The following is a 53,086-nucleotide window of genomic DNA, read 5'->3' on the forward strand; positions in this document are numbered from 1 at the left end:
ATTTGGCACTTAAGGTTATGTCATGTTGCAGAAGATAGGATTGCAAAACTGGAGAAAATTGGGATTTTATCCTCATTGGGCTCTGAGCCTACTCCAACTTGTGAATCTTGCCTTCAGGGCAAAATGACTAGATCACCCTTTGTTGGACAAGGGCTAAGAGCTGAAAATATTTTGGAGCTAATACATAGTGATGTATGTGGTCCATTTAAAGAAATGGCTAGAGGGGGCTTTCATTATTTTATTACCTTTACTAATGACAAATCAAGATTTGGGTATTTGTATTTGATGAAATACAAACATGAATCCTTTGAAAAGTTTAAGGAATTTAAATCTGAAGTAGAAAATCAAACAGGAAAGAGTATTAAAGCTCTTCGATCAGATCGTGGAGGTGAATATTTGAGTACTGAATTTGATGAATACTTGAGAGAGCATGGCATTGTTTCTCAGCTGACTCCTCCAGGAATGCCACAGCTGAATGGTGTATCTGAAAGGAGAAATCGTACCCTATTGGATATGGTACGTAGTATGATGAGCTATACTGATATGCCAATCTTCTTTTGGGGATTTGCATTAGAATCAGCTTTGTATATTCTGAATAGGATTCCATCAAAATTAGTTTCTTCCACACCTTATGAGATATGGCATGGAAGAAAACCAAGTCTTAAGCATGTTAAGATTTGGGGTTGTCCAACTTATATCAAAAAGCTGAACACTGATAAATTGGAGACCAGATCAGAAAAAGGTCGATTTGTTGGATATCCAAAAGATAGTTTTGGATATTATTTTTATTTGCCTACTTCACAAAAGGTTGTGATAAGTAGAGATGCCACATTTCTTGAACTACAGTTTGTTCAAGAAGGAGGCAAAGGAAGGCAAATAGAGTTAGAATTGGAGAATTCTGACCAACCAGCATCGATGGATATAGATCCATCTAGTCAACCTATACCCGTTGATGAAACATCTACAGCTGTTCCTCGTAGAACAACCAGGGTATCTCACCCACCAGTGAGATATGGTTTTCTTCATGAAGAAGAACAAGAGTTGTCTACTCATGAAGAAGTAGATCATGGAGATGATCCACTTACCTATGAATAAGCTATATCAGATATAGACTCTTCAAAATGAATTGATGCCATGAAATCCGAGATTGATTCCATGTATAAGAATCAAGTTTGGGATCTTGTTGACCCACCTGAAGGTATTGTACCTATAGGGAACAAATGGGTTTTCAAGAAGAAAATTGGTTATGATGGAAAGGTAGAGACCTATAAGGCAAGGCTAGTAGAGAAAGGGTTTCGCCAAAGGCAAGGAATCGACTATGAGGAGACTTTCTCGCCTGTTGCCATGCTTAAATCAATTAGGATTTTATTAGCAATAGCTGCATACTATGATTATGAGATTTGGCAGATGGATGTCAAAACAGCTTTTTTCAATGGATACATTGAAGAAAACATTTTCATGGAACAACCTAGGGGATTTGAATCCCAAGATGGTTCCAAGGTATGCAAGCTAAAGCAATCCATTTATGGGTTGAAACAAGCTTCGAGGAGTTGGAACATCCATTTTGATGAAGCCATTAAATCCTTTGGTTTTATCAAAAATGAGGATGAGCCATATGTATATAAGAAGGTTAGTGACAGTGCTATCACTTTCCTTGTCTTATATGTGGATGACATATTGTTGATGGGTAATGACACAGGTATGTTGACAACTATAAAGGTATGGTTGTCAAATACATTCTCCATGAAAGACTTAGGGGAGGCAACCTATATTTTTGGGATTCGTATCTATAGAGATAGAGCGAAAAGAATAATTGGTTTATCCCAAAGTCTATACTTGGAAAAGGTGTTAAAGAGGTTTAACATGCTTGATTCCAAGAGAGGATTGTTACCAGTGAGACATAGTATCCATCTTTCTAAAGAGATGTCTCCAAAGACACGTGAAGAAAGAGATAAGATGGCCAGGATTCCATATGCTTCGGCTATTGGAAGTTTAATGTATGCAATATTGTGTACTAGGCCGGATATCGCATATGCTGTTAGTTTGACTAGCAGGTATCAATCCAATCTAGGTTTGGAACACTGGATAGCTGTCAAGAATATCCTTAAGTACTTGAGAAGAACTAAGGATTTATTTTTGATTTATGGAGGTGGAGACTTGCAATTGGATGGTTATACTGATTCTGATTTCCAATCAAATATCGATGATAGAAAGTCTACCTCTGGATATGTGTTCATTTGTAATGGAGGTACAGTCAGTTGGAAGAGTTCCAAACAGAGCACGACTGCAGATTCCACTACAGAGGCTGAGTATATTGCTGCATCAGATATTGCAAAGGAAGCTGTTTGGATAAAGAAGTTTGTGACAGAACTTACAGTAGTTCCTTCCATTGAGTCAGCAGTTCCATTACACTGTGACAACAATGGAGCAGTCATACAGGCTCAAGAACCAAGGTCTCACTAGAAATCCAAACACATAGAAAGGCGCTACCACATTATCAGAGAAATAGTTGGGCGAGGCGATGTAGCCATGCAGAAAATAGCATCAGCTGAAAATCCAGCTGATCCATTCACTAAGCCTATGTCACAGACTCAGTTAGATCGACATCTTGAGAAGATAGGTCTAAGATATTGTAATGAATGGCTCTAGTGCTAATGGGAGATTGTTAGTAGTATGCCCTAGAGCATATCATTTAGTATGTATCTTGTACATATTTTTATTAATAAAAGGCATTTTCACTTTTCCGTTTACATAATATATTTATGTGTAATAGAAAAGGTCAATTGATATTTTGTTAGAAATATTATTCTTAAGTTGTTAAGAATATGAGTGATAATATTTCTAGCACAAAGTATCATAAATAGGTTCACAATCGAGGATACTTCATAATAAGGACATGACTTATCCAGAAAGATTGTATTCATGTTCGTTACCAAGTTATTTATATGAGATATAAATAAGATGGAATGGTGAGTCTCATGCCATATGACAAACATGATAGGCACTTATAAATGATAAGTAGGCCGAACCAGTGACACTTATGACAAGCACATGGAGTTTACTCTTGTCAATGTTTTGTCATAAATCATATCAGTGCATATAATCTTTAGACCTGAGATAGCATAGTTATCTTGTATATAGGTAGTTTGAGTTTGATACTGCTTTCATACTTGTACTATGTATGGGTATATCACTACAAGAAAAAAGGGAATTTGAAACCAAAAAATCGGTTTTAAATCAATGAAAATCGGTTTCTAATTGCAATTAGAAACCGATTTGAAACCGAAATATTCGGTTTACAATCTGCTGGTTTCTAAATAAATTAAAAACGGATTATGAAATCCGTTTCAAATTCTGAAACCATTTTAAAACAGATATTTCCGTTTTAAAATTAGAAATCGAATTAATTTGGTTTCTAAATCTGTTTCAAGTTAGAAACTGACACTTTTTGGTTTCTATTGACCTGAAATGGATTTTCGTTTCTAATCGGTTTCTAACTTGTAATATTAATAAAACAAAAATCAAACATTTTTAAAACCGAAATACATTCGGTTTCTAAATAGAATCGGAAGTTTCGTTTCAAATCCGTTTCTAAACATAAAAAGAAAAATCCTTTCTATTTTAAAACCAAATGCAATCCATTTTAAATTACTGTAAATTTTTTTTTATATTTTTTTAATATATTATTTCCTATATTGAAGCATATAATAATGCTCAATATCACAATATTTACAATATAGGGGTATCAGACATTAGATATCAATCAATATTATATATAGATAACATAGTAAAGAATTATGACGGTAATGTACTATATAGAAAAATAAAATATTATAAGAATAAAATAACATAAACAATTCAAGCTAGGAATTATTAATAACATAAACAATTTTCATTAGAACATAGCGTCCAACAAAATTTAGGACATAATAATAAAAAATAAAATAATTGCCTGACATTTGGAACTAAAAATAGCTCAAACACTAAATCCCTCGCTATTCCTCGTCCCTCTAACTCTCTCAAACTTCCTTCCCTTTTATTGCACATGTGGTTTGGTATGGCTGTGTAGCACACCAAAAGCTGAGCCAATGTTTTTCATAGTTTCACGAGCATTCTTTAGACTTCTTAGGAGAACCTTTATAAACAATAGAAACAACACTTGAAACAATATTCAAATATCAGACAACTCATATAATTAATGAGAGAATTTATGAAACCTAGAAAGTAGCAAATAACATAACAATCTAACAATGACCAATGCCTTTGATCTTACAAATACAAAGCAATCCATATATAACAAAGACTATAATAGACAAACACATGGACAAAAAACCCCATCTCATAGTAACTCTTGGTACTGCTATGAAGTTCCTAAAATGAAAAGAAATACAAATATACAATAGACCCAAAATAAGAACTCACCACTACTTTCTATAAGCTTTGATGTATTCATCCTGCGAGAGGGCATAGAACTCAAGAACCGCTGGTAATCCTGAAGCAATGACTAAAGGAAACACACATGTAATAGAAATGAGTCCTGAGATGAATTCAAAGCAACCAACAAAAAAGCAGTAAACCCCACACAAAAACCAGAAAGAATTTAATAATATCATTGTTTCAAATACAGATAAAACCTTTGGAATGGAACTAGTGTTGCGCAACTCCTCTGTTTTACCCAACTTGATACCAGAAAAGATTTCATGTATAAAACAACCTATGAATTACATCCAAAAAAGAAAAGGCAAATTAGATTCTACATTGTGCCCTCTATGGAAGAAGTTAAGAAAAAGAATACAATACTCCATAAATTTAATGCCTTATCAGCCAATAAATTTTAAGAATACTCAATTGAACTTATATAATCTTTCCTCAACCAAATATGAGAGAGGCAGCAATTTTAGTTTCATGGAAAGATATGCTACCCATTTACACCAAAACAAAAAGACAAGCTGCAGGTCTTACCCAAACCCCAGGAATCAATGGCCCATGGTGGAGATTTTCTGATTGCAACCCAGTCAGACTTAGCCAACTCATTGGTTTGTATTGTGGTCCAACAAGCCATTCATATTGCTGATGGAAAAAGAAACAATATCCGATTCTTACTAAATAGCTAGTGTTGAATAAATCCACATGAATCATCCAGAATGAATGATAGCAAGAAATCATAGTTTAACATTCATCATCATAAAAAATTTATGTAGTTGAGTATAAGAAGAACGCGGAATAAAAATTTTATATAAAAATTAAGCAAAGAAATAAAAAATAAATTGAATTAATGTAATTGGGAAGGAAAAGAGTTTATGATGTTCTTCTGAACATAGTCATCAGGGATTACCCTACTCACAATTGTTGCTTAAGTAGTAAATTCAAGATAACTGCATATGCCATGCAGAAGTTAAAAAAGAAATTGCAATAAATTGTTGACTCCCAATTAACTCTGTGCATGTGTATGTGTGAAATACCCAGTCAATGACTAGTTATGACAGGAGCTTGAAATATTAACTTGTGGATGAACAGAATGTATAAATCATCATGCAAAGAATGATGAGTAATGCATTAACTAGATTTATGTAACATACGAAAATCATTGAAATTTGAAACCTAGAAAGGAGCACAAATCCAACAGATTACTACAATTATACCTTTGTGTGCCTTCTAAACCTAGCTTCTTGATCTTCTCAGATAGTGGCATAATAGGTTCAGTTACCATATACAATGTAATCCTTGAGGTAGAACCATCAAAAGTTTCAACCTCAGTACTGTATAGAAATGATATAATATTTGGATGCTTGACTTGAAAGGAGCAAGAGCAGCTTTTTATGTTTATTGGCATAATTCCAATAAGTAGAAAGACTGCATATGCCAAAAGCTATAGCACTCAAATACGACAATCCTCATCAAGAAGCATTCAAAACAAATTAAGTGTAAAAAGGGAATTTAAATGGTGCATCCAAATGACACCACTATTATGTAACCCATTTCTGGGTTTGCCTTTTGCTTCCTCTGCAACACAACAGATTGAATTTTAAAATCAGAAATTCAGAATCAACCATGTCGTTTCCTAAATGACATATTTCTTTCTAAAGCAGTGAAATTGGAGGCTTGTCATTTAAAGAAAGCTCAAAACTGAATTCAATTAGAAAAAAAATCTTACCTCTGTGATTCAAATTAAGCAAATTGTCGTGGGTTGTAAAGAAATGATGGAGAAATTTCTGAAAATGGGAAGAGTTAGGGTTTCTTGGCTTTGATTTAGGAGAAAAACTCACTCTACGTGGTGCCTCTCTTATCACTATGGTATCATATGGTGATGCGAGCAGTTCACCCACTCCAATAACGACTAATATCACAATGAAGTTTCTTCTTTTTTTTTTCTTTTAATCGAAGATAAGTTTCATTGTCAGCCCAAGGTTACAAAGCCAGATCCAACAGCAGCTCAACCACAAAGAAGAAACACAGTGGACTAGAGGCCCTAAAGAATTAAGCTAGCCCTAAAAACAGATAAGTCCCAAGTTCATCACACAAGAAATCCTAGGCTACCAACAGAACCATGAAGAGGCGTGATCGGCGGTGCCACCGGCTCGATCGTTGTCTGGAAGAGGAAACATTGACGCCTAGTTCCTGAAAACACCCAAGAAAAGCCAACAGTCTTCCAAGACATAACTAGCAGTAAGGAACTCACCTAGGACGGCAAGCACAAAACATAACTATGTAGTAAGGAACTCACCTAGGACGGCAATCACTGACCATCCAATTCAATTGACCAACAGACACATCAAGTGCCACCACTGCCTGCTCCTAATACTAGCAATGAACTTTCTAATTTCCTTTTTCTTTCCACAATTAGTCACATATTTGGGTGATATCAAATGGAGGAAAACCCAGGATGGAAAACCCGATGATTGAGGGAGATCTCAGATGAGGAACGTCATTGGGTGATTTCGGTGACAAATCTAGTGGAGGAAAGGTGGTCACAGTTCTAGTTAGGGTAAAAGGGCTTTATGGAGAAGGAGTAAGAGGAGATGAAGAGGATTTTGTAGGGCCTAATGGAGGCAGAAAAAGAGAGGATAGCAATAAGAATTGACAAGAGAAGAAGGCACTTTGGTTCTGGTGAAGCCATTGAAATAAAGGAGAACGCCAAAACGAGAGTGAGCTTGCTTAGAATCAGAAAACCTAGAGGGAAATCTAAATTCCACAAATAAAAGATAGATTAAGTTTGAAACCGAAAGTAATCGGTTTCTAAATATAATTGGACAATCCTTAATTTTTGAAATCAAAAATAATTAATTTTTAAATATAAACAAAGGAGTTAGAAACCGATATAAATCGGTTTCTAATTTAACTTTAAAACATACAGTATGTAAATTTTGAAACCGAAAGCTATCGGTTTCTAAGTGTAAATTAAGAAATTAAAAACTGACAGGAATCGGTTTCTATTTTAACTTTAAAATTTAATAAATAAAATAGAAATTATATTGATTTTGAAATCGATAGAAATCGGTTTCTAAATATAATTACATTACCATTTAATTTTTGAAACCGAAAGTAATCGGTTTCTAAATAACTTAAGGAATTTGAAACTAATATAAATCGGTTTCTATTTTGCCTTTAAAATTTACTAAGTAAAATAGAATTATATTAATTTTGAAACCGATATAAATCGGTTTCTAAATATATTTTAATTTTTGAAATCGAAAGTAATCAGTTTCTAAATTTAACTTCTAGAACTAGTTTTGAGCCTTCAAAATAGAAACGGAAAATGATTCGGTTTCAGATTTCGGTTTGTAATCGATTTCTAAACCGATATTAAATTTGCTACCAAATCAAGCCGCGCAATTTAGAAACCGATATGCTTCCGTTTCAAAATTCAGTTTCAAATTGGTTTCTAATCAGTTTCTGATATATTTAACCTATTCTTCTCAATTTCCGTTTCAAAATCCGTTTCAAATTACAAACCGACATAAATCCGTTTCTAAGTTTGGTTTTTGTTTCGATATTTTCTTGTAGCGTATGGGCATGTGTTGGCTCCTACTAGTTATATATGGAGGTAGGTATTGATCAAGATGGAATTTGTTCCTCTAAGTAAATAGAGATAAAATCCTATGTTCATTCAATTGTTCTTGATGTTTCAAGTTCCTGGCCATGACAGATAGATTTATTCAGAAAAGAGTTTCTGATGAGAAAATCTTTTTAATCAAGAACTGGAATTAAAAAAGAACATAATATTCATAGCAAATGGAGTTTGACATAAACCATGACTCCAGCTTGAGTTGAGATTTTGTAACAGAGAGATTCTAGTGCATGGTAACATATGATTATAGGTTCATTTAAGGTAAACCTTATTACTAATTGGGTGGCCATGGCATGCTATGCTAGGTGTTAACCATGGTCTATGAGGTTCATAAAATGATTTAGAGAAATCATTTATGGTAAGAAAAAGTTCTGATGATATTAAGAGTTGATATCATGTCTCATTGCCAATTAGTTATGAGCCTAGTAAGTCACACACATGCACAAGTTATCACCTATTTAAATATTATTTAATTAATTAATTAAAGAGTTTAATTGATTAATTAAATAGGTTTGGTTTGCAATTAAATTGCAAAGTCCCTAGCATGACTTGAAACCAAATCTAGATTATTGGATGTATAATATAAGTTAAATTGTGTTTAAATATGAATTTAATTAATGAGAAATTAATTAATAGAGATTAATTAATTAATTTATATTTGATATAAATTAATTAGAAGAAGAGAAATAATTATTTTGAATTGAGAACTCAAAATTAAGACACAGGTGCATTTTGGTCATTTCACAGTGTGACACGTGGCACCATGAGATGGTGACACATGGGATTACACATAAGCTTGCCAAATATTTTTTAATCATGTAAGATGATTAAAATCAAGATTAAATATAGGTTTGACACTTAGCACAATGTGATTGGGTCACTTAAACCTAGAGCTAATCAAAGGGTGACATGTGGCAAGGGTTTAATGTGTTAACCTAGCTATTTAAGTGTTGTTATGAAAAAGAAAAGTAACCAGCAGCCACTCCTCTCCTTTGTCACGCCACTTTAAGACTTTTCATCTATTCTTCTTCATCTCTCATCAATTCAAAGAGATTAGCCATCAATCTCTTGAATTAAGAACACTAGAAATTGTTTCTAGTGTCCTGTTTACATCTCTAATCTCTTAAAAGGCAGAACTTGAATTTCTAATTAATAAAAAAAGCTTTAAAAGCTATTCAAGGGCTGCCATAGGTGTTCTTGGTGTGGACAAGCTAGAGGGACAATATCTGGTGTCCTGAAGACGAATCTCAAAGGCGCAGACATGCTGCAGTGCATCAAGAGGTTAGTGTAATCGTTCTTGATTTAATCTAGAGTTCTAAAATTAATCTGATTAATTTTAAAATCTTAAATGGCAAATACAGATCCAAAAATATATTAAAAGAGTTTTAATATGTTGTTTATCATTGAAATCAAATAGATAAAAATAAATCTTGCATAATGCATGTGACCCTAGGTGAAAATTTTTGAATTCAATGGTATAAACTTATGTTTTTCACGCTTCCGTTTCTTCATGAACACCCTATTTATCAAGTCCATAAAGGCTGCTGGTGCATTAGTGAGTCCAAAAGACATCACTAAGAACTTATAATGACCATATCTTGTCCTGAATACTGTTCTAGACACATCCTGATTCCTGATTCTCAACTAATGGTAGCCTGATCGTAGGTCTATTTTGGAAAAGAATCTATCGCCTTGGAGCTGATCAAACAGATCATCGATCCGAGGAAGTGGATAATTGTTCTTCATGATCACCTTGTTCAACTATCTATAATCAATACACAACCTCAATGACCCATCTTTCTTTCTCATGAATAGAACAAAAGTGCCCCAGGGTGAAGTGCTCGGACGTATGAAACCCTTGTCCAAAAGCTTCTGTAGTTGCTCTTTTAACTCTTTCAATTCTGTTGGTGCCATCCTGTACGGCGGCATTGATATGGGGTTTGTACCTGGCACAACATCAATGCAGAACTCTATTTTCCTTCCTGGTGGCAACCCTGGAAGCTCCTCAGGGAAGACATCCATGAATTCTCTGACAATAGGAATATTTTCCATGTTGACACCTTCTACAGATGTATCTCTCACCAATGCCAAATACCCTTGACATCCACGCCTCAACATTTTTCTAGCACTAATTGCTGATACCAAATTATATGGAGCCACGCTCCTGTCACCATCAAAGCTAAACTCTTCCACACCAGGTATGTGGAAATACACCTTTTTGTTCCTACAGTATAATGTGGCATAATGAGTTGCCAACCAATCCATTCTCAAAATTACATCGAAATCCATTACTGGTAGAGGAACCAAGTCTGCTGGGAGGATCTTTCCATCCACTACTACTGGGCTACTCAGAAAAACCATATCTATATCTATATTGTCACTAAGCGGGGAAGCTACAGACAAAGGGCATTCTAAAGTTGTAGGGTTCCTACCCAATCTCATAACAAAAACTGGGGAGACAAATGAGTGCGTAGCACCCGGATTTATCAAAACACGAGCCTCATAGGAACATACTAGAAGAATACCTACCACAACTGCATTGGAAGCCTGAGCATCTTGGTGGGTCAAGGTGAAAACCCGAGCTTGACCCTTACCCTGCGTTACAGAACCCTGATATTGACTTCTAGCTCCTGAGCTGCCTCCAAATCTACGTCCTCCTTGTCCTCAGCCCTATTGGCCACTGAACTGACTGCCTGCCATGCTGGAAGCACCAGGATACAGCTGATGAAGAACATTTGCAACAGAACCCTGTGACCCCATCTGTGGCTCGTTAAACATGGGGTATTCCCTAGCAAAGTGACCTTGTTGGCCACACCTGAAATATACTCCTGAACCCATCATTCAAGGTCCTGAATGTCCTCTTCCACACTGTGCGTAGGGTGCCAAGGAGGATCCTGAACCAAACCCAGAACTGTTGTATCCCGAACTGTGACCATTGTTGGATCCGTACCCTGATTTGAATCCTCGAGATTTGTGTCTAAAACCACTCTTCTTGTTCCTATTTCTTCCTCTGCAATGACTTTGGCCTCCGCTATTCGTAGTACCCATGTGGGGAACACCTGAAGGACCCTCTGCTCTATTTTTCTTTGCCCTTCCGCTGTCATCTCCTGTATAGCTAATCTCAATCTGTCGAGCTCAATCAACTACCATATCAAAAGACTGATCAGACATCATGGCCAGGTTTGCATACCTCCTATCCAGCCCCTTTAGGAACTTTTTTATCTTCATACTTTCTGTAGCCATTGCTGTAGGGGCATATCTGCTCAGTTCCAAAAATTCTGCAGCATATTCATTTACAGACCTGTCATTCTGCCTTAAGGCCTCAAAGGCCCACTGCTTTGATCTCTGAAGCTTTCTGGCACAAACCTGTTGATAAGCAGTTTCATAAACTGAGTCCAAGATAAACCCTCAATGCGAGATAGTACGTAGTCTGTCATCCACTGTCTTGGCACTGGCCCCAATACATGCTGCACACACTCTTTAAGCCTCCTATCAGTTAACTGCAACTCTATTCCTGCCTGTTTGCAGGAATCCAAAAACCGATAAGCATCGTCTGATACTTCATAAGTACCCAGCACTAACTTTTTGAAATTACTTATTTGTTTATAAGGTTCCCCTCTTGGTGCGGTAGACTGCTGCTGTTGGGGAGGGTGGACCATATATTGTGCCATCATATCGATGGTTCTCTGCAAACCAGCTAGAGTAGCTGCCATTGGGTCCATGGGACCCTGAGCCATAAAAGACTATTCCTGAACTGGTGGTGGCTGCTCCTCTACTTGAGCAGCTCTAGGCCTCCTACCCCACCTCCTCTGGCTAGGCGCCTCATCCTGTGCCAACACCTTGTCAGGTACATCTGGTTCTGGTACAGTGGCGGCTCTCCTGCTTCTACACATTTTCCTGAAATTCAGCAGCATTAGCCTACAAAATTTCAAAACTGCATATTACACAGCTCTATAGACTCATATTTACACACAATTATATAAAGCAGAAACTAGAAGTAAAGATGATAATGCAAGACAAATGTGGACCCTATTTTCTGCATGTGACTCCTATTAGACTTTTCCCAATACTTTAGACAATTTTTCCCTATGAATCTGAAGCCTAAGCTCTGATACCACATTTGTCACGACCCAACTTATGGGCCGAACCGACACTAGGACCTGGGCCAGCCTAAAGCCCCCGAGGCCCGTAGTAAGCCTAACTATTCCTCAACCCAACTCTAAGGCCCATTGGTGCCCAATTTTAAGAATTCAACCGGATAGAGTCCGGCCATAAAATGAACCATTTAACGGGGAGTTTTTGACTCACCCGACCTATAAACACAATATATAATCATCTGGGAAGCTCAGCTCACCCTCTATATAATCATGATGCCATAAAAATAAATGGGAGCTCTGCTCTCTCATCTAGTCCAACATACATGCTTTTTGTCGCAAGGGATTTTGCGGTCGCCTGAACGAACCCTCACCGAAGTGGGAAAGAGTGAGGAGTCGCCACCTTAATTTTGAGGGAAACTAAAGGAAACCGTTTGAGAAGATAAATTGAAATGAAACCACTTCAAGACAGAGATTCTAGGTTTGGGGTCCGTAAACGGGTGGGGAAGGTGTTAGGCACCCCACCTCGTCCCTCAATAAGGGCAAGTAGATTTAACTTCGCGTTTTCCATAAATTAGTTAGGAGGGCTTGGATGGAAATGTTAATCCTTTTGACAAAAGGAATATTTGATTTTTCACAAAATTTGGATTACCCAGATACATAAGTAAATGAGACAACCTTAGTGAACTTACGTCGCATATCATTTTTGGTTTTGGGATTATTTTGCGTACAGGTTAACATTTAGTGTGAGAATCGAATAAGAACTCTCATCTGATCTCTTTTAAATATTTATTAAAATTCTGAGTGGAGAACGGATAAGAACCCTCCTCCGATCTCTTTTGAAGTATTTTAAATTTAGGATTGAGGATCGGATAAGAACTCTCCTCCGATCTCTTTTAAATATCTATTGGAATTTTAAGTTGAGAATCAGATAAGAACTCTCCTCCGATCTCTTTTAAGTACTTATTAAAATTTTGAGCTGAGAATCGGATAAGAACTCTCCTCCGATCTCTGTTAAATATTTATTAAAATTTTGAGTTGAGACCGGATAAGAACTCTCCTCCGATCTCTATTAAATATTTATTAAAGTTTTGAGTTGAGACCGGATAAGAACTCTCGTCCGTTCTCTTTAACACTTTGATGGGGATCGGAAAAGGACTTTTCCGACCTCCTAAAATTTTACATATCGTGGGAGCCTAAGGTCAAGGGTTTTAGCATTTGAAGATTCCGAGGACCAGAAAAAAGTTCTTTTTAACCCTTCGACACCTCAGGATTAGACAGGGGACATTAAACCGAACTCTACGGATCTCCTATGTGGTTGCCCTGCCAATACCTTTCGACGGGCAATACTCGATCTATTTTCTTTATTTAACTGAGGTTCGGTTTTATTTCACTTCATGACGTTTAACCCAATCACATTTCGTATTAGCCTAGTAGTTCAACTTATCCATCTCCCTGACTTATTGCTCAGACCTTCTATTATTTTAAAGGAGCACTTAAAATACCGTTGTTTACAGTTTATCCAACTACTTGCAGGTTGCTCGGAGCTAGAACTCTTGCATTTAGAGGTAATAAGGAATGATAAAAGAATGAACTAATCGACTCAAGAATGAACTCGGGAATAACTTTCTTCGTGAAAAGTAAACTTGGTAAAAATCATAAACGTAAAAGCAATAGAAGTACGTGAAATGAAGAGAACACTCGATAAAGCTACGATATAAACACTTACCTGTAGGGAGCCAAATCTATTGAACCGACAATGAAATCACCAGTCGTGATAGGATGGCGAGCTGATGGCCCGATGACTAAAGTTCACCGTGAAATGCAGGATACTTTGCTAAAATGGAGTGAAAATGAAGATGACAAAGATGGACAGCGAGAGTATCACAGGATAATGAACGGCCTGAAAATGGAGTTTCAGTATTCAAAAATCCCCTTTTGCAAGAAAATACTTTAGAAAACTAGTTTCAAAAGTCTTTCCACTAGCAGAGTAACAAGCTGAATTAATTTTCAGAGTTCTTCCACTATAATTACCACCTCTTCAATATTTTCCGTCCGTCCCTTGAACAGTTTTTCATGCAGGTATTTATAGGGACCGGGTGCTTCCCCCTGAAGGGTCAGGATCTATCTTGAGGGAGATGGAGGGTCAGGATTTCAAAGGACATGATCGGATGCTTGAGAATTAAAGCGAATCAAAATGAACGGCCGAGATCATTCTCAGGATACCTGTCCTTTTCTTCTTCTGATCTGACGGTCCAAAACTTTATTGACAGGCGGTCAGAAATTTTGGGAATAAAAGGCGCCGGTCTTGTCGTCTTCCTCTTTGATCCAAAGGCTCTGGACTCGTCCTTGCAAGTGAGACCAACGGTGGAGATTGGGATGTACAGGACTGTCATGACATACTCTGGCATCTGTCAGCATTGTGGGCGATTCTCAGGCGTGCGGTGGAGATTTCGTCTGCGATGCTTTAACTACCTTGGCTCTGATTCTGACGACGGTTATTGGGATTTGTCTTATTCTCTTTGCCTTCCGACCTTCCCTCTTTCTGATCTCTTTTACATGCTCTTTTTCCGATCTTTCATGCTGGTCTCCCATCTTCCGATCTATTATTCCGATCTTTTCCTTACTCAGGTCCGGTCCGGTCAAAGCATTAATTTCTCCTCGATTCCGGCGTCAGCCGTTTTACGCTAGCAATAAATGCCTGATTCTCCCCTATATATACCCCTGACATACGAAACTTTCCTCATTCGGTTTTCCTCTCTTCCTTCTTACTTTCCCGTTCTAATCGTTCCGGCCATAGTTCCGGCCATGATTGTGGCTTTTGATCCCTTTCCGATGGACTTCCTTATTCCCCGATTGAAAATTTATGATCCCGGTGAACGGGAAATTATGATAACTGCACTTAATGACCGTGAGAGAACCGGACTAACTTACCAATCTGGATCGAGGACCTCGATCTTATTGGCCTCGAATCGTTCGACTGATACAAACGGCGAACTGATTTCGGGCGAGAAGACTGCTAATATTCCCCTCAACACCGGTGACTGCCCCTTGGCGTTCATCTGGCTCCTCTCTGCACTGGGTGTTCCGACAGCGGCTCGGTTTCGAGCGGTAACATCGATGACGACGTCTCTCATCTTCATGGGAGTCATAGTCACCCCATCTGAGCTGTACATCTATCCGATGTCAACAGCCGGTCTCCTGGTCAAACACATCTTTTGATTCAGCCACGAGACTAGGCTTTGACATAGGCCTTTTAGATAGGATGTTCCACCGGTCTCTAGAGATCGCCCAAATGATGTAATCTTTCAATGTAATCCGATCTCTAGAGATCGCCCAAATGATGTAGTTAGACCTTTATTGTAATCCGATCCCTAGAGATCGCCCAAATGATGTAATCCGATCTTTTGGAAATAAAAATTTTATTTTGTCAATTATCATCTTATTATTATTGCATTGATTACTTTCCGAGCTCTGATGTGTTTATCCGATCTGGTTCCTAACTGAACAACCCTTAACTGATCCGCAATTCGAAATATTTATCTTGATATGCCGATCTCTAGTTAGCCGATCTCTTTATGGAATTTTGGAATATTTGAGAGACGTGTCAGAACAGCTGGCGAGTCCCGCTAATCGATGCGTTGCCTAGAACCTCGTGAGCATTAAATGCTCGGACGAGTATAAATAGGGGTGGGGTTAGCCCGCTGCTCTCTTGTGTCATTTTCAGTTTCTCGCGAACAACTTCAAAATTCTCTCGTTTTCTCAAGTTCTTCCGACTCCGATCAAGCTCCGGTAAGGGTTTTAATCCTTCTTTTAGCTTTAAGTTCTTTGTTTTCCTTAAAAATGAGCGGCGCCGAAGGTCAGAGAGCGGGAAGCCCACCTTCCGTCCATGTTTCATGGTCGTCTGATGAAGTAGAGGTGGTTGGGCCAAGCGCACGACCAGAACCTCCTAGGGTCTCAGTTCCAGCTCGGGGGCGGATCGCACCATCAAGGCTTGTACCTTCTTCAGGGAGGGAGAATCTTCCTATGGACGAGCTGCCATCAATCTTGCAAGAAACCGATCTGCAGTCGTTTAGCCAGGAGTACAACATTGAGCCTGAATCATATGAACTTATCCGGTGTCACGGCGATCACCGAGCCGATCACTTCTTTGAAGAGAATGACATGGTTATGGTATACGAGGAGCGATTAAAGGCGGTCTTGGTTCCCTACGGGCGACTTCTTCAAAGAGGTCCTAAAATATCACCGAGTGTGCATTGCCCAAATTCACCTAACTCGTGGCGGATCTTGGTAGCCTTAGGGGCTGTCTTGAGCTAAGGGATTCAGACCTACAGCTAAGGTGTTTGCCGAACTACACAGGCTAACTCGCCGAAAGGACGACGAGCACTGGTTCTTTCAGGCGAAGCCTCACTGTGGGCTCTTTACCGATCTGCCCTCCTCCCTTAAGAATTGGAAGAACCGCTTCTTCATTCTGAGGAGCAAAGATCCGAAATGTTTCGAGGACTTCCCCGTGGTTTGGTGGCACGGGGGCCCTTGATTCCGAGGCGTATTACCTTGAACAAGGAGGAAGACCTAATAGTGATGGAATTGAAGAATCAAGCTGCCACTCAAAAGTACTCTTGTTTAGATGCGGTGACTGTAGAGCTGCATCATTGGACGATGGAGTTGATCACGGGGGAAAATCGCGGGCTTTAGCTCTCTGATCTTGGCATCGGTATTTTCTATTTCTCAGATCTTTGGACCTTAGCGATCTCACTGACCTCTTCTTTGTCCAGGTATGGCGGGTGGTGAGGGTTCCAAGAAGAGGAAGAAAGAAAGAGAGATTTCCTGGAAGATAAAAGAGATGAAGCATTCAGAACTGCTTCGAACACTCGGCCATGAACCTGGGGAGATACAAGGAGGTCTGCCTCGATCTTCGGGACCGCCGATCACAGAAGCTGTCCGATCTCCTCCTCGACGAGAAGAGCTGCCTCGACCTCCTCCAGCTGCTCCAAGCACAGAAGGGGGTCCTTCTCAACCTTCTGCGAAGTCCTCTTCTCGTGGCGCTCAAGTGCTGATCGCTTCCCTAGAGAATAACCGGACTGTTCGAGAGAACCCAGGTTTTGCCAAATTCTTGGGGTCTTCTATCTGCCTTTGGGAGGATCGGGACAGGCTGTCTCCGGACAATCTTGACGATATCCTGACCCGATCCATGAGTCTGAATGTAGAGTGCCTGGTGAACCAGCACATAGTCCTGGAAAAGGCTCACCGCCTGGGTAAGGAGGTCGAGAAGAAGAGTCAAGAAGTGGCATCCCTCTGATTCCAACTCTCATCCGCTCAGAACTATATATCCGAGATCGAGGGGCAGATGAAACTTTACGAGGATAAGCTAGCCGAGCAGAGTCATGTTCTGGCCGAAAGGGATCATGCTCTTGGAGAAGTCCAGGCGCTCCGGGCCAACGAAGCTGCTCAGGTCGCTCACCTTACTGAGGAGCTTAAGGCAAAAGATGAAGAGATGGTGACAGGAATAGCCGGTGCTTATGTGAATGCTCACAAGGATCTCTTGGCCGAGCTCCGGAAGCGTTACCCAGAGGAGGACTTCTCTTGGATGGCCGACCTGGCTCCCGGAGGCGAGGGTGAGGGAGAAGGCGAAAAAAATGTAGATCAGGCTGGGGGTGATCCTCCAGCTGAATAACTTGTATAAATTTTGAAATGAAATGAAATGGAATGCCTCTTTTTGTTCGATGAATGGTTGTGATCGAAAAATTTCTAAATTATTTGAACACTTGATTGTCTGAGTATGTTGAAATAACTGAAAGTGATTATTAACCTAAGTGTGAGAGATCGGAAAACACAATGAGCATGAGATCGGTAGGGAACCAACGCTAAACGGGACTTGATTAAAATTAGAAATTTGGCTTGAACATTTAAGATCGGGATCATCATTAAACCGGAACGGAACCTTTGATTATTCTTGAACTTTTTGAAAGGGAGATCGGCCACAAAGATGGTAACAAAGATCTAGCGTCAGTTCAATTTCGTTTGTCAACAGAGATCAGGAATATACTTGACTGGTCAGGAGATTCGACAATGGGTTTGAGAGATCGGTGAGTGATTTAATAGACCGGTAAGGCTTTGACTGATGTGAGGACTTAGCATTGATTCAATTCCTTGTGAGGAGAGATCGGAAATGTGGTTATCTAGCAAAGAGAGATCGGAAATGTAATTGGCTGTCAAAGGGAGACTTAGTACTGGGGATCGGTTTCAAAGTGTATTGATTCTAGAGATCGGCCAAAATATGGTGTCTACAGCTGCCCCTCTTTACATAATTTCTATTAAAGGGAAAAATTTTCCCGTGTAGGAATTATGTAAAGATTCAGACTCATATTTTGGACGATTAGGTGTTCGAAGTTAGGGCACTAAAGCACACCTAAGTTGGTGACCTGGAGAGCGGCAACATAAGTTAAATTAAAATCAACTTGGATCAAGGAACCAGAGGTTGATAACAGGAAATGTAAATGCATGAAATTAAAATCAACTTAGATCAAGGAACCAGAGGTTGATAACAGGAAATTTAGATTGCTGGAATTAAAATCAACTTAGATCAAGGAACCAGAGGTTGATAACAGGAAATGTAAATGCATGAAATTAAAATCAACTTAGATCAAGGAACCGAGAGGTTGATAACGGAAATTTAAATTGCTGGAAATTAAAAATCAACTTAGATCAAGGAACGGAGGTTGATAACGGGAAATGTAAATGCATGAAATTAAAATCAACTTAGATCAAGGAACCGGAGGTTGATAACGGGAAATGTAAATACATGAAATTAAAATCAACTTAGATCAAGGAACCGAGAGGTTGATAACGAGAAATTTAAATTCTTTGGAAATTAAAAATCAACTTAGATCAAGGAACCGGAGGTTGATAACGGGAAATTTAAATTGCACTTACAAAGCAAGCTGATCAGGACACAAGAAGTCCTCCCCAATGAAGTGTACTTACTTGAAACCGAAGGCCAAAGATTAATGGAGGGCGAGTTGGAAGACTTGACCTATGACCCCACTCTTCAAATGGCCTTCTTCTGTTTTCGACTTTTCCCCGAACATGCGCCCTTGCGGGTTTTCACTTCCCCTGCGGGGATATGACTAGAAATGCCCTTTCGGGGTTTCACCTCTAGTGTTTTTTTTTTGTTTTTTTTTTTTTTGCAAATCTCATAGTAAAGTACGTGAGGTTATCAATTGTTAAATCCTAATCTTATGGCAAAAATTTTAACTAATTAATAGCGCATTAAATAACGAGATTGAAGAGGGATAATGTTAAAGAATAAATATAAGAGAAAGATAGAAGCATAGGGAATGAAGTATGACTTTATTATGGTTTTAATAAAAACAAAGATAGGGTACGAGGATAGATCTCACATATTTCTTGTGGCTGGCTTTGAAATCCCTTAACTGCCATTATTTCAAGTTCTCTGAAGCCTCATGTCACGACGGTTTATTTCCCTTCTCGGTCTCATGCTTCTTTCCTTATTTCTCCCTTTTGGTTCTTGGGATGCCCTTTCGGGTTTTCACCCCTAGATTTTTTTTTTTTTTTTTTTTCGCTCTTTCAGGACGCCCTTTCGGGTTTTCATCCTTCACTCGTTTTACAGAAAGCGCCCCTTCGGGGTTTTCGCCTTCTTTCACACATTTTGCTAGGAGCGCCCTTTCGGGTTTTCACTCCTACTCTTTTTTTTTTTTTTTTTTGTCAGGCATAGTATCTCTTGACGGTGTCAGCATTCACAGGTCTCGGAAACTCTTCACCGTCCATGTGGGTCAAGATCAAGGCTCCTCTAGAAAAAGCCTTTTTAACCACATAGGGTCCCTCGTAGGTTGACGACCATTTGCCCCGGGGATCGTTTTGATTCGGCAGCACTTTTTTCAGAACTAGGTCCCCAGGTTGGAATTCGCGTGGGCGAACGCTTTTGACAAATGCTCTAGCCATTCTCATCTGGTATAACTGCCCATGACATGCTGCTGCTAACCTTTTCTCATCCAGCAAGTTTAACTGATCCAACCTCGATTGGATCCATTCTGACTCATCAATCCCTGATTCCTTCAGAATCCTTAGGGAAGGAATTTCAACTTCAATAGGTAATACTGCTTCCATTCCGTAAACCAGCGAGTATGGAGTTGCCCTGGTTGAGGTTCTTACAGAAGTCCGGTATGCGTGGAGAGCGTAGGGAAGCGTATCATGCCAATCCTATCGTGCCGTCATTTTCCGGATTATCCTCTTGAGATTTTTGTTTGCGGCCTCCCGCTCCATTCATGCAGGGGCGGTATGGGGAGGAATTGAGATGTCAAATTTTGTATTAATCACACAATTTTTGAATCTTTGGACCATTGAGATTCTTGGCGTTGTCAGTGACGATTTTATTGGGGAGACCATGCCGACAGATGATATTGCTTCTGAGGAATTTGAGAAACGTGTTCTGTGTGATGTGCGCATAAGATGTCGCCTCGACCCACTTGGAGAAATAGTCGATGGCTACAAGGATAAATCTGTGCCCATTGGATGCCTTGGGATTGATGGGACCAATCACATCGATGCCCCACATTGCGAAAGGCCATGGTGAGACGAGGTTGAACAACTTGTGAGGTGGCACATTTATCGGATCGGCATAGATCTGACACTTATGGCACTTTCGGAAATACTCGATGCAATCCTTTTCCATTGTAGTCCAAAAATATCCCCGTCGCATGATTTGCTTAGCCATCATGTGTCCATTGGCATGGGTTGCACAGTTTCCTTCATGAGTCTCGAAAAGGATTTTCTTTGCCTCCTTTGCATCCACACATCTCAGCAATTCGCCGTTGGAGCTCCTCTTGTATAGGGTTTCTCCACTGGGGAAGTATCCCAGTGCTAATCTTCGGATCATTCTTCTTTCGTTTCTGCTGGCCCCTGGAGGGAATTCTCTGGTTCTGATGTAGACCAGGATGTCATGATACCAAGGCTTACCATCGGGCTCTTCTTCAATCATGAAGCGATGGTGGCTCCTCCCTTGCTTTAATCCTCAATACTTGAGTTGTCTGCCCTTCTTCCATTTGGGCCATAACAGCTAGAGTAGCTAAGGCATCAGCAAATTGATTCTTGTCTCTACTAAGATGAGTGAAAGAGATCTCTTCGAATCTCTTAATCAGCTCCAGTAAGTACTTCTGATATGGGATCAGCTTCGGATCCTTAGTTTGCCATTCTCCCTTGACTTGATAAATTATCAGAGCCGAGTCTCCATACACCTCCAACTTTCTGATTTTCATCTCGATAGCAGCTTGTAGACCCATTACACAAGCTTCATACTCTGCGACATTGTTGGTACAGTCAAACCTCAACTTGACAGCTATCGGGAAGTGTTCTCGTCAGGGATACCAATGTCTGACTCAGATTCCATTCGGATAAATTGTTGCTCCATCAAAATACATTTCCCATACATCGGTTGGCCCCTCTTCTTGATCTACTTCATTAATATGCTCATCAGGGAACTCAAAATCCAGAGCTTCATAATCCTGGATAGGATTTTCCGCTAGGAGGTCAGCGATCACGCTACCTTTCACCGCTTTCCGGGTCATGTAGACTATGTCGTATTGGGAGAGTATAACCTGCCATTTGGCTATCCTACCTGGCACGAATGGGCTTTCGAATACATATTTGATAGGATCCATCCTGGAGATGAGCCATGTCTTGTGATTCAACATGTAGTGCTTGAGGCGGTTTGCTGTCCAGGCTAACGCGCAGCAAGTCTTTTCTAAGAAAGAGTATCTTGACTCACAATCATTGAACTTCTTGCTTAGGTAATAAATAGCCCTCTCCTTTCGACCGGTATCATCATGTTGTCCCAAAACACATCCCATCGAGTTTTGTTGGATCGCCATATACAGGATAAGAGGCCTCCCTGCCACGGGTGGAACCAATACTGGTGGGCTTGACAAGTATTGCTTGATTTTCTCAAAAGCCTCTTGGCAAACTGAATCCCATTGGGTGGAGTTGTTCTTGCGGAGTAGTCTGAAAATAGGCTCAGCTTTGGCAGTGAGATTAGAAATAAATCTCGAAATGTAGTTCAATTTTCCCAGAAAACTGCGCACTTCCCTTTCTGTCTTTGGGGATGGCATTTCTTGAATAGCTCGAACTTTGTCTGGATCTACTTCTATTCCTTTCTCGCTTACTATGAATCCCAACAACTTTCCAGATCTAGCTCCGAATATGCATTTGGCAGGGTTCAGTTTCAGCTGGTATTTTCTGAGCCTTTCGAATACTTTCCTCAGGACCTGCACATGGCTTTCTTCTCCCCAGGATTTGATTATCATATCGTCCACGTATACCTCCACTTCTTTATGCATCATATCGTGAAATAATGTGACCATTGCGCGCTGGTAGGTGGCACCAGCATTCCTCAACCCGAAAGGCATGACCCGATAGCAAAATATTCCCCATTGAGTGATAAAAGCTGTCTTATCCTTATCTTCCTCGTCCATTGGGATCTGATTGTACCCTGATGCCCCATCAATACACGAACACCTGCCCAAACCCGCAGCATTGTCAACTAACACATCAATGTGAGGGAGAGGGAAATCGTCTTTCAAGCTTGGTTTATTAAGATCCCTGTAGTCAACGCACACCCTGACTCTCCCATCCTTCTTCATCACAGGGACGACGTTAGCTACCCATTGGGGATATTTGACCACTTCAAGGAACCCAGCGTCATACTGTTTCTTGACTTCATCCCAAACTTTGAGCAGTGTGTCAGGATTCATTCTTCTTAGTTTCTGCTTCACCGGAATCGTTCCTGGAATTAAGGGAATTTTGTGCGTCACTATCTGGGGATCCAGACCAACCATATCATCATAACTCCAAGAAAATACGTCCAGGAATTCTCTGAGTAAACCGATCATATCTCCCAATTCTTCACTCTCTACTACCTTAAGCTCTCTTTTTACTTCTTCAGTGCCTAAGTTTATGGTGCGTGTTTCGTCTCCGCAAGGCACTAGGGAAGGTTCATCCTTTTCACCTCTTTCTTCTGTAAGGTCTTCCTCAGAATCACTTGAAGTAATGGCAGTTATGGGGATTTCAAAATTAACCAGAGGAATTTCTGAGTCTATTGGATTATTAGGTGTTAATTGATGAATGGTCCTGAATGAATGAAAATAGAATATATTATAAGGATGGAATTCAAAAGGAAAGAAAAAGAGAATTGGATTTTAAAATGCGCTATTAATTCATTAATGTTTATGCCATAAGAAAAAGGTCCATTTACAGTATTACACTTGTCACCATGGACAAAATGATCAAGTGTTGATAACCAAAGGTACTTTACTCGAAATTGAGTACAGGGATGTCCTCTGTTGTCCAGTTGTTCAGCTCTTGCCCCTCAGCCATTGGCGAGACCAGGGCCTCATACAAGGAATCCAGTTGGATGACATTAATGGATGGTTCATCGGGTGATTCTTCTGCATTTTCCGGATTTTGAATGACCGGTTTAGTGAAGATCTCCGTGATTCTCGGGACTACTTTCATCTTTCCCATTTTCTGCTCGAACCTTTGATCCCGAAGTATTTTCCTCATCCAGAATCGCCCATCCATGAGGGCATCCTCCTCATATCCCAAACCACAACGGCCTACCTTCTGAATAGCCGGTATGGGTTCCACGATTCCTTGCAATGCGGTGCCCAAGCCTTTGCCCTCCTGATATCCATTCCTTGACATTACTTTGGCCACCATAGCCATAGCCCCTTCATTTCTGGTTTCTTGTAACTCAAGGGCCTGGAAGGAACTTTCTAACGACTCCTCGGCCGCTTCCACATAAGGGAGTGTTTGTGGCTTGGTGACCAATATGGCTTCTTCTCCTCTTACTGTGATGATTTTGCCGTCCATGATGTACTTTATCTTTTGGTGCAGAGTTGAGGGAACGGCGTTTGCAGAATGGATCCAAGGCCTCCCCAGCAACATAGTATAGGCCGGCTCAATGTTCATCACCTGAAACGTGACGTTGAAAGTACATGCACTGACTTGGATTGGCAGGTCAATGTCTCCCAGCACTTCTCTCCTGGTACCATCAAAGGCTCTTACTACCATAGCACTTTGACGTATATCCGATTGGTCAACTGGCAACCTAGCTAAGGTAGCACTAGGGAGTACATTGAGAGCTGACCCGTTATCAATAAGTACCTTGGCTACTATACAACCCTTACACTTCACTGTTACATGCAGAGCTTTAGTGTGCCTTAAACCGCGAGGTCTATCTAAATCCTCAGAAAGTAACAAAGCTGGATGCTGGATTTGTCCACTATCTTTTCAAAGCGCCGGTGTGATGTCGGGGCTCACAAGGCACGATCGAGAATTCTCTGCGGGGCTTGGCGGTGTACCTCTGAGCTCAAGATCGATGGCTGATGAAATCCATGCAGGCGTCTTCCTCAACTGTTCCACCACATCATACTCACTTTGTTTCATTATTTGGAGTAACAACTCCTCCTCTTCTTTATGCTCAGCAGGCTCTACTTCCTCTGTCTTCTCAACCTCCTCTTCAGCATTCTTCCATGACTCTCCCATCTTTACTTTCCCTTTTCTCTTCTCTTTTTCGTCTTTCCCGTAACACGTCCCACTTCGAGTTATGAACTCGACCTCTTGCTCGAGGGAGGACGGTTTTGTGGCAGCGACGGGTTGGGGATCAACTTGGGGAGTAGCACTGGTAGCAGGTCCGGCATAAGTCATTTTAAAATGTTCATGCGGGGTAAAGCATGGTTTTGGTGGTCTTTGGAGGTGAGGCGGTTAGGAGGCGATGTCTTGCTTGATGCTCCTTGGGTGAAGACTTGGAAATTGTAGTTCCAAGGTATGGCGTGGGTGTTGGTAACAGGAAGCTGAGGAGGAGTTCGGATACGATTCTTGGTGGTGAGGCTCTTTGGGAGAGAAGGTAGTGCAGGTTTGGCGGTAGAAGCATTCTGACTGTATCTAGTTGTGTTTACTCCCACTTCCGTCTTTGACCTTGTCTGGTATCTCAGAACTTTAAGAGATAACAAGTTCCGAACCTCTTGCCTGAATCCCTCACAGTCCCGCAGCTCATGATCAGCTGCCCCTCCATGATAGGGACACCCCGTACTCTCTTCCAATCCCGCTACCTGAGGGCAAAGGTAGCCTTCCCTCATTGCTAAAGCAAAAATCTCCTCAAAGTGAGGAACCAGCTTGTCTACTTCCAGTGTTGGTTCTTCTCCATTAGACTCTATCATGTTTACACCACTGCCCACTTTATGGTTGGGTAGTGGGTTTGAGGTAACATTGGGGAGGGAACAATTTCCCTCAATTTTCAGCCACCCGTTCCAGATTAAGGCGTGCACTCTTCCCTTGAGTGCTCCGCAATTGTCAGTTGAATGCCCTTGTGCCCCTCCATGATACTCACAACGGGCAGTAGCATCATACCATCTGGGGTATGGAGGCTGAATTGGGTCTAGGGGGACTGGTACAATTTGGTTGATCTGAAGCAAGGTATCGGTATATTTCACTGAGCGGGAAGGGAAGAGGTGGATCAGGGTTTCTTGGGGGTCTTGGGTTGTTTTGTGGTGGTCTTGGTTGAGCAGGAGGAGGAGGTGGTCTCGGTTGGTAATTTGTAGGTGGGGGATATTGTGGGCGTGGGTGTGGATGATTAGGAAAAGGAGGCGGAACGTTTGCGACTGTTTGGCCATGAGGGGGAGGATATGGCCGATAATTGTTTTGAGGGAATGGGGAATAATTGTTTTGTGGTGTGGAATGTACATCACCCTCCTTCTTCTTGCCAAAGCTGGCAATCTTCTTTGCAGGGTTCTCAGCCAACTCCTGCAATCGTCCCTTTCTTAGATTGGCCTCTATTCTTTCACCGGCCTGTATGATGTCAGAGAAGCTGTTGGAAGTGTTCCCAATCATCAAATTGAAATAAGGGGCTTTCAAAGTCTCAATGAACAGAGAAACCTGACTCATTGTCGATCCGGAGGGTGTATACACGCCTTTTCTCTCCATCTTTGGGCATACTCCTTGAAGCTTTCCTGTCCCTCTGCACGAGTTTTGAAGATCCCTCCTTGTGGGGCCACATCATGATTAAATTTGTCTTTGCTTTAAGAAGGCATCAGCTAAATCCTTCCAGGAGCGCAGTTTGCTCCTATCCAACTGAATACACCACCTCAAAGCTGCCCCGGAGAGGCTCTCATGAAAGAAGTGGACCAGCAGTCTGTTATCATCTGTCAGGGCGGACATCTTGGCGATATAGGTGGCCAAGTGAATGTGAGGGTCTGAATTCCCAGTATATTTGTCGAAATCAGGGACCTTGAACTTAGGTGGCACAACCACATCAGGAACCAATCTAAGTGATGCCACATCGACTGAACCGTACATATTCAGTCCTTCGATTGCCCTTAATCTCTCTTCTAGAGCAGATAGTTTCTCGCTTTCTTTTGTCTTATTTTCCCCTCCTACTGCATGAAACGCTCCCCCAACCGGGAGATGAGGGGTGAAGTGAACTGGAGGGATTAGAATGGAAGGGTATGAGTCGGTGTTTGGAACGGTTGGGTAATGAGAGTAAGGTAGGTCATTATTTATGGTAGCCGGATTGACAGTGATTGTCGGGTCCGGAATAGGCGACTGAAAGGTAAAAGAAGTTGAAGCTTGGTGCGGATCATTTTTTGTAGGTGGTGGTGGAGGTAATGGTAAGTTTGGTTCTGAAGCATGTTTATTCTGGGACATTTCCCTCATTAGTCTCATAAGTTCTGAGACTTGATCTTTCAGCTCGGAGACTTGCCCCTGTAGGTTCTGTACTTGTTCCTGATCTTCCATTATCTTCTTTGTCCGGGATCTCGTTAAGTACACTCGCTTGGGTTGAACCGTGTGCTTGGTCAGACTTGCCTTGTTTGAAGCAATATTGATTTCCTGTAGGGAAAAAGGTTTTAATGAATTTCAAATTTTGTAAAAAAACTAAAAGTCCTGGTCTGGACGAAGAATACGGTGGCATTTGGGAGCCAGAATGAAATCTGCGAAAGGATGATTGCATCAATTTTATCATGGCATCGTTCGATAGTCTGACCGTGAATGACTGGATTGAATGCGCATTTATGATACATGTCCATATAGCGCACTCAATTTTTCACATAACCCTAGCGAGGGGGGGTTCCTACGGGAGTCATATTATTCATTCACAAATTTGCTAATCAATGGTCCAAAAATCATTTCATTAACTGAATAATTTGTACACCGTATTCTTTACATCGGCCTAGGCTCTGGGAGATTTTTTATAATGAGATGCCATTTTCTGAGATACTCATATAACCTTTCTTCTTGCTTGGCGGGGTCGAATGCTTTCAGAGCGTACTCGGATTCAGGTAATAATTCTTGTTTTCCCCGTGCTATCGTTCTCTCCAGCTGGTCAACATTCTCTTTCAGCTCTTGATAGAGAGCAGCTTGTCTTTCTTTCTCTTTCCTTTCCTTAGCACACTCTTTTAGAATATCGTTGATGAGTAGTGCCTGTTCTTTCAATTCGAGCTTCTTCTTTTTGCTTTCTTGTTTATACTCTTCATGAGTATTTCACAGTATTTCATTTTTTCCTAAAGCTTACTATTCTGTACTTGTACTTCTTTTACCACAGCTTGGAGAGAGTCTTTTTCCTTTTCCCACCGTTCCTCTTGTCCTTCGAACCCCATCTTTTCGGCCCTTGCTTCTTCCTTGAGCCTTCTCAACTTTCTTTTAAGTTTTTGCTGTTGGTCCTCCAACTATTTCATTCGTTCTTGTAGTTGTGAGTTCTCGGTATTTGCCTTTTGTAGCGAGTCAACCAGGCGATCATCAGCTTCTTCTAATAGGATGTCTCGGCGAGGGTTGCTGTCTTTGAATTCCATAGTTGAGTGTTTTCGGTCCCTGTTAGCCCTCCATTCAAGATAATCGCGCGTGGCACTGGGACCTTTAAGCGACCTTTCCATCAGGGAGATGTTTTCCCAGGATCTGCGAGCCATTTTTAACCCTTCCTCTTCCTTGAGCTCATGGTAGAAATGACCTTGGTGGTATTCTTCAATGTCGATTTTGGACTGTGTTGAGCCAAACTGCCTCATTACCAATGCCGGAGTGTAACTTGTGTATCCGGTTACTCCGATTAAGGACACTGACTGATTACTTTCCGTGTTGATCAAAACGGATTGGCCTGACACCCACAGCTTCCTCCAACAATAATCATGGCTATTGAAACCCAAAATCTGTTCCCGCCACTGCTGTTTATTCTTCGGACTGATTACTAACCGGGTCATTTTCTCGATGGGAGGTTGGTCAAGGTACCAAGTCAATCCCTTTGTCTCCACAGGACATACGTGACTGATAATCTAGAGATATAACAATTGAGAACAACACTTAATGGACCCTTTGCCCTGTTGTCTGCAGTAGGTAAGGGCTAATAAGGTTTCATAAGAATTGCCGTATCGGGTTGACCTCTGCCTTTCTCGCGAGAATACTTCCACCGTCTTTGCGGGTTATGATTCCTAATGGGCAGGAACAAAATCGGGCGTAGATTCCTAATGCGAGTGCTCACTGAAGCTTTATCCCACTGTTTCTATTGGAGGTATTGATCTAAGCGCTTCTTGAGGTAGGTCGGTACCATCCATGCGTATTCCCTTGTGATTTCTCTCGACTTAGCCTCCTTGAAGGAATACCCAACAAATGTGTTAGTCGTTTCAGTGCGCCTATGCTCAAGGTGTAGGTAGATCAGGTCTGTGTTGAGTAAGGAATCTCTAGTAATGCACGATATTCTTCCATAGTGGGAGGCTGTATCAATGTCATTGAAAGAGAATACCGTGCTTAGGACTCCAAGCGTGACATGGCCTTTAATCTTTGGGATTTGGACCTTGACTCATAATAGGGTTGCAATCCTTCCGTACTTCTTTTCAAATCGCACCTTGACCTGATCGGGAAGTGACCTCCAACCATTAGACAGACCCTCAAGGATGTTCATTCTGACCTCAATTTTATTCAGATCCCATGAAGGTAGCAAGCTAGCATGTGCCTTGGAAACATCATTTTGTGAAGTCTTTGGAGTATGAATCGATTTGGACCAAAGTTTAGCATTACGAACTTCTTACGCCTTGGTGACTCGAGGATGCCATGATAAATATGATGCCTATCCCTTTCCACGGACTCTTGGTTTGGTGATGCTGCGGAAAAACTTCGTTAGCAAGATAAATTAGGGTAATTTTGAATCCCTCATTGTGAGGTGACACATACACATTTATCAAAGTAGGAAAATGGGTAGGTGTTTTAGTAGAATTCAAGATTACCCTCACAAAAATGAACAAAAGGAAATTAAAGCAGAACAGGGTAAGAGTAAGTATGCCCCTTTTTGTCCTATAATAGGGAGACTCCTGATACCGGATAAGCGCTGCCTAATTGGATAGTTCTATCTTATAAGGTAGCTTACTACGGCTTTCAGCTATCGTGATAGTTTAGCTCAGGATCTAATTTTCTAAAAGCCACAGGTTCCCAAATTGCCCCTACTGTAAACAGTAGAGCCCCATTCTATAACCATGATATTGTCGGGAAAATTCCACGAGTATCACAGTGGATAGAACGAGTTTCAATCGAGCATAAGCCTTCCACGGATACTAACGGGTAAAACCCACAGTGCAGCTACATGACCCCCTCCTACTTTCCTAAAAGGGTAAGAAAGCCGGGTATAGGGCGAAGTGTGTGAGGACATCGTGTGAGTGTTCGGTGTGTGAAGGGACACCTTTACCTCTTCCCAATTCGAGATTTTATTCTTCCCATTTTCTTTTTCATTTTTTTCGAAACGAAGAGCACTGTAAGAAATAAAACAAGCAAAACAAATGGAACAGTTAGTAGGAATAAACAAAAATTAACACATAAAAATATTGCTGGGTGAGCCCACCTAACTATAATTTGATTGAAAAATTAAATCTACTTTTGGAGCTCTAGACCGGGGTTAAATCGATCATCTCCCCGATTAGGTCGCCAAAGGTCACAAGGGATTTTGCGGTCGCTGAGCAGACCCTCACGAAGTGGGAAAGAGTGAGGAGTCGCCACCTTAGTTTTGAGGGAAACTAAAGAAAACCGTTGGAGGGGATAAATTGAAATGAAACCACTTCAAGACAGAGATTCTAGGTTCGCGGTCCGTAAACGGGTGGGGAAGGTGTTAGGCACCCCACCTCGTCCCTCAATAAGGGTAAGTAGATTTAACTTCGCATTTTCCATAAATTAATTAGGAAGGCTTGGATGGAAATGTTAATCCTTTTGTCAAAAGGAATATTTGATTTTTCACTAAATTTGGATTACCCAGATACATAAGTAAATGAGACAACCTTAGTGAGTAGCGTCGCATATCATTTTTGGTTTTGGGATTATTTTGCGTCTGAGTTAACATTTAGTGTGAGAATCGAATAAGAACTCTCATCAGATCTCTTTTAAATATTTATTAAAATTACAGTGGAGATCGGATAAGAACCCTCCTCCGATCTCTTTTGAAGTATTTTAAATTTAGGATTGAGGATCGGATAAGAACTCTCCTCCGATCTCTTTTAAATATCTATTGGAATTTTAAGTTGAGAATCGGATAAGAACTCTCCTCCGATCTCTTTTAAGTACTTGTTAAAATTTTGATCTGAAAATCGGATAAGAACTCTCCTCCGATCTTCTGTTAAATATTTATTAAAATTTTGAATGGAGACCGAATAAGAACTCTCCTCCGATCTCTATTAAATATTAATTAAAATTTTGAGTTGAGACCGGATAAGAACTCTCCTCCGATCTCTATTAACACTTTGATGGGGGAATCGGATAAGGACTTTTCCGATCTCCTAAAATTTTACATATCGTGGGAGCCTAAGGTCAAGGATTTTGGCATTCGAAGATTCCGAGGACCAGAAAAAGTTCTTTTTAACCCTTTGACGTCTCAGGATTAGACAGGGAACATTAAACCGAACTCTACGGATCTCCTATGTGGTTGCCCTGCCAATACCTTTCGACGGGTAATACTCGATCTATTTTCTTTATTTAACTGAGGTTAAGTTTTATTTCACTTCATGGCGTTTAACCCAATCACGTTTCGTGCTAGCCTAGTAGTTCAACTTATCTATTTCCCTGACTTATTGCTCAGACCTTCTATTATTTTAAAGGAACACTTAAAATACCATTGTTTACAGTTTATCCAACTACTTACAGGTTGCTCGGAGCTAGAACTCTCGCGTTTAGAGGGAACAAGGAATGATAAAAGAACGAACTGATCAACTCAAGAATGAACTCGGGAATAACTTTCTTCGTGAAATGTAAACTTGGTAAAGATTATAAATGTAAAAGCGATAGGAGTACGTGAAATGAAAGAACACTCAACAAAGCTATGATATAAACACTTACCTGTAGGGAGCCAAATCTATTAAACCGATAACGAAATCACCAGTCGTGATAGGATGGCGGTGATGGCAGATGACTAAAGTTCACGTGAAATGCGGGATACTTTGCTAAAATGGAGTGAAAATGAAGATGACAAAGATGGGCGAGAGTATCACGGGATAATGAGCGGCACGAAAATGGAGTTTGATATTCAAAAATCCCCTTTTGCAGAAAATACTTTAGAAAACTAGTTTCAAAAGTCTTTCCACTAGCGAGTAACAAGTGAATTAATTTTGAGTTCTTCCACTATAATTACCACCTCTTCAATATTTTCCATCAGTCCCTTGAGCAGTTTTCATGCGGTATTTATAGGGGCCGGGTGCTTCCCCACTGAAGGGTCGGGATCTATCTTGAGGAGATGGAGGTCGGGATTTCAAAGGACATGATCGGATGCTTGAGAATTAAAGCGAATCAAAATGAGCAGCGAGATCATTCTCAGGATACCTGTCCTTTTCTTCTTCTGATCTGACGGTCCAAAACTTTGTTGACCTGGGCAATCCGAGGGCTGGGAATAAAAGGCGCCGGTCTTGTCGTCTTCCTCTTTGATCCAAAGGCTCTGGACTCGTCCTTGCAAGTGAGACCAACGGTGGAGATTGGGATGTCTGAGGTGTCATGACATACTCTGGCATCTGTCGGCGTGTGGGCGATTCTCGGGCGTGCGGTGGAGATTTAAATGCGATGCTTTAACTACCTTAGCTCGATTCGGCGGCGGTTATTGGGATTTGTCTTATTCTCTTTGCCTTGAGCCTTCCCTCTTTCGATCTCTTTTACATGCTCTTTTTCCGATCTTTCATCTTTGGTCTCCCATCTTAGATCTATTATTAGATCTTTTCCTTACTCGGTCGGTCCGGTCAAAGCATTAATTTCTCCTCGATTCCTGAAGCGTCCGCTTCATTTTCTGCTTAGCAATAAATGCCTGATTCTCCCCTATATATACCCCTGACATACGAAACTTTCCTCATTCGGTTTTCCTCTCTTACTTCTTACTTTCTCGTTCTAATCGTTCCGGCCATAGTTAAGCCATGATTGTGGCTTTTGATCCCTTTCAGATGGACTTCCTTATTCCCGATTAAAATTTATGATCCGGTGAGCGAAATTATGATAAGCGCACTTAATGGCCGTGAGAGAAGCGGACTAACACCAATCTGGATCGAGGACCTCGATCTTATTGGCCTCGAATCGTTCGGCGATACAAGCGTGAGCGATTTGAGGCGAGAAAGTGCTAATATTCCCCTCAACACGGTGGCGCCCTTGGCGTTCATCGGCTCCTCTCTCTGCCTTTGGGTGTTCGACAGCGGCTCGGTTTGGCGGTAACATCGATAACGGCGTCTCTCATCTTCATGTGAGTCATAGTCACCCCATCTTAGCTGTACATCTATCCGATGTCAGCAGTAGGTCTCTGATCAAACACATCTTTTGATTCGACCACGAGACTAGGCTTTAACATAGGCCTTTTAGATAGGATGTTCCACGGTCTCTGAGAATCGCCCAAATGATGCAATCTTTCAATGTAATCCGATCTCTAGAGATCGCCCAAATGATGTAGTTAGACCTTTATTGTAATTCGATCCCTAGAGATCGCCCAAATGATGTAATCCGATCTTTTGGAAATAAAAATTTTATTTTGTCAATTATCATCTTATTATTATTGCATTGATTACTTTCCGAGCTCTGATGTGTTTACCCAATCTGGTTCCTAACTGAACAACCCTTAACTGATCCGCAATTCGAAATATTTATCTTGATATGCCGATCTCTAGTTAGCCGATCTCTTTATGGAATTTTGGAATATTTGAGAGACGTGTCAGAACAGCTGGCGAGTCCCGCTAATCGATGCGTTGCCTAGAACCTTGGGAGCATTAAATGCTCGGACGAGTATAAATAGGGGTGGGGTTAGCCCGCTGCTCTCTTGTGTCATTTTCAGTTTCTCGCGAACAACTTCAAAATTCTCTCGTTTTCTCAAGTTCTTCCGACTCCGATCAAGCTCCGGTAAGGGTTTTAATCCTTCTTTTAGCTTTAAGTTCTTTGTTTTCCTTGAAAATGAGCGGTGCCGAAGGTCAGAGAGCGGGAAGCCCACCTTCCGTCCAAGTTTCATGGTCGTCTGATGAAGTAGAGGTGGTTGGGCCAAGCGCGCAACCAGAACCTCCTAGGGTCTCTGTTCCAGCTCGGGGCGGATCGCACCATCAAGGCTTGTACCTTCTTTAGGGAGGGAGAATCTTCCTATGGACAAGTTGCCATCAATCTTGCAAGAAACCGATCTGCAGTCGTTTAGCCAGGAGTACAACATTGAGCCTGAATCATATGAACTTATCCGGTGTCACGGCGATCAGAAGGCGATCACTTCTTTGAAGAGAATGACATGGTTATGGTATACGAGCAGTTAAAGGCGGTCTTGGTTCCCTTGGAGATACCTTGGAGATACAAGGAGTGCGCCTCGATCTTCGGGATCGCCGATCACAGAAGCTATCCGATCTCCTCCTCGACGAGAAGAGCCGCCTCGACCTCCTCCAGCTGCTCCAAGCACAGAAGGGGGTCCTTCTCAACCTTCTGCGAAGTCCTCTTCTCGTGGCGCTCAAGTGCTGATCGCTTCCCTAGAGAATAACCGGACTGTTTGGGAGAACCCAGGTTTTGCCAAAGTCTTGGGGTCTTTTATCTGCCTTCGGGAGGATCGGGACAGGCTGTCTCCGGACAATCTTGACGATATCCTGACCCGATCCATGAGTCTGAATGTAGAGTGCACAGTGAACCGGCACATAGTCAGGAAAAGGCTCACCGCCTGGGTAAGGAGGTCGAGAAGAAGAGTCAAGAAGTGGCATCCCTCCGATCCCAACTCTCATCCGCTCAGAACTATATATCCGAGATCGAGGGGCAGATGAAACTTTATGAGGATAAGCTAGCCGAGCAGAGTCATGTTCTGGCCGAAAGGGATCATGCTCTTGGAGAAGTCCAGGCTCTCCGAGCCATGAAGGCTGCTCGGTCGCTCACCTTCTTGAGGAGCTTAAGGCAAAGATGAAGAGATGGTGGCGAGGAATGGCGGTGCTTATGTGAATGCTCATAAGGATCTCTTGGCGAGCTCGGAGCGTTACCCAGAGGAGGACTTACATTGGATGGCCGACTGGCTCCGGAGCGAGGTGAGGAGAAGGCGGACAAAATGTAGATCAGGCTGGGGGTGATCCTCCAGCTGAATAACTTGTACAAATTTTGAAATGAAATGAAATGGAATGCCTCTTTTTGTTCGATGAATGGTTGTGATCGGAAAATTTCTAAATTATTTGAACACTTGATTGTCTGAGTATGTTGAAATAACTGAAAGTGATTATTAACCTAAGTGTGAGAGATCGGAAAACACAATGAGCATGAGATCGGTAGGGAACCAACGCTAAACGGGACTTGATTAAAATTAGAAATTTGGCTTGAACATTTAAGATCGGGATCATCATTAAGCGAGAGCGGAACCTTTGATTATTCTTGAACTTTTTGAAAGGGAGATCGACCACAAAGATGGTAACAAAGATCTAGCGTCAGTTCAATTTCGTTTGTCAACAGAGATCAGGAATATACTTGACTGGTCAGGAGATTCGACAATGGGTTTGAGAGATCGGTGAGTGATTTAATAGACCGATAAGGCTTTGACTGATGTGAGGACTTAGCATTGATTCAATTCCTTGTGAGGAGAGATCGGAAATGTGGTTATCTAGCAAAGAGAGATCGGAAATGTAATTGGCTGTCAAAGGGAGACTTAGTACTGGGGATCGGTTTCAAAGTGTATTGATTCTAGAGATCGGCCAAAATATGGTGTCTACACTTTTAATAGGTTTACAGGTCCAACATGGCAATTATATTATAGACCCAAATCAAATAAATATTTCTAACGCATGTGGAGTTCTAGGAGTTAACAAAATTATGCAAACATTACAGACATTAATAGATGACCTGCGAAGAAGAAAAACAAGTTAACCGCAACAATAATCCTCCTGTAGCCTGGAAGAATAAATGAACAGGAGTGAGCGTTCGACTCAGAGAGTAAAATATCAATTTTAATTATAATCTCTATAGCAATGTAAAGCTAATGCACCGTGTGAAGTGAAATGTAACATCATTAATATTTTCACATCATAACAGCAAAAAGGCAATTTGGAGCACTCACACACCCAATAACGTCAAACAATACATATCGGGGTGATCCCTATCTGACCCTCTTAATCCAACCTCTGCGTGAAGATCTCAAGCGGACTTTCGCAATAAACCAAATCGGGGTCCCAGTGAAGATCTCAAGGCATGTCTACCAGAAGGGCCAGGGTCCCAGAATCTCTCAAGCCATGTCTGCAGTCTGTCTATATCCAACACCATACCACCACGCGCCAACTTTGCTTTGCTCCAAATTACTATAAATAACACCCATGGAAATTCATCAATTAAGAATGCAATATAAAATGTGCCTAGTGTTTAACTACATAGATATATACATATAAGTGATGCATGAGCATACCTGAACATATAATAATATTGAAATTATAATTAAAATTAATATTTTACTCACAGACTCAATCGAAGTCATTGTGGTGGCTGGGCGGAGGAGCAAGGCTGTCTCGGCTCACCTGAAAATTTTATTATAATTATTTAATACCTTTGACTCATTACAAACTAAGAAAAGATCAAAGATGTCCTAAGTCGTACCGAAAATCCGGCAGAGTCTCCCCTATACCTAGGACCTACCCAACCTGCAAAAGGGCTTAAAATGCACTTCTATATCCACAAACCATACACCCACAACTCAATCACATCACACAGCCTCTCCTGGGCCCATCCAAACAATCATCAATCACAATATGTAAAATTACAGTTTAGTCCTTATAATTGACCCTTTTGCAAAAACTATCCAAATAAGCTCTAAAAATTCTAAATCTTTGCCCCGCAGTCCTTAGTATTATTACTAAGCTAATGTAAAAAGAATCATAATTTTCTGAGCTACCACAAATATTTTATGGATTTTTAATCCAATTCAAGCACTAGACAGTTAAGAAAAAGTAAGGTTCCGGTTTACCTATGCTGATTTCGACCTTGGGAACGTGCTCAGGACATCTAAAAATGGTGGGGTAGCCAAAATCTCGACCCAATTTCGAGACTTTTTCCGTAGCTTATGCATGCGGCGAAATTTACAAACAGCAGATTGAATTTTCGTGAATTGAAGGTACCTACACGAAGCCCACAATACGGGGGTTAGTATATAATTTTTACGAAATTTTCTAAGATCATTTAGTACTCAGAAAAATACTACAAAATATCGTGGGACCCACCGAAAAATGGTGTCGAAAAATTTTGAAATTTATATTACCACGAAACTCTCGAATAGTAGAGCACTTCGGTACTCTCGGTTTTCTCGTAGGGTTCACGATTTGCGAGAAATCTAACCCAAAAATCGAAATGGTCTAAAACTTCCCGGACAAAAATTGGGCAAATCGCTCTATGGATTTTGATGTTCTTGGTGTCTATAGAAAGCTCTCTAGGTGTAGAAGAGTTTTGACACAAGATCCGATCCGATCGGTGACCGGATCGGCCAAATTTTGGCCGGGAAGGTGAAGCGTCGCGCGCACGTAGGGGGGAATTTCGCGCGTCGTTTAGGCCACCACAGGCGTCGGTGGAGGCGGGAAGGGGCCCGAGGCGCCCGGCGAGTGGGAGGGCAGTGGCGGCTTAGCGAGGAGGTGAGAGGAGAGAAAGCGGGAGAGAGAGAGAGAGAGAGAGAGAGAGACGTCGGGCGCATGCGAGAGAGGAGGAAGAAGAAAAAGAAAAGGCCGGTCCGATTCTTCCGGTCTGTTTTGGTCCGGTTCGATTCGGCTAGTCCGATTCAGGATATAAAATTTTAAATTTTTACTTTGTCTTGGGACTGAAAACGATGCCCAAAAATTCTAAAAAAATTCATAAAATTCAAATATATTTTTAGTTTTACCACGTAGCCTTTAAATTAATTTTTTTAAATTATCAAAGTTTTATATTTTCAAAAAATGGAACGCGATTTCTAAAATCTGAAAATTTTCAAATAATTTCCTAAAATTTAAATAAAATAAAATATGAATATTTACCCACAAAATAATAAATTTAAAAATTAGGGGTGTTACATTTATTTTTTAAAAATTTTTTATATTTAAAAATTAAAAATTTTAATAATGATAATTTGAAAATTACCATATGATATATGTGTTGTTTTTTTACTTTATTTATGTTTTTATTAGTATATGACAACTAGTTTGAAACTAATGGAAAATAATTTAATAATCAACTTATTTTAAAATTTTTCAATTAAATGACATATTATCAAATATAAAATTATATTGATTAATACTAAAAAATTTATATATTAACATTTGAAATAAAATTAACCTTTTTATTTAAAATTTAAAAAATAATTATAAAGAATATTTTTAGTTGAATTTTTAATTAGATTAGAAAAAGGTGAATTATTTTTTAAAATTATATTAATATATATATATATATAAATAATTATGTCATTAAAAAATTATTTAAGAAATTTAAAAATTTATTTTTAAAAACATTTTTTATATTTAAAATTTAAAAATTTTAATAATAATAATAATTTAAAAATCGCCCCATGATATATGTTTTTTTCTTCAACTTGGTTTATTCATTTGTTGGTATATGACCACAAATTTAAAAAATAATAGAAAATAATTTATTAATTAATTTATTTTAAAATTTAAAATTAAATGATATATTATTAAATATAAAATTATATTAATTATTATAAAAAAATTTATATATTAATATTTGAAATAAAATCAACTTTTTATTCTCTAAAATATTATCTTATATTAAAAAATAATTATTAAAAAATAATAATTTTTAATTAAAATTTTTATTAGATTAGAAAAAGGGTAAATTATTTTTTAAAAATTATATATATATATATATATATATATATATATATATATATATATATTAGAGAATTATTTATGAAATTTAAACATTTATTTTTGAAAAAATTTATCATTTTTTAAATTTAAGAATTTTAATAATAATAATAATAATTTAAAAATGATCACATGATATATATATATATATATATATATATATATATATTTTTTTTTTTTTTTTTTCCTTCTACTTTATTTATCCTTTCGTTGGTATATGAAATAAATCAACTAATTTAAAAATAATAGAAAATAATATGTTAATCAAATTATTTAAAAATTTAAAATTGAATGATATATTATCAAATATAAAATTATATCAATTATTATTATAAAAAATTTATATGTTAACACTTAAAATAAATTAATTTTTTATTTTTATCTAAACATTTTTAAATTTCAACAATTAAAATTTTATCTTATACAAAAAATAATAATTATCAAGAAAATAATATTTTTTAATTATTTTTCAGTTATATTAGAAAAGATGAATTATTTTTTAAAAAAATTATATTAAAATTTATATTTAAATAATTATTCACTAGAAAATTATTTATGAAATTTAAACATTATATATATATATATATATATATATATATATATATATATATATATATATATATATATATATATATATATATATATTACTTTGTTTATGCCTTTATTGATGTATGACAATTCACTTAAATAAAATTAAAAATAATTTATTAATCAACTTATTTTAAATTTTAAAATTAAATGATTATATCTATTAATATTAAAAAATTTATATATTAATACTTGAAATAAAATTATAATTAATTAAAAATTTTATTATTAATAAAATTTTATAACATAATTATAAAAATATGAAATATAAAAAATATATATATTAAATTATATTATTAAAATAAAATAATGAATAACACGCACACCCATTTTTAAAACGATTTGTTTAAATTTAGATTTAGTAATCGTGATTTTCATGGATATATGTGGTAGTTGGTCTGTTCACCAACAGGAAGTCAAGATTTCAGAATGAAGCAAGCGTTGGATACTCCTTTTTATTATTATTATTATTATTATTATTATTATTATTATTATTATTATTGCTTCAGGAAATTTGTAATTGAGCTGGATACCCTTTTATAAAATTTATCTTCAGCAGCCCAAATCTTGGATTTCTATTGATGATTGCTTTTATTTTGTACACTAGTAGACTCAATAGATTAAAAAATTCAGTACTGATAATGACTTCAATCCTAATTTCTTTGGTTATTTGTGTTGAGAAGCTTGCTTTAGCACTCTTCCCCTTTTTTTCCTCTATTCTTTGCTTGTTCCTGGGTGTTTACACTTTATCAATTCATTATTCTATTGAGCAATCGACCTCATCCAACTTGTAATGATTCTTGGTTTTTCCTGTCACAATTCCATTAATACTGGTTCCCAAATCAGACAGAACACACTTCTTTGTAATTGCTTATATTGATCTCCACACAAGCTTACTTTTGCTTTTCATAGTCTTTCCTCAAGAGGAATATGGAGATGCCAGCCATTTTCTTGTTGGATTGTTTTGCGTTTTGTTCAATGATGGAACTGAAGTTGATGCTTCACAGCCAGAATTCCAGAATTTTCAATCTTGTAATCTTATGGTGAACGAAAGCCAACCTTACAGAACCTCTTATCACTTCCAACCTCCAAAGAACTGGTTGAATGGTATGTATATTTGCCATGTCTCTTTACTACTTCACCAATTTAAGTTTTACCCTTTCTTTCTTTCTTTCTTTACTTGTAATTCTTAACAGTTTTTAATCTCTGTGTTCATCTCTTTACTTGCTCTGCTGGTTGATGCACGTATGGATGCCTCCGATCATGCAGATCCTAATGGTGAGTATGCCAGTTAATATATGTTTCTGGTGATTGAATTTTAACACCACAGTGAGGGGGGAGAGGGGAGAGAGAGAGAAACAAATAGACAGAAAGAGTCACGATGCTTCAAGTTATTGATGATAAAATCACGTCATTCTTCATGTTCTTTTGCATAAAATTCCATACCTACTTATATTAATCCATATCTTTTAAATTTAGTAGATTCTAGCATGATACTGGCAACCATCCAACCTGGGTCACCCCCAAGATGTGTATCCGTGCAAGTCTTAAATTGGGATATTAGGGTTTGAGCTTCTATAATGTTGACATAGTTACAGATTATGTTGTGATATTGATCCATCTGTTGCAGGGCCAATGTTGTATAAGGGACTTTATCATTTGTTCTACCAATACAATCCAAATAGTGCTTTATTTGGTGATGGTATGGTATGGGCACATTCTGTATCATATGATCTCATCAACTGGGTTCATCTCAATCATGCCCTTCACCCAACAGAACCATTTGACATCAAAAGTTGCTGGTCTGGTTCTGTTACAATCCTTCAGGGAATAAACCTGTCATTTTATACACTGGTATTGATGCCAACAATACACAGGTTCAGAATTTGGCAATGCCCAAGAATCTGTCTGACCCATTACTTAAAGAATGGATAAAATTTTCACAAAATCCTGTCATAACTCCTCCCATTGGTATTGAAGGGGACCATTTTAGAGATCCAACAACTGCTTGGCTGGGTGCTGATGGGAAATGGAATGTGATCATTGGGAGCTCGATTAATGATCAAGGAATGGCAATCCTGTATCAAAGTGATGATTTTGTTAACTGGAGCAGGTATCAAGATCCTCTTTATTCAAAAGAAAAAACTGGAATGTGGGAGTGTCAGACTTCTTTCCGGTGTCTGTTAACAGCACAAATGGTGTTGACACTTCAGTCATAAATCCAGGTGTTAAGCATGTGATGAAGGCCAGCTTCAATTCGCATGACTACTACATGATAGGCACTTATGTCCCTGGGATGGAAAAATATATTCCTGACACTGATTTTACAGGTAGCAACACAGACTTGAGGTATGACTATGGCAAGTTTTACGCTTCAAAGACATTCTTTGATAGTGTCAAGGATAGGAGGATATTATGGGGCTGGATAAACGAATCTGACAGCGCAGAAGATGATATTAACAAAGGATGGTCTGGACTTCAGGTATTTTAATTTAATTGAAAACTGTCAAATTACAATTTTTTTAAAGAAGCTTAGCCTTGTTTGAATATATTTAGTATTTACTGTATTGGTTTTAATGGGTTGTAACTGAAATCAGTTTTGGTGGACTTGTAAATCTATTCTTGAATTCTCTGAAGGAATAATAAACTGATGAAACCAAATGGTCTTTGGAATCTTCATTGCAGTCAATTCCTAGGCAAGTATGGCTTGATAGAAGTGGAAGCCAATTAGTGCTGTGGCCAGTGGAAGAAATCAATAAGCTACATGACAAGCAAGTCAGCATCCAGCATAAGAAACTTGATGGTGGATCAGTACTCGAAATTCCAGACATAACTGCTTCACAGGTGAATGGTTGAATTCCGTTTGAAAGAGAGAAGTTCCATTATGTTTGAATGCTATATCCTTCCTTCTCTTTGTTGTCTGTTATTATTTGGAAATTGAACTGCTTGCATTGTCATAATTACTTCCTTCTTGGTATCTTTAAAGGCAGATGTAGAGGTTTTGTTTGAATTGCCAGAATTAGAAGAGGCCGAGTTATTGAACTCTACCTGGGTTGATCCCCAAAATGTGTACTGATGCAAATGCAGCAGTGAGAGGTAGATTGGGGCCATTTGGTTTGCTAGCTTTAGCAACAGAGGACTTGACAGAGCAAACTGCAATATTCTTTAGAATTTTTAGAGGCCACAATGCATATACAGTACTCATGTGCAGTGATCAAAGCAGGTTTGCATTAATCTCTTCTATAAACCCAAATGTCATGTAATTTGAATTTGAACTGATGAAAAATCTGTGTGCAAACAGGTCTTCTCTAAAAGAAAAAGTGGATAAAACCACATATGGAGCTTTTGTCAATATAGATCCCCAGCATGAAAAGATTTCATTAAGAAGCTTGGTGAGTTCAGTATTTTCAATCCAATTGTCATTTTCCTTTTCATTTGATATATGTTTGTTTAACTATTGCAGATAGATCATTCAATCATTGAGAGTTTTGGTGGGGAAGGGAGAACTTGTATTAGCAGTAGAGTTTATCCTCAGTTAGCAGTTCACAAAGAAGCTCACCTGTATGTATTTAACAATGGAACTCAGAGCATAAACATCTCAAGATTGAATGCTTGGGGAATGAGCAAAGCCCAGTTCATTTATGAAGAAAATTGTTTTAGTTACAAGGCTTCCCAATAGAAAAGGATAGAGCAGTAGTATGAATGTCTTGAGAAATGATGTGGTCACTTGTGCTGATCCACCACCACCATCCGGTCTATTTTTCATATTTAATAATTGGTGCAAAGTCAATGAGACCGAAAGTAAAATATATTTACTTTTAAAATAATCAAAGGACTATTTTATTAATAAATAATATTTTAAAAGTTTAATTGTTTTATATTAAAAATATAATAAATAGTATTTTAATTATTTTTATTAAAATTAACTGTAAATTAAATATAAAATTAGAGAGAGTGACCAATACATATAAATATAAAAATTCAATCGCAATTGATACTGTTCTTAGAAGAGTGTCAATTTTGGGCATTTGGTAATTATAAGCAAAGAGAGGGGCAATTGGAGGGTGCCTCCTTTTGCAACCGTGTCATTCATTCCCCCCTTTTGGAACGGGCTGTGGTTTTTACTCCCTTTCGCGTAGCTTCCTTGCTGCCCCCTTCCCACACGCGCAATAGGGAAAACGACGACGTTTTCCCTTGCTCCTGCTCCCTCCAACTGCTCTTCCCTCTTTTACACTCTAAAGATTCACCTACTCCTTCTCATACTCTAGTTTTGTTCACCTACTCCCTTTCTCTTGTTCGTAAATAGACTAAATTATTTAATTTTAAAAATATAAAAATTAAATTATAAATTTTATCAGAATCTCAAGACTATTATAATTTTTCCATTAATTTTTTCAAATTAATTTTACCCTTTAGCTATAATTACACCCATCTCAAAAGTTGAAGACTTTATTAACGAAAATTACAACGTTTGTCTATAATCAATAAATAACCTAAACATTTGAACTTTTTATAGGTTCACTTGTTATGGATTAAGAAACATTGAAGGGCAAGTTGAATTAGGAAATAGCACATAAAGATATTGTGTAGATGAAAAATTGTGCCTTATGGCCAAATTGCTAATTGCCCCTCCTGTTCTGCCCACAGGCTGGCTGCTTGTATCTGTTTTGAAGCCCTATCTTAGTTTTAAGCTATCAGTATTCACTTTAATCTATCCTGGAGAAGGAGCATCTCAACAGTACTTTTGCGGTTGATTTTATTCCCTGATAAGATGTGCTTGTCTATATTCTTTTGCAGATACACCACTCTAAATCAAGAGAAATTTTCGCCTACATCTAGTGTGTCATAGACTAAAGACATAGGCCCCATTCGGCAAAAATTTTTCCATGTAACGTTTAGTATTTTGACCATACATTGAGAGAAATTTTTACCTCACTTGTTTATATTAATTTTTTTATAGTGTTTATTTATATTATTCAGTAACATAATATTTATATTATTTATTACTAGGGTGAGACACTAAAAATCTATTCTTTGGTATATATCATGGTTTTACCATCCGAGTACAATAGATCAATTTCTGTCATTGAATTTTTTGATACTGATAAGAATAGATGATGAATTCAACCTTGAAGTTGAAGAAGCTTGAATTTCACATAATACCAGGAGGTCAAAAATTATGATTATTTAAATATTAGATGGACATACAATGCGTAGCTAAAACGTAATCCTGTTAATTCATTGTACAAGACAATTTTCAACTTCCATTAATAAATAGAAAAATTTATACAAAACTGGAAATCATGTCAGCCATTGAATTTGCATCGATTCAATAAGACAGCAATTTAATTTTTATTTTAATAAAAAGAGATTTAATTTATTCTGTATAATGGTAGATTTGAATCATTGAATTTGATTGATTAACTAATAGGGAAACCAGAAACCAACCGAGTAGCGTGAAAGTTCGTTATTTTTCTCATTTCTCACAAACAAGTAAACAACGACAGATTTATATTATAAACATCACGCGGAGATAAGATTAGCTTCAACAATTATATACACAAATCAAATCATTACACCCACCTCATAGAACTGTAATGTTGCTTCCAAAAATTAATGGGTTTTTCTTGATGGCAGCAATCACGCTTCATATTGGAATATAAAAGATTTCTCTTTGTGGGTTTTTTTTGGAGGGGTCTAGAAATGAGCAGAGATGATGATGACCCAGGAGAACAGAGCCAGTCAAAACCACCCACAGCGACAACAACATCACGACCTTACATATGGCTGACCCACTTCCAAAGAGATCTGATGGCGGGTGCGGTCATGGGTGGAGGTGTGCACACGATCGTCGCCCCAATCGAAAGGGCTAAGCTATTGCTGCAAACCCAGGAGAGTAACCTGGCAATTGTGGGCCGTGGCCGTAGGAAATTCAAGGGCATGATTGATTGCATCGTTCGTACCGTTAGGGAAGAAGGGGTTCTTTCTTTATGGAGGGGCAATGGCAGTAGTGTTCTTCGCTACTATCCTTCTGTCGCTCTCAATTTCTCGCTTAAGGTAAGTTGCCAGATTTTATTTTCTTATGCATGTAAGGTGATTGATAAAATGTCAATTGCGACAGGAATATGTGATGTTCGCATTCATCAGTCTCAATTTGGATGTAGATATCAGCCTTTCTTTTTTTTTATCGCTTCACGTGCACAAAATTTAGGTGAAAAATAGGTTAAACATTAAGCAAGCATGCCTAATTATTTTCATCTGTAAATTTCTGATGCTAATAAATTCTTACTTGCTGATGGTCATGCCTTGGGGCTCCTGTTATCCTGGTAATGAATTGTGCGCAATTGGCTTGTTCAAACAAAGAACTTGCTTTCATAGAACTCGTTAAATTTTCTAAGCCCAATCTTTAACGTTTTTCTTCTGTTATAGTTCAATTACGTGTGTGTTAGTAAACTGGAAAAGTTTACCTTGACTGCAGACTCTTAGAAACCTTTTATTCGTCACAGAAATTGTTTAACCTTCTAGGCATGCATATATCGCTCAGTGTTTATCTGTAAAAACATATGGTAGTATCAAATACTTTTTTCCCCTTATCACCCTCCTTCATGATTGAGATGATCTCTCGCTGCCTACATTTCGTAAAACTTTTCTTTTGAACCTTTTCTTCCCACCAAACGATAGACATTTTCATCTTATCTTTGGCTGTTTCTTTTTTATATTAACCAAGTAGTATCTTGTGAAGAATAATCAAGATATTAAGGATATCTGCTTGTAATTAGTAGTAAAGAATAACATATTGGCAAAGACATTTTAGAGGATATCAATAGATTAATTGAAGAGCAGAGTAAAAGTTCTCCCTAGCAGTGTGGCAAATCATGAGAGATGACTAGCTTGCAATTATCTAGAAAAGGGAACTTTTTGGTATCCATATCACGAGAAATGACTGAATTTTATGCTGGCCATCAACCTACTACAACTCTCCTCCTTTATCTGGCCTTAGGACTAGTCATGTTTTGCTAAGTTCCTATGGGCGGAGTTTTTTTTTGTTATTTGTGACAATTTTGTTCAGGTATCAGAGAACAATGTTGAAGCCTTGGTAATCAAACAGAAAAGTTTTGCAAGAGTAATCTTGCAGCAAGGTTTTAATGGAACCCAGAGCGAATATATTATATTTGTTGGATTTAGATGGATTTTGTCTAAGGCAATTCAGGAAAGATGCTTAAAAACTTACTAATAGGATGTTTGCAATTTGTTGTTTCTTGCTTAGTTTTACTATTTCTCTGGCATGGTATTGCTGTTCTAAAAATTCTCAATTTCTGGATTCCTAGTAACATAATGATTATTCCATCTTGAAGGAACTGTGTACTGATCTTTAGTTATTGAAATATTGTATCATAAATTGCAAATCTTGGTTCTTTATTTTTGGTAGGTATTTATTATGCAAAGCATTGGTTTGTTATAATCATAGCAATGTAGAGAGCATGAAAGTTTTCATGGAGATGTGGGTTGAAATTGTCAATCATATAATATACCAAGCGGAATGGAAGTGCTATGGAAATTTCATGAAGAATATCTTTCTTGGGTAATTGTTTGAAGAAAAGTGCACCAACCAGTTATCATGGAATAAAAGGACTATTTTGGAGTATCCTATAACAAATTGGAGAATTTTAACAATTCAGTTAATTGAAAATATGGTCTGAGGAAAAGTAAAGTTGGTTCGAAAGGATCTTTGCTGCTTAGCTGGTAGTAGAATAAGGGTTTTGTGAATGATCACACAAAAATATGATTAACAAAATTTGGTAACTAACAGAGCAGTTGAGGTTGTTAAACAACAGAAAAAATATTGTTACAGTTAAATTCAACAGGAACAAGCAAACAAAGAAAATTGTTAAACAACCCCCAGGAAATCAATTCCCTTGCTAGCAAAGCTAACCCCAGCTTGTAGCTGTAATTTTCAACAAAATATATTTCTTCCCTTGCTGCTGAGATAGCCCCTTATATATAATGAATTTGGATTCCCTTTTCTGTTAGCATCTCCAGGTGGCATATCCTTCTTAATTCCTTCTAACAAACCCAATCCATCTGGCTGTATGTCTCTAGAATACTCTCCTCTAAATTCCTCTTCTTCTCTCTCCTTCTTTCTGTAGTATACTTGTAATAGACTTGGGCCTAAATTCACCACTTCTAGGCTATTGCTGCTATTCTTAAGAAGTTTAGGTTTCTATTAATCATGACGTTTATATTATTTAATAATTCTATTATTATTTAGGAATTAGTATTTTATTTTATTTAGGAAGTTTGAGTTGATTTTGGGTTCTTAATTATTATTTAATTGGTATTTTCTTGTTAAGGATTCCAAATCCTAATACTAGTCGATAAATAATTTTATTATAAGTTTCTATATCCTCCAAGTATCATGGTAGATCTTTTCTATGATTGTGATAGACTTAAGAATTTGTTTATCTTCCTCTTTGTTATATTGGTTCTACATCAGTAATATTTATTAAATAAAGATAAAATAATTGCCTTGGAAAGCTTGAATAAATACATTTTTTATGAATGAAAGGGAGTAAAGAGTGCAAATGATATACAATTAAACTTACAAATTTATCTGATATTGAATGTCTTAAGAATCTATAAAACCTTCCACCCATTTCAGGTTGGTTGTTTGACTTTTATTTCACCAAGTTAAACTTTTCAATGCTCTGTGATGCTTTTGTATAGTCAGGGACACAAGAGTACAGAATCTTTTTCTTAGGGCATGAAGTTAGGTTAGCCATTGTTCTCTATAGGCATTTCAGTTGATTGCAAGATTTCATAGGTTTGGTCCAGCCGATTGCTGTTCAGCTTAAACTTTGAAGAGATGAAATTTGTCTTGTATTATTATTTAATTTTTGTGCACAAAGTGGAAGATAAGTAGGCAGCCCCATATTCTCCGTAAAAATTATTATACTTTTGCATCCACATGTATCGTAAGGGACCTTCACACCTATATTGGAGCTGAAGCTTATGGTGCCTAGAGTTATATGACATAAGATATACTTACCAATTCTAGGTCACAATACAGTAGCTCTTGAATTCATAGCTCTTGAAAGTGCGACTGCATTATTTATTAGTACCAATCCATTTTGGTGTCCTGGAAGAGTAGTTTGGTAGCAATTCTCAGTAACCAAGTCCAAAGTGTCACTGGTCATGGCATTAGCAAATCTTTGAAATCTGATTAAAGATAATAACTAAAATGTGATAGAACCAATTTGGCCTGTGAACCGCTTAATTCTCTGTTGATTAAAAATTCAAACTAAATCAGAAACATCTCTATTTGGTTGGTTTATGTTATGCTGCAACAGTTGTATGGTCTTATGTACCACTTTTGCTGCAGGATCTTTATAGAAACATACTAAGAAATGGCAATCATCAAGATGGTCATTTTCTGTCTGGTGCATCTGCCAATTTCATTGCGGGGGCTGCTGCTGGCTGCACAACATTAATCTTAATCTATCCACTTGATATTGCACACACCCGCCTTGCTGCTGACATTGGAAGAACTGATGTTCGACAATTCCGAGGTATCTACCATTTTTTAACTACCATATGCAAGAAAGAAGGGATTCGGGAATTTATAGAGGACTTCCTGCATCTCTGCAGCATGGTAGTTCACAGAACCTATATTTTGGAGGCTTTGATACAATGAAGGAGATTTTGTCTAATGATGCTAAACCTGAATTGGCATTGTGGAAGCGTTGGGTGGTGGCTCAAGCAGTCACAACATCTGCTGGGCTGTTGTCTTACCCGTTGGACACAGTTAGAAGGCGAATGATGATGCAATCTGGCCTGGAACAGCCAATGTATCGTGGCACACTTGACTGCTGGAGGAAAATTTACAGGACAGAGAGGGTGGCCTCATTTTATCATGAGGCACTGTCAAATATGTTTAGGAGTACAGGAGCTGCTGCCGTATTGGTTTTGTATGATGAGATCAAGAAGTTCATGAAATGGGGTGGACTATAGAAGGAAGCAATTTTGTTAGTTTTCTTCAGAAAACAAGAAGACTAGAGTAGCAAGAGTTAATGAGGATAGCAGAAGGAAAGTCCTGTAAAGTGGAAATGAGTTCTACACAGCTAACGTATAACACATGTCTAGATGACATTTGTTTAGCGTGTCAACTTTGAAACCAGGAAATACACCCCTTGATGTTTTGTTTTTTTTTTTTTTTTTTTTGTTAATAAATAAAGAGTAGAATGTGGTCGATATAAGGGTTTTATAAAGTTTATTGATCTTCACGGTTGACCTTGGGGATGTATTTTACTCTCATTTCCATTTTTTCTTTATGTTTTCTTTTGTAATGGTTTTCCTTTAGTTCGAGTTAAAATGAAACCAGACAATTTGAATTTGATTCCAGGCAGACGTATAAGCGTCTGCACATCTGCTTGGCCATTTCTAGGCCTTTCTGGGCCGGAACCGCTGGTTCCAGGGTTTTAAAGTATTATCTAACTATAATAAAAAATTTTCACTATCTATTTGCGAAGCATGGAAACAGATGTTGCAGGTGTTTTCTATACCGAAATGAAAACGGTGAGATATGGCCTGACTCGTTTTAAACCCATGTCTGTAAAATTCAAAAATTTAAAATGCATCTCCATAAAAAAAAAAAAATGATTAAGTTAAAAATAAGAGAAGAATAGGACCCAACTGCGAGAGTCGTAGACCACCAAAGAAGAAGAAAAGAAGAAGAAGATGATGACGACCTATCTAGTCGGCATAGGTGGCTGAATTATCGGATGACGGCGCAGGTTTCTAATCATCGATGATTTTTAAGCTTTATCTACTCGTTTATTTAAGCATGTTTCTAGTGATTTGACCGATCACCTTGCTGGTACAAGGAGTCTACAGATCTGAGGAATTTCTTGCTTCGTTATATAGTTCTTTGTTATTGTAATTGTTTTGTTGGGCTATTGGTAGAAAAAAGTCAAATCTTTATATATTTGGTAAATTTATCTAATTTTTTAAAATTTAAAAAAAATATCAGAAATTTAAATTTTATAAAAGTTATAGCCACTTTTATATTACTTTGTCTCTTGATCTATCTGAAAAATGACTATAATTTTATAAAAAATTACAAAGTGGTTAAAATTTTCAGTCACCCAATGATGATGTTGTTGGGTTGGACAAGAGTGTTTAATAGCGTTTCTCTTTTACTTTAGTATGGAGTGACGTAAGGTTTGAGTCTTATGCAGTACGTGGCAGCTTCTGATTGATAGGCCAATTATCTGGGGAAGGCGTTTACTCGTAACTGGAGAGTGGAAGTGACGCCTTATAAAGCCTTGAATAGTGTGGGGCTATTGTCCATTTGTCCTGCAGTTTAAAGCAAAATTCACAGCCATTAAGGCAGTAATGGGAAATGTATCACAGTTTTATAAAAAAAAAAAATAATTAGTGTGTTAATAAAAAAAAAATAATGCATTAAAAATAACAAATAAAGGTAAAATTTAAAAAAAAAATTACTACTTTTTAATTTTTTAAAATAACAAATAAAATGGAATAATAAAATTTTTCTAAATCATCTATTACAATGAGACAAAAAAAAAATGTAATATATTAATATTTTATTTATTTCATAAAAAATATTTTTTTTCATATCTTTTAATATTTGAGACACTTAAAAAGATTGATTAATGAAAAATATTTTATTTGTTAAAAAAAATTATATTATTTTTTAAAAAAATAAATTTATTTTTTCAAAAGAGAAACTCATTTTATATTCTCTAAATATTAATAATCTTATAAAAATATGAAAATACTTATATATATATATGAAATAAATATATACCATTAATTTAATATTATAACTAAACAATAAAAAATATTTTCTTGAAAAATATAATTTTAGAAAATATTATTCATGAAAAATATTTTTTATATATGTATTATTTTTTATGAAACAAACGGAGCCTTATATGTTAAAATTAATAATGTTAAACTTTCTAAAATGTTGAACTAAATTTTTAAAGTTTCAAATAGATAATTGAATATCTTCTCTAACTTATTGATTTTCAATATTTTTGTTCTTGTAAAAAATACATCTATTGTGGCAAATTTTTTCACAAGAAGAATAATATTTCAAATCTGAAATTAATTTTAATATTTCTAAATCATCTAATATGCATAATAATATCAAATAAACTATACACATATTAACATGATATTTAGAATGAAGTAAAAATGGTTTCACAATTTAGAAAATTTTCTTTTTTTTTTTTTTACCTCTTCAAAATTTCTACACTATAGATATCGTGTTAGTAATTTAATAAATTAATGAAAAAATTTCAAAATATAAGTAATAAAATTAAAATTTCTAAAATAAATTAAAATATTAACAATTGTGAAAAATCAAAACAAAAAAAAAGAAAGAATAAAAAATTTAACGTGGTTCGGTATAAATTTACTCCACTAACAAATTCACTATCAAAGAAAAATAATTACAATAACTAATTATTTTTTTCGTCCTCAAAATTACTTACACAAAACTCACGGAATTCAATATACCTCTCCACTTTGTGAACTCTCAATAATACATTCCATATAATAGCAAACCAACTACACATATATATAAGCCATTAAAACATAATCATTTTGGACTCTAATTATTAAATTTCATAATTTAAATTATACTAAACTTCCTAAACTAATTATACTTCCTAATTTCAATTGAACTTGGACTCTAACAATTTCTACCTCCAAGTTAAATGGAATTAGTCTTCACAATTTCTATAAAAGTTAATTTTCTCTTAGGTACTTTCTTACACTCTTGATTGTTGATGCTGCCTCTTGCTTTCACCCGCATTCTTCCAATTAATGTACTTCCTTCTAATTTGTAGAAATTCTTTGTACCAATCTTCTCACCCTTCATGATCACAAGAGCACATCGGTTAAATCTCATGATTTTACCATGAATCAAACACCTATAACTCAAAGAATCCAATTTACCCAAGGAAATTAAGTTCCTTTCAAATTTAGGAATATATTTCACTTCATCGAATACTTTTACTTGATCACCATGTAGCTTGATCTTCACTCTTCCAACACCTTCAACTTCCATCTTGTTCCCATTGGCCATCTTCACTTTTTCTCATTTCTTTTCTTCAATCACATCAAACCACTCCTTCTTTGAGCAAATATGGAATGAGCAAGTAAAATCCATTAACCACTCATCTTGTAATGGATTTTTTTCCTTTTCTTTATTATCATCACATTCAAACATTCCCCATCAACACCATCATCCATTGCAATTAATGATTCCTTTTTTTTTTCTTTTAAGACTCTTCTTAAATTGTTTAAACTCTACAAGATCTTCCTTCATCTTAATACAATGGTATTGAATGTGACCCTTCTCATGATAGTAGCATTCTCTATCTTCATAGTCTACTTGTGATCTCGAGCTTGATCTACTATTCCTTCTCTAATTTTTCTACATGGATTGCTTCTACCATGACTAGAACCCGTTGGCAAAGCTCCACCTTCATTGCTACTATTTGTAGACACCATATTTTGATCGATCTTCCCAAATTTATAGTTGAATAATTGTAATTATATCGATCTCCCTAGTAAGCGTTTGGCCAGATCTCAACGATCCATCAGCAGTCATTTCTTTGAGCTAAGTAACCTCCGGATAAATAATAAACTTCAAAGTGCACTCAAACCAAGTGTTTTAGATCTCCTCGACTGTTTTGATTAATCTTGGACCATACGATTTTTGTATTTTGTTTTACGATCTCTTCATGTTCAAGATCCCCAGTGGGACGTTGTGATTAGTTACCTCGCTCAAATTGTTCAAGTATTTAACCAAGTTAATGTTTTTAACAGATCTTTAAATGGCGGTCTCGAACTTTTCAAATTAGACTAAGACCTATTCTCAATCATTTTTATATCGTCCAAGTGCAGAGCTTTCCAATCTTGCACTTGCGAATAAATTTATCGATCCTTTAAGCGGTCATGTTTCATGATTAATA

The 53,086-nt window shown here is 37.9% G+C and overlaps 2 pseudogenes; both read left to right on the plus strand.

The window, feature by feature from the left end:
• Positions 1 to 39,880: 39,880 nt before the first annotated feature.
• LOC131179305 (beta-fructofuranosidase, insoluble isoenzyme CWINV1-like) lies at positions 39,881 to 42,950 on the plus strand (annotated as a pseudogene).
• A 1,631-nt stretch (positions 42,951 to 44,581) lies between these two features.
• On the plus strand, positions 44,582 to 49,114 carry LOC131179306 (probable ADP,ATP carrier protein At5g56450; annotated as a pseudogene).
• Positions 49,115 to 53,086: the final 3,972 nt, after the last annotated feature.

Source organism: Hevea brasiliensis, chromosome 4 (assembly GCF_030052815.1).
Source record: "Hevea brasiliensis isolate MT/VB/25A 57/8 chromosome 4, ASM3005281v1, whole genome shotgun sequence".
Lineage (NCBI taxonomy): Eukaryota > Viridiplantae > Streptophyta > Magnoliopsida > Malpighiales > Euphorbiaceae > Hevea > Hevea brasiliensis.